The sequence below is a fragment of the Uloborus diversus genome, chromosome 6 (assembly GCF_026930045.1).
Source record: "Uloborus diversus isolate 005 chromosome 6, Udiv.v.3.1, whole genome shotgun sequence".
Taxonomy (NCBI): domain Eukaryota; kingdom Metazoa; phylum Arthropoda; class Arachnida; order Araneae; family Uloboridae; genus Uloborus; species Uloborus diversus.
In genome coordinates this window covers 74,700,220-74,772,308 of record NC_072736.1, presented here as the reverse complement: position 1 = coordinate 74,772,308, position 72,089 = coordinate 74,700,220, and the positions used below count along the sequence as shown (strand labels likewise).

The 72,089-nt window shown below is 33.3% G+C and overlaps 1 protein-coding gene and 1 long non-coding RNA gene across 2 annotated transcripts; one reads left to right on the top strand and one right to left on the bottom strand.

Moving 5' to 3' along the window:
- Positions 1-19,284: 19,284 nt before the first annotated feature.
- LOC129225175 (uncharacterized) lies at positions 19,285-34,655 on the top strand. The gene is made up of 3 exons (XR_008580723.1): positions 19,285-19,355; positions 29,681-29,917; positions 33,769-34,655. It is a non-coding gene; the product is annotated as an uncharacterized LOC129225175 (long non-coding RNA).
- Positions 34,656-35,536: 881 nt separating this feature from the next.
- LOC129225174 (aspartate aminotransferase, cytoplasmic-like) lies at positions 35,537-68,433 on the bottom strand. Its single transcript, XM_054859739.1, has 9 exons — positions 68,132-68,433; positions 65,778-65,959; positions 62,509-62,617; positions 62,294-62,406; positions 58,895-58,999; positions 56,376-56,526; positions 54,820-54,985; positions 40,057-40,199; positions 35,537-39,332 (listed from the first exon to the last, which is right to left on the bottom strand). The coding sequence occupies exons 1-9, from the start codon at positions 68,241-68,243 to the stop codon at positions 39,166-39,168; spliced, it is 1,248 nt and encodes a 415-aa protein (XP_054715714.1). The 5' UTR covers positions 68,244-68,433; the 3' UTR covers positions 35,537-39,165.
- Positions 68,434-72,089: the final 3,656 nt, after the last annotated feature.

Genomic DNA, 72,089 nt, shown 5'->3' with positions numbered 1-72,089 from the left:
TACTTTATTCGCAACATGCAATAAGGAATGGGGTGGTTTCCTTCAGTCAAAAGTACTACTTTTAGTCAATGGATAGAATGAGCAAAAAAAAATTACATGGACCCCGAAAATACTTTCATTTTCCCAACAGTTATTTTTTAATTTTAAAATGTCCGATTTTTTAAACAAGGCGTGGTCTTTATGACGTCACAAATGATGCAATTTGGCGCATCTTTCTACTACATTTCCACGTTATGATAATCAAGCAGCGAATTAAAATTGTGCTCTACGCTTGCTATAAACCATATCGTTGCCAATACACGTGAGTAAAGATGTGAATTAAATACTTTGTTCTGTGAATGGCAACATTGAGGCATTTCATCATTTGTGATGTCACACGACAGAAGTGTAAACAATAAAAGCGCACCGATTTAAGTATTTTTTTAAAATATTAAACTTAAATAAATTATTTAAAAAATGGTCAGATCCTATGTTTTTAAGCATGCTCTTTCGGAAAAAAAATACCTTTAAATTTTGGGAACGACCCCATTGCGAAGACCCGTGCGCAGTATTCACGCTTGAAATTTGTAGCGCTTCTGAAAAAATACCAGAAGTAAAAATTAACATATTTTCCAAATAGAAAATTACCGAAATCAATTACTCACAAACTAATTGAGATAATGGCTCTAAAATGAACAATATTCCGTTATTTTGTGTGCTTAATGGATGCATGAAATTTCAAGAAATTATCTGCATTATTTAAGCAGTGATGCTCAACCTTTGTCTACCCGAGGGCCGCAACTCATATTAAAATGATTCTCGCGGGAACGAGCGCAAAGAAATTTAATACGTTTAATTTTTAGCTAAATAACGCGGGAAAATGTGGAAAAGGGAAAAAACAACAGTAAAATGCTGTTATCAATTACTATGCTTTTCCGCATTTATTAAATGTATTTGTTTTCCATAAACAAATTTCTGAATGCTTGGTCACAAATTTGCAACATAGTCAGTAATTTTGCTTTTCAATTTGAAACATTAAATGAAAAAAAAAAAACAAGCCACACGGATCAGCTTAGCTGGCCGGATGTGACCCGCGGGCCGTTAGCGTGATTTAAAGAATCTGTAAATGTTACCTTATCGTTAGTCAATTAAAAAACGAGATAATCCTAATGCAATTATATGATGGAATTGATAATAACGATCATCAATGCCAAAACTGACTAGATCCAAAGGTAGAAACTTGTTTAATATCCTATAGTAATAGTAAATGTTAACATGTTGTAAATAACTGTAAATAACTGTCTTTCTTGGTTTGGTAGTTAGGAAGGGCAGGGTGAAACACGAGGTACAACCAGCTCCTCGCGATGATTTCGAGGTCGTGAATGCAATACAATGGATCAATATAACTAGAAGAATCTGTTTTTTACCAAAAACGTTTGAATCAAGTGCGAGAAATGTGCTGAAAAATTATCACCGAAAGCGGTCTGCATCATTCAAGTGATTTCCACTTGGTTATCGCACAGTTTCGGGTAAAAATTGTTTTAGTAGCGCTGCTTCAGTCGTTCCATCATTTTCCTTGCAATTAAAAACAGCTGACGGGAGCACTACACGCTACCTCAGTCAAACACTGTTTTCCAGTGACTGGTGATATAGACAGACGGGAAAAAGTTACGCATGTGCACAAAGATTCAAGGTTAGGTCATGCAAGCACACTTGACTGATACTCATGAAGTTTTCAAAATAATAATAATAATAATAATAATAATAATAATAATAATAATAATAATAATAATAATAATAATAATAATAATAATAATAATAATAATAATAATAATAATAAAGAGTTATATATTTCTAACAAAACTCGAACGGTTTTAGGCAGCGTTTGCTTTTTGGATACGTTTGCTCTATGTCTGTCACACTTTTTTCTAATAATATCATAGACTAATAATAAGAGTAGACCGAGCTTTCCCAAACTTGCTGATGAAAAAATTGGTTCATGGATAGATCATGTGACTGGTGGAAGGCTTGGCGAAAACTTTGGCAGCATGGTTGCTAGATATTCGCAACTCCAACGAACTATAGGGGGCACTGCAGTCACTGACTAATGGCGAACGAAAAAACTAAAACAAACGCATGTGGTAACGAAGAAAATGGTAATAAGTCTTGTAAATTTTGTTCGTATGCATGATTTTTTTCGCTTTATTCTTTTTAAATTAATTTTCAAAGTCTTGTGGATATTCTGGCCCACGTAGAAAGAAATGAGAATTCAAGAAGCATTACTAAACGTCAAACATTAATGCAAACTACGTAGTTCGTAGTTCTAAGCAGCTATTTCCACGATGTTGAAATCGGTATTTATCAATTCTTGATAAAACTAAATAATAATTGTGGCCTGACGAGAATAACAATTAATGCTAGAAAATTCAATATGACATTACAAATTATTATCGAAAGAAGATGATACTTTTTTGCCTTACTTGGCTAGCGCTTATTGTTTTGCATTTGTAGCTGAGTTATTTCTCTCGAATTCCCGAATCGGTTAATTTAAAATTTTTCTGTTTCGATTTTCGATAATTTCTGAGCTACGATTTAATTGTGTCATGTTATGCGAATCATCAACAAAATTCTGAAGGATATATGGTGGTAGTTTTATTTTCAGTTGATTGACCATTATTTCTTTTTACTTATCGAATTCTGTAATCTTACTACGATTTTATTCCACTCATGATAAAAATTAAAAATGGTTTCACTAAAAACGCGAAATCTCGCCAAGGATACTTAGCTCGCACAATACTAAAACTATAACCCTAAACAAATTTGGCGAAACCTTTCAGCTGAGAATAAAAGCAACAAAATAAATTCTTTCTCGGTCAAACATTTTTCATTTCGTTCTACGATAATATATTCACGAAAAAATTTTGCATACTGTCTATTCCAACTAAATGCTGCTGTAAAATATGGTTTGTTAAATTAATTTGAGATTTAAAAAAAACCATATTCTTACAAATTCACACAAAACAATAAAATTTTTACCTGGTATAACGTTATCCAAGTTTGTTGATCCAGAGTTTTCTGGTGTCAACGCGCTTTCACCATTTCTCGATCAAATCACTTTTTAGAGGGAAATAATGAAAACTAACATTATTTTGAGGAGCTTGAACACTTTCTGTTGCTGAAAGCAATCCAAGACACATCGATTGCGTTAATAAATACTCAGAACAAACTGCCTATGTTTAAGTCAACAGACTTACGTGGAACGCAATGTGGCAATGTTTTAGTTTTTCCGGCAGTTTTGTAAATCACCGCAAGGTAGCGTATTCGAGCGCTGGAGTTGCGAATAGTTTGGCACTCAACATGTATTTTAAGACGTAATGTGTTTGCATTATAATTTTTTTTTCCAGGTGCAGAGATTGAATTGTTTTTCTTTTAGTTATGTATTATTTTGACATTAGTAATTAGTTTTTGGTCAGTTTTCAGTAATTTTATTTCATTCGGAACTGCTACTTCAGCGTTGCCGTGAACGGAATGGCGTAAACGTTTTGCGTTAACGCAAAAATGTACTAATCGGTATCTTAAATTGAAATTGTAGGTAAAAATCTTACCGTTTGCCGATTCTTTTTGGACGCTTGCATCTTTAATTGCTCAGAGAGTTATTGAAATTGACTAAAGAAAATGCACAGTACTATCTAAACGAAAAACTCACTATATTAAGAAAATATTTACAACTTAGAATAACAAATTTACAAATCGGACTCCATAAAAGATCATTCTTCCGTGTTTCATCAATTCTATTTATTTTATTTCTTGCGGGCGTTGATCGTCTGCTACGATCAACGCCCGCTGTTGCTAGGATATTCGCAACTCCAGAGCTCGAATACGCTACCTTGCGGATATTTACAAAACTGCCGGAAAAACTAAAACATTGCGTTCCACGTGTTCATTTTGGGCAAAACAAACAGTTTGTTATGTGTATTTTTTTTTATTTGGGTAATTCATCATTTGGAATCGTCATTCGCAACAGCGTAACATCAAAAATATCTGATATAAACTGTGAGTACACATTTTATTTATCTTGTTTTGAGTGAATTTGAATAAGTATCAGTTTTTCAATTCGATGAAAAAAAGTGGACTTAACAAAATTGACTGGATACCAGGGCCGTGCTGAAAAATTACTTTTCCTTAACCTAATTCCACATTAATAACCTTTAATCCCATTTAAATAACCTTTGTTACTACAGCATAAAAACTGAAATGGACAGTACGCAAATAAATTTTCTTGAAAATATTTATCGCTGGATTGAAAAATCCAGAAAGAACGTTAAGAATTTGAACAATAAAAAATAAAAGTTTGGAATTTTTATCGCTAAAATATCGCGCCAACTTGACTTTATTGCTCTGCAAAAGTTGTCATTATCGGTGTAAGAGTTTCGCCAAAAATCTGTTTATAGGGTTATGGTTTTAAAATTGTGTGAAAGAAGAATGTATCTTGACAAGATTTCGCATATCAGTTAAATCATTTCCATGACGAATGAATTAAATGCATGATAATTTCTTTTGATATCCAATCATATAGTCATAGAAATAAATTATTTAGTGTTAAATGTTACTCTTGACAGTCTGACACGTATGTGCACTATGTGACAAAAATGTCGACAAATGCCGGAAATGTCACAAAAATGACAACAAAAACTGGACATAATATGTATTAATGTTTAGAAAAAACGGTACAAAATGAAAATGCTGTTCTAAGCAAACCAAAAATTTATGAATTCCGAATTCAACATCGTGAAAATGGCTGCTTCAGAACAACTTACTGCGTGTTCTGCATTAGTTTTTTACTTTGGTAATACTTTTTGATTTCGAATCTCTTTCTACATGGGTCAGAATAGCCAAGAGACTTTGAAAAATCTTTTCAAATGAATAAATAACAAAAAATCATACATGCGAACAAAAAGTTCTGTCATTTCCTAAGTTTAGAAGCAATTTATACGTTACAGAGAGCGTTTGTTTTAGTTTTTTCAGCCGCCATTAGACAGTGACTGCAGCGCCCCCTATAGTTTGTTGGAGTTGCGAATCCACCAGTCACATGGTTTGGTTTATGAGCAGCAAAAGAGTTGCCATAGCTCGGTCTACTCTTATTATTAGTCTATGCATAATATCAATAGTATGATTAATCATATGTATCTAATTTAAACAAAGATTTTTGCTTAACACAAAGAAAAAAAAATATGGGCGAGATATTTTTTTTCCCTTTCATTGAAGTAAGGTACAGTATTTAGACTGATATTGCCGTTACTAATCTCAACTCATTTACAAAGGAATCAGATATCATCAGTAAAAGAAACGTTAAGCATCAAATAAATAAAGTACCAGCGATACTAGCTGGAAAGAAACGAATCTATTAAAAATAAATTCACTGTGACTTTCCTTCTCATTCGCACAGCAATTTTATACGCCAAAAATCGTCTACGTGTGACTGAAGAATTTATAATGTCATATATCATGGAACTATTTTTGAAAAAAATGTTAACTGGCAGCTTCTTTGGAAACAACACAACTCGATTTATTGTAAATGCTTGTTTCCCCTTTTGTGCTCGGGATAATATGTTGGTATATTTCAAGGCTATGGAGATTGACACTTCTTTAAAAACAGAATGTTATCAGTGGATCTAGACACCAATGTAGAGAAACGATGTTAATTTAGAGTAACTTTAAATCATATGGGTGGTTAGTTTTCCACCACTTCAGTAAATTTGACTTCGAAATAAATTGTAGAAGGTCCAGTGCTGCACGCTACTGGCTGGCAAGGATGTGCATTTCAACCGCGTTGCAATTAACTTCAAGGAAACAAATTTTAATGGAATTCAAGCAATGTAATGACAATCAAAACGGGACTGAACATTAGGTTGAGTCGAAAAATAGATATTTTCGAAAATCGTCTTCTAATTTAAAAAAAAAAAAAAACATTCTGTATTGACACCTTAGTCGCAGAATTTTTTTCAGTAGCCTGCGACGAAGATTAATAATTAAAACATATTCTGCAAGAGAAATCGACATTTAATCGCAAAATCTAAATCGGCTCTGAGAATGCATAAAAATAAGTTGCTAAAACAAATACATGTTACCTGTGGATTATATCCCAAAAAATAACGTGCTAATCTTTATTAGCTAAAATTTAAGAATATTGTTATCTTTGAAAATTTTAAGTTTTTTTCTCTCCCAACTATGAAATAGTCTGCAGACTTTCTCAAGAATCTGCTACATACGTCGCAGTATTCGCCTCGCCATGTTTCTGCTAACAGGATTGTCATCTTAAATATGGGAAAAATAATATTAAATTAAAATATTTATGTTTTTAGATCACGTATATGAGCTTCAAAGTTTGAATAAAAAGTTTTTTTAAAGAAAGGTTAAATTTAAATTTTTTAAAATTAAAATACAAATATTTTAATTTTTGTAAACCAATAAAGTTTTGAAGCATTAGTCAAATTATTGTCATTTTTAAAGATTTATAGCTAAATTTCTTTTCGAGAGACGATATTTTTCCAATATTATCATCATTTTCTCTTGAGCAGAAGAGGTTTGTGTTTGAATTTTATTACTAGCGTTTTGGTTTGAAATTTACGATAAAATTGACTAAATTTGATCTTGTTAGTTTCTCTTATTCGTTTTCGCGTTCTTTTCAAAAAAATTTACAATTTTAATTATGTTTATGTCTGGGAATATGTTTCAAATGATTATGCTTAGGCTCTATGCAAATTTTCAAGGCACTATATAATTTCTTAATATATTTTTGCCAAGTAAAAAGTGAGACATGACAGCAAACCAATACGGGTGACAACAATTTACCAATTGTTCTACTAACAAGAAAAAGGTTTTTGCCAAAATTTAGTACAGTTAAAACAAATATTCAAGGAACATATCATGAAGTATTAATGCAACTGATGGTTGGAATAAATAATTTATAGAATAAATACATTCAAAATTACACTCGAAATTAACTTTCACGAAAGGGAAAGTAAGTGATCAGGGAAGTAGAAAAAAAATAAAAACATCGTACACGCAAAAACGCACAAAAATCGATTCATCTCCCCATCTAGTACTGAAAATATCATTTTTCAATCTTTCCGCTACTTTTGTTTAATGCTATTCTAATAGTTCGTGCTTTTGAAGCCAAATTTTTGCACCTTTAATTGAAAGTATTAATTATTTTCAGCTAATACCGAAAATACCGGTATTTTACATCAGCAAATAGTCCAAATACTGGTATTACAAAATTGCAAAATTGCTCGAAATACCGGTATTCGGTGTAGTAATCATCAATGCCAAAACTGACATTGATGACTGATGATGAGAAACAAGTCATATTGCAAATGTGTAAATACTGTGAAGGGCCTGCGTTTCACTTGTGACCTAAAAGGAAGACACTGAAGTGAAGAGGAAGACAATACTTGAGTTGTGGCGCCATCTATCGAAATTAATGCAAAACAAATTTCTTTTAAGAATTATATTAATGTTTCTGAACTTTTGTCTCATCTCTCCGGCATTTTGGAGCATATTCAGTAAGTTACCGCCCTATAACCAGGGCTAAGGCAGAAACACATGAAATACACCGCCAGCTCAGTCAATTCCAGCCGAGGACTGCAGTTTCGTGCTTATTAGCATTCATCAGCCCGGCATAGGACCACCTCTAGCTCAGTCACTCCTATGCCGGGCTGATGAGTGCTTATAAGCACGAAACTGCTGTCCTCGGCTGGAATTGACTGAGCTGGTGGTGTGTATTTTGTTTTCATGTATTTTGGAGCATTTCTTTTTTTTAACCGAATAGCAACAGTCACTGGCAACAGCGAAAAATCTATTAAAATAGAGTCTACTGATTGATTCTACTGATTTAGATTGTTCTCTTAACTAAGGGAATAATCTAAATGAGTAGAATTCTTGTTCATAAGAAAGAATTGGAAAATGATTTAAAAAGAAAGCAAGTATGTATTGTTGAAATCATACCTGCTATAGTCAAAATTTGTCCCGTTTTTCCTAAAAAGTTCAAGGCGGGGGATGAAATTGGAAAAAATGTACGAAATTTGACAAAATGGACGAGTTGACATTATGAAAACTCACTCATTTTTTATACATACAATTATTGCGATAGTGTAATAGAATTATTATGCAATTTGATTACATTATTTTTTTTAATTATTTTTTTTTGAACTAATCATTTAGTAGAGACATAATAATTGTATTTTAATCATAATGATCTAATGAATCCGTAAAAAATGTTATTTGCACTATCGTGCACCAATTTTAGACGATTTTTTGGTGTTAAATTAATCAAATTTAACAAAATGAAATAGCAGTTGAATATAATTTGCATTACTATACAGTTGCTAACTTAAAAAGAAAAAGTTATTTTTATCACTATAAAAATATTTTATGATTTCCAAAATCACTGATCGAGTAACGCTCTGAAGCCAGCAATGAAACTCGCGATGAAATGAATGCAGGGGAGAGTGAGGCTAAAAGTTCCGCGGGTAAGTTGTTCCCTTTGAAAAGGGGTCGTTTCCAAAATTTTAAAAGTATTTTTTCTGAAAGAACATGTTTAAAAACATAGGATCTAACCATTTTGTAAATAATTTGTTAAAATTTAATATTTTTAAAATATTACTTAAATCGGTGCGCTTTCATTATTTACATTTCTTGCCGATGACATCACAAATGATGAAATACCATTCTGTGTTGCCATTCACAGAGCAAAATATTTAATTCGCATCTTTACTCACGTGTATTGGCAACGATATGGTTGATAGCAAGCGTAGAGGGCAATTTTAATTCGCTTCTTGATTATCATAACGTGGAAACGCGGTTCGAAATGCGCCAAAGAGTATCATTTGTGACGTCATCAAGACCACGCCTTGTTTGCAAAATCAGACATTTTTAAAAATTAATTAAATAATAACTGTTGGGAAAATGAAAGAATTTTCTGGGTCCATGTTATTTTCTTTGCTCATTTTATCAATTTCAGTGACTAAAAGTACTACTTTTGACTGAAGGAAACAACCCCATTCTTCATTTACCGAATGTAACGCTGAAATACCGAATGACAAAACATGAGAATATACGCATATCTACGAGATGAGAAATAAGACATCATTGTAAATATAATGTAATTCTGCCTCGAAATTTGTCGAATCGTTAAACTAAAGCTGCCAGATAAGGAATTTTTCTGGAGATTATAGTAATCCCCCATATGGATTCCCATGATTGTTGTATAATATCAAAGCAGTGTTTTTTTATGCAGGAAAATTGTCTTAAGCAACAACTCAAATCTTAGTTGCCAAACAATTTAAGGCATTTTTATTTGCCTTTTACCACTATCTTTTTACTTCCTTTTACAAAAAAGGAAGTATTGTATTCGCGAAAAAATTTTCACACAAAAATTGACCTTAATTTCCATTTTGCTCACCCTCGAATAAATGCTGATGTTTTTTTTTTCCCCGACTCGACCACGCGTGGATAAGTGCCTAAGAACGTATAGACACGCGAAATATCCATTTTGACGATTCCCGAGTTAGTTACAACGAGTTTTCTCGTGACGTCCGTATGTACGTATGTATGTATGTGCGTATGTATGTCGCATAACTCAAGAACGGTATGTCCTAGAAAGTTGAAATTTGGTACGTAAACTCCTAGTGGGGTCTAGTTGTGCACCTTCCCTTTTGGTTGCATTCGGGTGTTTTTAAGGGAGTCTTTTGCCCCTTTGTGGGGGGAAATCATTGTTAATTTCGATGTAAACTCAAGTGGTGTTACAATTTGGCGGACACTTGGCGATATATCGCCAATCTTTTGGTCGCCAAGTTCTGTCGCCAACTTAGCGAAAAATTTGGTGATTTTTTTTTTTTTAATCTAGTTTCAATTTAGCCACTATTGGTGATATTTAGAAAGTAAACTATTGAATTACATTAAATATACCAATAATTCGAAAATGACATTAAACTGGAGTAAAAGGAAGTCATTTGAAGCACACATCAGCTCGTTTAATGTAATTTTCAAACATCAAATGTTTATGTATAAATATTTACGTTTTAAAAGACAATATGCCGTAAATATATTGACAGTACGCCAGTACCAAAGCTGGTTCGCAAAATTTTGATTCAGCAGTTTTGATGTCGAAAAGACACCTCTAGTTCTGAAAGGCCAATTTTGAAGCTAATGAAGACACAACAAAGAAAATTATTGTTACAAAACGGTGGATAAAAACACTAGTGATCGTAAAAAGATTACAGTTTTCAAATTGAACTGTTTATGTCTATTTGAAAGATTTAGGTTTAAAGTACTGTCGGAAAAAAAATGACTTTCCGAACAACCCAATGATATTCGAGCTCATAGAAATTCCTGGTCACACTTTTGCAATTTTACTTTCAAATGCAGCGTGCTGTATAAAAAAGTTAAATTATCTCAAGTTAGACCGGAAATTTCAAATGTTTACTTAGTCGTCAGTGGCTGGTATACACTCTTAGTTTAGTAGCCACGTTATTCAAAACTTTTTATTTATTTATTTTTCCAGCTAAATAAAAAAAGCAGTATAATCAAATACAAGTTGTGAAAGAAAATATTCCCATATGAGATCTAAGAGCAATTTTATTCATTTCCTCCCCCTCCCTCTCCCAAAGGCATGTTCAAACCTATTGTACAAGCTTGCACGTTTGCGCTTGCTTCTTGAGGGGTAGGGTCAGGAGAGTGAAATTAATAATGACTTTTATAATTTTTTGGCTGGCAACATGTAATACTATTTAAGAATTTGGTATCGTTTTTACATTACAAACTAATTGCTTCAAAATAGAAATGATTTGGATATGAAAAATCAACAATGCAATAATTGTCTGTTGCCGGTCGGATTTTTAAGGAGTGACCAGTTGAGTAGTTTATTTAGTCTCTAACGTAAGGCATTTAGTCACCAGATGGCAAGTGGCGAGAGATTATTTTCAAGTATAACTTAAGAAAATATAAAATTCTATCATTGGCAAAAGCAAGATTCTCCAAATTCCTAACAATATTATGTCCAAGTAGCCTAACACAAAAATTATTTAATCCAGAAAGTGTTTTCATTTTCTTTAATAGTTAGAAATAACTTATCTGATGTTATTCTACTCTTATTAAAACAATAACTCATTTAGTTTTTACTACAAAAATTTTTGAATAACCAGAAAGCCACACTTTTCGCGTGTTCCCATCCGTTTTTCAAATGTACTTAAATTTTTTAAGAATTTTATATCAGCATTCCACAAGTTCAATTTGTAGTACAAAATGAAGCATACTTAAAGGTGTAAAATAGCATTCTTTAAATAAATTTAATTATTTAAATCATCAAGTTACATCGTTTTAAACTTTGTCCCCAGGTTTTCATATCGTTCTCCTGTCCTAGTAATGAGTTCAATTATTTTAGATAAAAAAAAAGAAATTTTTAATCTGCTTTAAAAGTGTTTATTTTCACCATTTCGTTGGATTCCTGGAATATTTTGTTAATATGATTTGTCTGTTGTTCTCATTAATAGAATAGAAAATAACATTATTTATCTTAAATATAATCCTGAGCCTACGTAACAGGCAAACTGTATGGAAATATCATACTCCTGTCCTAAAAGAAAATATTCCTGTTCTAAAAAAGTGTCATACTCCTGGTGCAAAAAAATCACTCTCCTAAAATTATTTCTCAAGCACTAATAATGCATCCCGTAGAACAGAAGGATTTATTTATAATACATTAGTTAGAAAATAAAATTGATTGAAAAAAAGAAAGTTAAATTTGGCAAACGATAAATAAAAAATGTATCAGTGGAATAATTCTATTTAAAATTCTTTTTGTTGTTGTTCAGACGAAGCGTTCCAAAAAAGATTTGGTTAGACATTTGTTTATCTAAATGTTACTCGAATAGGTAAGTGAAGTTGCTATTAATTTCGTAGTCGCTTGAAATTAAAAGTAAAATATATGTTATTATTTTGCTGATTGCTTTTTTGTTTTATGTTTGTATTTCCTGAACTATAAAATAATTCCCAGGTTAGGAGAAGGTAACTTTTCCTTTTGTAAACTTTATCATACTAGAATGTTTCAAAGTAGCAATCGATTTTTTTTCGTTGAAATGAATGTCCGTTATTCGAAGTGTAAGCTATTCAGAGTAAAATGGAAAAACCTATATGGGGACTTGTACTCGAAGAAATTGGGGGTGTCCGTTAAGGGAGGTGTTACATAAATTTTGTTTTGTCACTTAATAACCATACTTTTTGATTTCGGCTTCAGTTATTTCTTTATTGCTATAGTTACATGTTAGATAACCCATGAAGAAATTCATTTTGTACCTGTCCTGGTGCTGCTTGTCAGTCTCTTACTGTATGAAAATTTGACCCCCTCTTTTAGGGATGTAACATAGTTAGAGTGAGTTCCCTCTATTTTTCTCTTAATAAGTTCCTAACAAAGAGTAAGTATATAATTTTTTTTCAGATTTTTTTTTCAGCATTTTTTTTTTTTAATGTGATTAAAAAATGTCAGGTTTTTGAAGAATCACGCACATCCAGTTAATTAACACAATATTTTAAAAATTAATTTAACTGTTTATACGTTCATATTTAAAAATCTACAATGCAATGCTGGAAATTAGGGTAACGGCACCAGTAACAGACATGCTTAAGAAATTGCTCTCAGGTTAACTCAATTTTCTGAGCCTTTTAATGTATTTAGAATTTAAAAATTATTTTTTTCTCGTGCAACTACATCTTGTCTAACGTTTGGCTACTTCTGTATCCTGTGAATTAGTTAATTCTAATTTTTGTTGCTCGATTTCGAAAAAAGTTCCGAACCCCAATAACAGACACTGACAATTCTGATGATACCCTGTAACAGATTGGATGAGGAAAGGATGAGTAATGAGCATAATTCCCCTTTTCTCTTCAAATGTGCAAAAGGTTTTTATTTTTAGATCTAAAACCTTATAAAATTCAAATGAGCATGAAACACCGGCAGACCTCGTGGTAGCTGTTCATAACCTTCCACTACTGCCTTGTCAATACCAACTGACTCATAAAATTCACTCGGATAAACACTAGATGGTTGCACCGTATTCATGAGCCGCAGCAACATCAGTTTTAATCGCCTAAAAATTTTATCATTCAAATCCAAATTTACGACTGTCTGTTACTGGACCCTTATTGTCTGTTACTGTTACCGTTACCCTATACTGTAGATTTTTGTTTTCTTACAACCTAGTAAATATTACCTAAAAAATAAAATTAAAAAAGCTTTTTTGTTTTACATTTATAAACTTTGTTACTGAAACACAAAACAAATGCTCTACTTTCACATACACTAATTTTTCTAATATGATATTTTTTCTCGGAAGAGCACCCCCTCCCCCGCCACCCCCATCATTTTCCTTTTACATCATCAAAGATAGCTAAAACATTTTTGAGGCATCAGTTTTTAAAATTTCCTGAAGACAGCCCCTTCCGCACTATCCAGAATTTCCATCCTGCAACGTCACTGAAGGTATTTCAAAACTTTTCTTTTAAAAATTCAATTTTGAAACATTTAAGGTCGATATCTCTCGTATCTATACACTCGAAAGTTATTCTACATTAGTATTAACTCCACTAGTATTTTTCGTACTTGACTTTCAAAACGTTTTCTGGTGGAATGATTCGCTGCACCCTTACCCAAAGTTCCTTAATGATGTCCTAAACTTTACAGTTTTAAAACGGCCGTTTCAGACCTTTTTTTTAGAAGTACCCTCCTCCCTTCCCGTCTCCTCACTTTTCATCACCAAAGATAGCCTAAACTTCTTTTATGACTAAAGATTCGGATCTCTCAACGCCCTTTCCTGAACTTAAAAAATGGCTTAAAATTGCGTTTATTATTATTAAATTCGAAATTTTTCCCAGGAAAAGTCCTGATAATTCCCATTTCTCCAGTCTGCAAGCATCTTTAACCTATCTTTCAATGTGATGGATTATATAAATACGTGTACTTATATACAATTGAAATATTTTTAATAACTGCAACAGAAGGCACGTTTAGTATATCCAGTATGTTTTCTTGAAGTCTTTTAATCGTATCTTCCATCCTCCCGTTGCACCTGTCTTATAAAGATACCAAGGTTATTTTTTTAATCTGAAATTACTTATTAACATATTGATCAGCAAATTAAAAAGTGGAATTTAAATGAAGAAAAAAAAATAAAATAAACTACCGAAAACAATCTTTTGAACTGGCGGTTTTAAACCTTTTATATGTCCCGACCCAATTTTTAACAGCCCGAGACCCGGTACATGCACTGTTCATAATGAAACACACATTTGTATTAGGCGCCACGCTTCAATTAAGTGCTTTAAGGATTTCATAAATTAGGCTAAGATACTTAACAAAATATTTATACTATGTATTTTCAACTCAAATTACTCATTCAAATGTTACTTTTCTGCTTTACTATGCCTGTGGGCTTCATGTAAATCATAAAATTCTAATTTCCTAAATGAATGAAATGCAACAGATGATAAAACTTTCGATAAAAATATACTGAATGGCAGGAGTTACGTTTTTCTCAGAAGTGAGCTAATATTAATTGAAGTAAAACTTTAGACAATAAACTTTTAGAAAAAATATCGTTACTCAGAAGACTTTTGCTCACTCGAAATTAGGTTAAAATCTCATCTACGTTATAAATAGCGTATTTTAGGGGAGGGTGAAGGCCCCTTCCAAAAGGAAATAATAATAACTATTTAATTTTTTTTAATTGACTTAAAAGAACACAAAAGACACAAATCTTATTTGAATAAAAGCATTTTTGTTTGCTGAAGAAGTAATACCGAAGTTAAGACACCAGAGCAACAGAAAACATTAAACTCACTGGTTTCGAACTCATATAACGTATTATTGTGATTCGTCTATTAATTATTCTTTGATGGAATCAGTAATAAATATTTTTAAAAAATGTGGAGCCATGACTAGAATAGTCATTTAGATCCAGGAATCTATTTGCGAAATAATAGCTTTATTTTTCAGCTTATAAACAATGCAAAATGAAATAAATAATTAAAAGAAATTGGCAAAACTATAATATAAATAGAAACGGCATGCATTTTAGAATTTTTAAGAACAAATCAGCAACTGCTTTGAAACTCGCAAAGAAAAAGTTTTTGAATTCTTAAATAAAACATGTTATGAAGCTATAAGCTATGATTTTCTTATTTACATAATATTTTGTAGTTAAACTAGAAAGTAGTTAAAAAAACTCAAATAAGGTACCGGTTTATTTAATAACCTTGTCTAGTGATGTGCCGGATCGTTAAAAAAGTAGATCCGCGGATACGGATCATTAGTGTCAAGATCCGTGGATACGGATACGGATCTCAATTTCTCCCCCCCCCCCCCCTCCATCCCCCAATTCAACTATCCAAGTGTAAAATTTGTTACGGAAGGTATTCCCGTCAGAATAATGGCAGTTTCTTCAAAAAATGTCAGCTGCGGCAAAAATATAATCAAGACTATGATTTACTCTTCAAAGAAATCTCCGTTGAAATTGAGGGAGAGTTGGAAGGAATGGGTCAGCGCTGCATTAATGCTTAGATGGAATGTGAAAAATTATTTCTAGCTTACTCGGTAGATATAGGACACAGGAGCAAGAGTGTAAAACTGCTACTGGACAGGCTAGAAATAATTTTTCCCATTTTATTTCAGCATAAATGCAGCGCTGACCCATTCCAACGAACTTCTCCGATCGACGAAATACAGAGCCGGGAACACCTTTACAAACAGTAAATAGAGAATTTAGTCTCTCTTTTTTTGAAGGATGCCGAGAAAAACAAAAATGAAGAATAACAGAAACCCCAAATCAATAACGAAAACTAATATTAAATTAAAAATTAAAAGCACAAAACATGTACCAGAGAGCCGACCTCATATTAAGATGAATTTCGCTGGTCAGAACACACATTTGTTAACAAATATGAACTGACAGCAGGTAAAATTTTTAAATCATTGAGCCTTTTCTACTTATCTTCCGACTATGAAATCGCTACCAATCACGCGTATAAAGGCTTAGAACTGCATTTAAAATTTACTTAACAAGATTATAGCTCCTTCTGTATATAAATTGAAAGTTTCAAATAAATATCAAACGCAGAAAACTTCGTTCTTTCAATTAAGACCAACATTTTTAACGTACGGGTAAATTTTTACTACCCTAATTGTGAAAAACCTTAAATCGGTTTTTAATTAATATCTCCGGTAATTAAAGTTCTACAAAAACGAGACCAAGCTAAGAACACTTTCGATCAAGTCACCTTTTGAACGAAAAATGAACTTTCAAAATCGGTTTATCTGTTTAAGATCTACGGTGCCACATAAAGACACACTGATACGCACTTTTAAAACTTATTTCCCCTTCCTTTTTGCAACGAGGGGGGGGGGGGGTACAAATTGCATCTGAAATGATAATCATCTGAAATCATAACTCATAATTTAAATAGGGAATAAAACCTAATTTAAACGGAATTTAATTCTTTTATTCAAATATTTAAAAAAATTTAAAATAGAAATGATCCGTTTAAGATCCGTCAAAATAGTAACGGATACAGATCTTTATTTTCCCTCGGATATCCGCGGATACGGATACGGATATCCGGAACATCACTAACCTTGTCCTCGTCTTGTAATCATCATGAAAATTTTCCTACTTAAAACCGCTCATTTTAAAGCATCTCGGTGAAATTATATAGGGTTTACTATTTAATTGGCTTGAAATTTTAAAAATATTTTACATCTATATTCAAAATAGAAAAGTGCATAATATTATGTTCTTAAAAGTAGATTAATTGGCCTTGGCACTTAAGGGATTCTGGAAAAAAAAAAGAGATTTGAAAATGAAGCCATGAAAACTTTGTTACGATACATTGAAAATGGAGGGGGAGGGGGCGGCGCTTTTCAATTTCTTGGGCCCCCTCCAAAAAGTCTTTCTGTATCCGCCCCTGCATGTTATTGTTGTAGATATAAATCATATTCGAGTGGAACTCAATTTAAGCCCATAGGACCTCCAGCAATCCATTCTTTCTCGGTCTGTTTAGCCAAACATTGGCGCAAGATGGCCACAAGATGGCGCAAGCAAAAGTTCTGGAGTATCAAAAATTGCTAACCAGAAAAAAAAAACCTCCTGAAATACTTGTAAAAACAAAAAGTAAATGGCAGACTTTATAAAAAGTACATAGATGAAACATACTTTTGGAATTAGAATAGCATAAGAAATGCCTTGGAGTCGCAATCTAGAGATTGGGATCCCTTGCTCAAAAGTCGAATTCCAAAGTTCATAAAGAATTATAAAATTAAAGATTGTGAGCCCAAAACCAATGGTCAAACCACAGGATTAGAATTGTAACAAGTTAATCTTTACGTACCACATAGTTTTAAAACTTAGCCGTTCAGATTATTTCAAAACTTATGATACGTAGTTAGTTTATTTAAAGCAAATGTGTGAAGCTCAGTAAATATAACAAATAAAAAGTTTCTCATATTGTAAAGAACATTAATATACCTGTAAGTAAGAAACGTGCCTTTAAAATATTCAAAAGCAAGACGAAAACGATAACGAATGATCCATAATGTTTATAAGCAAGCAAGGCAAGTTGAGTAGCTTTGCAGAAATTGGTTTGAGTTTCCTATTGGTTACATAGCACCGCGTGATTAAAAAAAAAAAGATTATATTACACAAAGAACTTTGAGATAAGTTAACAACTGGAATGATTGCAAAAATACAGCAAAAATTGCTGTAAAAAGTACAGCATTTTTCCATTTTATTCATACAGTTTATAGTACAACCAATTAACTTTATATCTAGCCATCATCATTGTAGCAAAGAAAGCGGTGATTTCACAAGCGCTGTCAAATGTACACACAATGTGTTCTAAAATGTATTCCTAAACTTTGATTTAATAAATATCCTTAGCAAAGCACATTCGGGTCACTTTTGGAACATTTTCTTTATAACGGAACATAGAAAAACATTTCAGTGCACTTTATTTCAATACCGAATACATTCGAAGTGCCGCCCGCTGTGTTAGAGGAGTCTGAATGCGATTGGGAGGTCCCGGGTTCGAATCCCGGATCGGGCATGGATGTACTTTCCCTCTCTTGTCCTTTTTTCCTGTGAATGTGTTGTTGTGCTGTGAATGGTTGCTTACACTATAAACGGGTCCTTATGCCATTTGTGTACTGTGGAAGTCGGACTTCACACCAAATGGCGATACAGTTAGAAAAGTGAAGCAGTGCATTCCGAATCGCCAATTTAGCTGGCACAGGACAACAACATTTGAAGTTCATTTTAGTATACATTCAGACAACTGTAACATTTTTAGTGTTCCAAATGTGTACCGATTATTTACAGTGCGCCATCTTCCATTTCATCCTCAGAAAGTTAATTTTTTTATTGAATGGATCGCGATTGATTATGATCTTCACTGTTTCCTTGTATTTCACTCCTCCTAAATGAATTTCATTCCTTTAAAACATCAAGGAATATTTTTACACCTTGAAAAAAATCTAGCTATATCTCTGGTCTTAATAGAATGTTGGTGCGACGTTTCGAGGTCAGGGGTTTGTAACACAAAATGTATCTCCTCAACTGTGTAAAACATAAGATTTAAGGATTAAAAAAATCTTTGAAAATTAAACTATATTAGCAAGAAGACATACATTAGGTATATGTCACCGTATTGAAACTTTTATCTATAATGACTTTAATGTGGTGTTCGGAATAAAAAATCTCCGCCTTTTTTTTCATAAATAAACAACGTCCGCTGCCTTTGTTGGCTTGTAAATGTCGAGAATGATTGAATTATGAGATGGATATTATTCTCCCAAAATATTTTTCAGTTACATTACACAATCTTCATTCTTAGCCCTCCATGGGATAGAACGAACCATACCTGATGATATAAGCATGGAAAAGCGTGAATCACGACAACTTCGGACCCTACTACACCAAAATGCTTAAAATCACTTCTTTTCCTCCTTTTTTTTTTTCCATTTTTTCTTAGAACCGATGCTTTTTCATTTGCAAGTATTAGGCTTGGTCATTCCTTCATATGAACAAAGACGTTTGTCAACGAGCTGTTTTACGTTGCGTATGTCATTCTGCCACTTTTATTCTTTTCTTGTGAAAAATAAATATGTTTTCAGGAAACAATAAGAATAAATAATTTGACGCTAGATATTGCTTTTCATGCCAAATTAAATTCGGTTTTGTATATATACTAGGGTGGAATTCTCTTGTTTCTAAGTTACCTTTTGCTTTTTAGCTAAGAAAGTACTGATATTGCATTGAAAGCAACAACTTAAGGTATGTTTGAATGTTTTGGTAAAAGACAGTTCTGTATTTTTTTGCAATTTGTATTTTGTTTAATCAAAAATTTGAGAATGTAATAGGAAAAAGAAAATGTTCGAAAAATTTCAGAAACAGTGCTGAAACTTTGACTATTCAGAACCTGGTTTCCACGAGGACAAATGAGTCACTTGCCCAGAATCCTCAAATTTCTTGACTTTTTTTTCTGCTTGGTTTGTTTGCAATTCTACAATTTTGTATGTGCTTGCTTCCAAATATAAACAAATCTAACAAGTCTCACGCAGTTAATTATTAATAGAATAGAAAAAAAAATATTTCTTATACTAATAGTATACTCTTAAAATATTTCATCTCTGTATATTTGAGTGAATTCCATGCATTTGTGCATTTTAACTCTTGATTTATTCAACTTATCACAATATATCAAGGTTTCAATCGAATATACATCCAAGCTGTTTGATTATAATGCATGCTTGTGCAAAACATGGAAATCTAGGAGTATCTTGCAGAATTTCTCAAAAAAAAAAAAAAAAAAAAGAAAAGAAAAGGGCTATTATAGTGCTTAAATAAGTCTTAGAATTACCTACGTAACTGAATTCTACTCTCATTTTGGTTTCAATATATAATCAACTGATTTTTTTTTGAAACTGATTTTTGGTAATAACACGTTAAAATATCCTTTATTTTATTGCAATGTAAAGTATCGTAATGTAAAAGATTGAACCCTATAATATGTGTTTGTCGTCGTTTTAAACGCAAAAACTGTTCTAAAGAAAAAAAAAATAATTTTTTGAAAATTTACTTAACAGCGACTGAGAAAATCTCAGATTCATTCTCTCAGTTAAAAAATGTTCAACCTTTCAAGAAAATGGCTAAAACTATTATAACCTTGATTCAGCGAACTTGGCTGAAGTAAATGTTTGATCTTTATTTTTATAGTTAACGATCGTCTAGTCTTTTATTTATTAGCCCATATTTCATGTTGTATCACTGTTCTGCATTTCATAAACTATGAGAATAGTTAAACGAATACATAAAAGAATATACAAATTAATAAAAATGAGTTATTTGCTTTGTGGTGAAACATTAAGCTAAAAGAGGAAATTCTTGATGTAGAATTACTCCTTTCTTTCAGAAATATTTCAAAAAGCGAATTTGAAACTCCAAAAAAAGTTACAAATAAGAAAAAAAGCTTCGGTGCACGAAGATTGAGACTGAATAGGAAAATGATAAAAATGCTAAATCATTAGCACTTGTAAAAATAAAGCAGTTTTTTTTTTTTTTTTCCTTTTTTTCTGAGCATAAAATGTTTGCTTAAAATCCTAAAGTTTTGAAAAACTAGCTTACGTATTGCTTTTTTGTATATCCAAAAGCTCCAAAATAGAAGACTGTGTTAGATTCGTGAAAGTTTTCGAATTCAAGCGGATTTAAGCGTTTTAAAAGGCCCTGAACTTATTCTGACCAATTTAGGGAAAAACCCGTCTCTATGTATCTGTGAGGACAGAAACGAGAGACGCAGAGGTGGTTTTTTTTTTTTTTTTGTGACTATTCAAAACTATGTTTTTGTGACCACTCTAAGTCAAAAAGTAATGCATGAAATCGAACGAAATTTGGTACACATGTACTATGTACTAGGAGTACGACATCGATGTCGATTTGTTTTTACCATCTATGTATTACTATCTTTTCTCCACTGCTAGACCGACACTGAATGTCAGCATGAGGGTGAGATAGAATAGGGTTCTGTATTTGGCTTCTTTCTCGTAAAACTGTTGTTATGTCTAGTTGAACTAAAATAACGTATTTCACTAAGTTTGCGCACTTGGCTGAAACTTAGACCGTTCTGCATGCCAAACGGCAGGAGTCAAGAGCCATTATTTTGAAGTTCAGACAAGGTGTGGCAGTGACCATTTTTTATTTTTCTAATTTTTTTATATGTCAAAGTAGGTCATAAGAAGTGAACATTCTGAAAATTTTAGCCTTCCAAAAAATTTTTTTTCGCTCGTTAAAAATTCCCAAAGTTTGACGTTTTGCAGCGCTTTTTTTAGAAAAATTCTAAAAGTCGCATTTCAGTGCGCTTTAGCTCTTTACAGAAACACCACCTCACGGTTATGTTTATATTTATTGGTTGTACTGTATCTAGTGATAATGACTTCAGAGTTATTTTGGTTGGGGGTTGTTGCTTTCTTCAGATAAGGGATCGCAAAGTATGGATTTTATCTGTTTTCGCGCAAGTTTAACCTGCGTTATTTCCCTCAAAAAGCCACCCACCGAAAAAATATAACATATACTGAAAGTTTATACTATAAAGAGAATAAATGGCACAAAATTTGTATGAGGTTTAATTTTTTTTAGGAGAAAATTACCCTGACATTTTTCAAATTTTCAAAAATAGTGCTTTTTTGATCGCAATTAACTCAAAACAGCATCACTAGGGGAAAAAACCTTTTATATATTGTTGTACCTGGCTATGTGTAAAACATCTTGAAAAAGAAAGCAGCATGGGATCTCTTCTTGTTTTCCAGAAAATAATTTTTTTGTAGCTCATTTTATGCGTTTTCTCGTACGTAAAACTTGTGTCCAGTATGCAGATTAGATCTGCTAAAACTTAAAGTATGTAGTAAAAATGCATATATGTATGTATACAGAAAGAGAAAAAGACTAGCAATACTTTATTTTTCTGATTTTTACAAATTGATGGTATTTTAATTGCAGGTAAATCAGAAGACGATAAATCGATATCATAATATATATATATATGTGTGTGTGTATATATATATATATATATATATATATATATATATATATATATATATATATTGATTTGTCGTATCAATCCCAAAATAATTCTTTCTTATTTATGTCCATAGCAATGGAAGAAATTTCATGAACAATATCTGCTTCACTTTCCTCTAAATGTCTATTTTCTATGTCATCTTCAAATACCTCTAAAAGGCTGTCGGTTCTTGATAAATCAGTATTATTCGCTTTTTTTTCTTTGTATATCGGCTAAAAGCAGCTTGAATTTGACTTTTTGTCAGATATTCATTCGGTTGGAATATTTTTATGTCTTCAATCATGTCTGTTTTCATTGTATGTTCTACAACAAAGGAGAAAACAAAGAAGAAAACATTTTGGAAATCTCATGTGAGGGGTGGGCTCTCCCAACTTGTAAAAGTACACGATTTTCATTGAAACAAAAAGAGTTTCTTTATGAAAAGTTCATTTATGGTGAGAAAACCGGGAGAAGACAGACGCCCGACCAAGTGGAACATGCAATTAAACAGAGATGATTGAAGCCATAAAAATATTCCAACCGAACGAATATCTAACAAAAGGTCAAATTCAAGCTGTTTTTAGCCGATATACAAAGCAAGAAAAAGCGAATAATATTAATTTATCAAGAACCGACAGCCTTTTAGAGGTATTTGAAGATGACATAGAAAATAGACATTTTGAAGAAACTGAAGCAGATATTGTTCATGAAATTTCTTCCATTGCTATGGACATAAACAAGAAAGAATTATTTTGGAATTGATACTATAAATCAATATATATATATATAATATAGTTTTCTGATTTATCTGGAATTAAAATACCATCAATTTGTAAAAATCAGAAAAATAAACTATTGCTAGTCTTTTTCCCTTTCTCTACGCACACATATATACATTCTTACTACATCCTTTAAGTTTTAGCAACTCTAATCTGCATACTGGTCACACGTTTTACGTACGAGAAAACACATAAAATGAGCTACAAAAAAAATTATTTTCTGAAAAACAAGAAGAGATCTCATGCTGCTATCTTTTTCATGATGTTTTACACATAGCCAGGTACCATAAAAGGTTTTTTTCCCTAGTGATGCTGTTTTGAGTTAATTGCGATCAAAAAAGCACAATTTTTGAAAATTTGAAAAATATCAAGGTATTTTTCTCCTAAAAAAAATTAAACCTCAAACAAATTTTGTTCCATTTACTCTCTTTATAGTATAAACTTTCAGTATATGTTACATTTTTTTCGGGGGATGGCTTTTTGGGGGAAATAACGCAGGTTAAACTTGCGCGAAAACAGATAAAATCCATACTTTGCGATCCCTTATCTGAAGAAAGCAACAACTCCCAACCAAAATAACTATGAAGTCATCATCACGAGAAACAGTACACCCAATAAATATAAGCATAACCGTGAGGTGGTGTTTCTGTAAAGAGCTATAGCGCACTGAAATGCGACTTTTAGAATTTTTCTAAAAAAGCGCTGCAAAACGTCAAACTTTGGGAATTTTTAACGAGCGAAAAATTTTTTTTGGAAGGCTAAAAATTTCAGAATGTTCACTTCTCATGATCTACTTTGACATACAAAAAAATTAGGAAAATCAAAAATGGCCAAAATTTCCGTTTTTTGTCTGAATTTCAAAATAATGGCCAAATTCCCTTTTATGCACGAAGTCATAAAATAACCAGGGTTCGAAAGTTCTGTCCGACATGTCCAGGGCATGTAAAAATTCCGATCGGGCATGAATCTTTTACCTTTATATACATGGCTGGGCATATAATTATTATATGATTAAGTATTGGTAATCTTAATGACCTATGTACTATTCTTATATATTATTTCTGTAGCCTGTTTTTGGTTTCTACGCGAGAGTTTCCTCAATTCTTGATCGATTTCTTTGATTTACACCTTATTTTAAAGCTTATCGTGCTGGCTACTGACGAAAAATAGACCCACGGTCTAAAAATTGTTTTTTTCTGCAAAAAAAACCTGTTTTAAAGAACCAGAATGAGGTTTTCGGTCAAACTTATAACTTTAATTTTCGCTATGACCGACAGAGCTGAATAGCTTGATCGGCAGAGCGTTCTCCTCGTAACATGGAGAATGAGTGTTCGGGCCCACCTCCGGACAATCTGCATCAAAAAATTAGAGAAATATCGCGCATTGCATGAACACTGAATAAAGTGAATAACAAAAATGAGGGAATTGAATAAATGAGAAGGAAACGCTCCTTGCTGTTATGAAAACCTGATGTATTATTGTGCTAAATTACTTCTAAATTGTAAGGTTTTTCTTTTTTAAGTTTTTGCTCCAGTAAGAAAATTAAAGCCGTAAGTAGTAAGCGAAAATATAAGTATCAGGTTTAAGATTTCAGACTACAATGGAATTGTTTTTTGTTCAGAAAAAAAATAAATAAATCGCATACTGAAATATAGATTCTTCTAATGAGTTTTTGTTTCCTTGTACAAATTTAAAAAAAATACTACCTCAATTTGAAGGGTAAACTACATTTATTTCTTCTTTTTGTAAAAAACAAATAGCCTATCACATTTTTACTACATTCGAAAAGCTACGCTTAAAAAAGAGCTTAGTTCAAATTATTTTGTATTTTAACCCTGCTGTTAAATGATGAACACGTGCTGCCATCTAAGTCATAACGGTTCAATCAGCCTGCGGTAACAAATTGTAAAAATTTTCAAAAAAATAAAAACAGTTCTCTTCAATATCTTATCTTATGTATTATTCCACTCTCATTTGAAAACTTATCAGGCTGACTAATGATGAAAAATAGACTTACGGTCGAAAAATCAAGTTTTGGGAAACGCCCCTTGCTGTTTCAAAACCTTGATGCAGCCTGAAGTTCTTATGCAGATTTTTTTTTAAAGCAAAGTTCTAATACAATTTTCCAATTTTTTACGTCGCTTTCGGCAAGAAAAAAAATTTTTTGAATTTTGACATCTTGAATTTAAATTATGTTTTTCGCAGTCACGAGTGTGTGTATGTAGGCGTGCGTGTTTGTGTGTGGGGGCATGTGTTTGTGTGTAGGGGTTATGTGTTTGTGTGTAGGGGTTATGTGTATGTGCGTGTAGGCATGTGTGTTTGTGTCTGTGTGCTGGCATAAGTGTGTGGGTAGTTGTGTGTATGAATGTGTGTGTGGGGGGGGGGTATGTGTATGCGTGTGTAGGCATAAGTGTTTGTGTCTGTGTGCAGGCATGAATGTGTGGGTAGTTGTGTGTATGTGTGTATGTTTTTGTGTGTGTATGTGTGGGTGTCTGTATGTATGCGTGTGTCTATGTGTTTGTATGTGTGTATGTGTAGGTGTATGTGTGTGTAGGTATACGTGTGTGTAGGTGTATGTGTGAGTATGTGTTTGTGTGCATGTGTGTGTGTAGTTGTGTGTGTAGGTATACGTGTGTGTAGGTGTATGTGTGAGTATGTGTTTGTGTGCATGTGTGTGTAGTTGTGTATGTAAGCGCGTGTGTGTAGGACATGGATGCAACCTGGAGACGGCTTTCGCTATAGGTGCAGCATCGTGAGGAGCCGGTCGACGGTGATGGTGCGGAGGGCGGCGGTGGGAAAAAATCGAAAGAGGCCAAAAACAGTCAAATGAAAAGAATAAGCAATCGTGATTGCTCAAAAAATTGTGTATGTGTGTGTGTGTTTCTTTTTCTTTTTTTTCTTTCTTTCTTTTTTTTTTTAATAAAGCTTAAAAGTACTGAACTTAGTTGTTCGGTTAAATTGATAAGTTTTTTTCGGTAGAGCGTTCAGCTATAAACTAACTGAACTTCGGGCAGGCTCGAGCTGTCCAACATAATAGCAAATTTTGATTAATATTACACATTACATGTACTCATAACATACAGCAGATAACACACGTGATAAAATAAATGCTATGGGAATGCATCTTGGTGTTTCGACTCCTTTATGCAGGCTACAGTTATCATTCGAATAAGTTGACTGTTAATCGAAGGGTGTTCTTCCTTTTTTTTAAGCTTTGACTCCATCCAGACCACTCAGCATAATGTAAGCATAAAAAAGTATTAGATTTACCTCAAGGAAATCCTTTTTGTGCAGAAAAACAGTTTTATTGTATGCTGAAATGTAGATGTTTCTAATAGCAGTCTTCGACCTTTTGTACAAATGAAAAAATACTACACCAAATTAAAACTACGAGTTTCACAGAGTAGACATTTAAATTTTTATTCGCGCGAATAAAATATAAAACATTAAATTAATTATCAACGTCATTAGTAAGAAATCATTTTCTACTCCTCTGCTTTCTGCTTAAAAAAAAAAAAAAACATTTTGTCTACGTTCGAAAAATTACACTTAAAAAACGGACTCAGTTCAACTGGTTTTGGTTTTGAATTTTAAGTGTTCGATTAAAAGAGAAATATGTGCGGGCATTTAAGCCGTAACGGTTAAAGCAACCTTCTATATGAAATAGTTCAATATTCAAAGATAAAAACACTTATTTTCAATCTAATTTATTACTTCTCTAGAATGATTGTTTCAACCGCTACGTGAGATCTTCGTCATTCTTTAATCAAATTCCATGCTTTACGCATAATTTTAAATCGTATCATGCTGGTTAATGACAAAACATAGACGCATGATCTTTTTTTTTTTTTTTTCGGCGAAAAGCTTTTTTTTTTTTTTTTTTTTTGCTGTTTTTTATTACGCATTCCTTCAATGAAGAATGCATTCGAAATTAAGCATTCGAAAAGGAAGGCGTAGTTGCAGGGGCGGCATTTCAGCATTTCGTTTGGGGGATCAAGTTTCTTGAACATGAATTTCCTCAGTACGGAATAAAATACATATTGGTTAACAAGTAGTGATAAATAAAATGGTTTTAATGTTAAGAGTAATTAGGTTTGTTAAGAACAATTCAAATTTTTGCGACCGAAGTTTTAAATTTATTTTGTAATAAGTTATCTCACAAAATATCTTAGCACTAGTTTTTATTTTTTTGTAAAATTTTAATCTGCTGTTTTTGGAGTCAGAAAAAACAGAAAATTTTGTAACTATATTTAATCAATATCCAATGATTTGCTTAATTGCCAATGCAGCTTAAAGATGAAGGTCTTGCTGGCCTCATTGCACTTCGAAGGCAATTCTCTAACCTCATGAGACACAAAAGTCAAAATTGGTTGACGTTCAGTTCTCCTACAACTTTCTAGTTGTGCGCTGAGTTTTTTACACTGATGAAAAGGCTCCATTGTAACCTTGAAATAGCTATACGCTGTAGTTTCGTGTTAATTTGTGCTTTATTTACGTTGGTTCTTCAATTTAATCATAAAAGTCATCTTTCAAATGACTGACCTAATTGAAACAGTCAAAAAAACATGGAAGCAAGAAAGTTATGTCAAAAAGTACATTTCCTTCAGATTCCTTTCTTTAAAATAACCAAGAAAGCTTTTTAAATTGGGCTAGTATTTATTTTGTGTCATTAAAAATTATAGTCGCAATTCACAAAACAATCCCTCTTCCCTTATGCTATTACTTACAAGTGTAATATTTTCTTTTTCTATAGCCGACTTAAGACTAATATAATTAATATTGAATTTAAGACCAATTATAAATATATCTCATCAAATTCTGTCTCAATTTCTTGAGAGACTGAATTGATAATTTTATTCAAAATATTAATTTAATATTTTGACTAAAACTTCATGCGGGTTTTGCCACCTCTTCTACATTGGCATACAGTGAGAACTGTTATGAAAAGTTCTGTCACTAAGTTCCACACCTTGTTCAAGTATGCATAAATGCGAAAATTACTGAGAGTTCCAATTGTCAATCCAAGAATTAAGATTAGCGAGTTGAAATTTTTATGATAGAGTGTAGCATTGTTCAAAAAACGCTTCACACTATAAATAAAGTAAACAAAAATTTAAACAAAGTCATACATATTAAAATGACATCAGATTTTTCTGTCGATGAAAAGGTCGCTGTCCAGTAATTCTTCCAGGGGGCATTCATAGATTTAACTCTTGAAGACCATCTTGTGTCACTCAGAGATTGTGAAGTAAAGAGCCTCAAGATAAATTTGTCGACGTGAAAGTGTTTTTTGATGTGGGATGTTTTTAAAAAATAGCATATCGTTACAAAAAGTTTCAATGAAAGCATATAATACATCGAGTTGCTAAAATGTGTTTCTAGTACAAGGCATTAATAAACACTTACCAGCTAAACAAAGTTATAATATGAGCATAAAAAGTTATATAAAATGACAGGGAGTTTACGCGTAAAAATTGCGCAGTTTCAACACTGTACAGGCATCTCATACAATATGCACCATCATAACATACAGCACACAATTTTGAAATATTTAACTCATATGAAGAGATTACTTCTTAAGTTAAGACAAACAATTATTCTCCATCAGTGTTTTCTGTTCTGAAAATGCAAGCAAAAGATTTTCTAAGTTATCTAAATAGAATTTACCCTTTTTTTTATTATTCTTAGTGAAAATTTGGGGGTGCAACCGCCTCCTCTCGCCCCTCCTATTTACCGCCCATGCGTAGTTGGTAGGTTTGTTGGAGTGTCGTGCTGTTAATCTGCATGGCGCCAATTCGAATTCGTGCCAATAAATATCTCCTTAATGTTTCTTTTTTTCCCGTCAGATGCTCACATGGGCAGGACTGTATTTGCCACAACCTGTTTTTTCACCTGCACAATTATTGCTTTTTCACGAGCCACACTTTTAATGATATTAATGTTTGCATTGAAAATACGTACAACCAAAAGGTGAGTGATGATCAAATTATCACAACGTAGTGTATTTAACGAGGTTTTGTTACTGATGTCTTTAAATTACAAGCTTTCTCTTCTGCGCTTACTTTTTTTTTGGTTCTTCTTCATAATGTTCTTCCTTTGAAATTTTTAAAGAGCGAAATGCCTTATGAAAGATTCGAAGCACAGTGCGGAGTTCCGCACGGGTCGACTAGTTTATTTTAACTTTATTTTATTTTATTTTTTATATTAAAACAGTTCTTGATTAAGGTGTAATTTTTTGTCTGATTAATGCTTTACGACAAGTTCAAATATCTTTATTATTATACAATTAAAAAAAACTGGGCATTTAAAAATTTTATGGAAATTGTTTTGTTACACTTAAGTTTTTAGAATATCATGATATTTCGGGGGAGGGGGTTATGCCATTGCTCTTAGGGGGTGATGGGTACCCCTGCTATAGTTTGCTCAATCCATTTGCACGGGTGGGACATTTTTACGCATATATTTGCACTTTGTTCCGGGAATTTAAATTTTGGCTTTTAATTGTGGTATATTCGAATATCAAGATTCAATACGTAGCATAATATGAAGTATCAACTTTCTAAAAGAAATTTCTGTACTTGAAAAATTATGATTCGTGCGTGCCGCGGGTGTGACCTACAGTCACGCCCGCAACAGTCTTATTTGAGCGAAGCAAATGGATTGTGTAATTTAAAACAATTAATCAACTATGTATGGAGGATTTTCATGTACGTTTTCTTTCACATCTAGAGGAATGAAAAAGTAATCTTAGACGTTTATATTTTCAGCTATGATGAAATTCCTGCTTCTCTCTGTCCTCCTGGTTGCGTTTGTCGTTTCTTGCTACGCATATTCTTATTCCAAGTCCTGTTACATCAATGACGAAGGCAGGGAGATCTGCGACGTTGATGAAAATCCGAACGGAGGCTCTTCATCCTCTTACGCCTCATCCGGAGGAGGACGACGAGGAGAAGGACGAGCATGGGCTGGACCCTTTGTTCCTTCTCCCTATGGATTCTTCATGTGTAAGTATAATTGTTAAACTGGTGAAAACTGACCAGAGAGTCACACGAGCAGTGTAATAAGAAAAAAAGTTTGAACAGATAACAATCTAAAGAGACAGACACAACAATCTATTGAGACTTTTTTTGATGAAAAAAGTATTTGCCTTGAGCTTCGTATCATCAAAATGTTTGGTCTTAAAGTCTGCCGAAATTTTCAGAAAAGATGCCAAAATTAAACAAATTGGTGAGAAATGGAAGTTACAATGCGACTCTGTCTGCATGTGGCAGCACAAACCTATGAAAGATGCCTTTCATTTCTCACCGAAACTCGTGAAGTTTGGCGACTTTTCATAAATTTTTATCAGACTTTTAGACCTCATATTTTGATCATGGGGACATGAAGGCAGGTATCCTGAAACATGTTTTACTATGCTCTTTCGATTGCTGGTTATTTTTTTATGCATTTTTTTAAATTCATTATTACGCAATCGAATGGTTTCCTGGGGAGGAGTAATTAAGTCACGTATTAATGTTTCATGAACAATTCGCTTCCTATTTCAAGAAATTTAGCTTTCCACATAATAGAATTTGTTATTCTACAAGAAAAAGACTTCTAAAAAAAAGACTACTAGCGGGGAAATAAACAGTTTCAGTTTTCGCAAATATTAAATTAATTCAATGACCGTTTCAGTGGCAAATGTATAGGGGCGCCTAAATTTTCTTTTTTATACAGCTTACAGAAAATGAGAAGATAGTTATAGAAGAATTATTTCAAAAATACAGTTCTATCTCTCCTCACATTACATACAAGGTCCGGCTATTAATTTCCAGGACTGACGTAAGTGTAGAACGAAAAGCCGGAAGATGGCGCAAATGATTGCATATTGAAGAGCGTTTTCTTGCGCATGTGCAGTGCAATCGGCGTCATTCTAAAAGGAGTGGTTCTCGTGAAAAAACGCATTAAAACGGAGCGCTCAAAATCCTGTCGTCAAAGTGAAAATGGAGCAAAGAATTACCATTAAATTTTGTATTAAATTGGGCAAGACAGCTGCAGAAACATATGAAATGTTGAAACAAGTTCACTTGAACTTTTGAATGGTTTAAACACTTTTGGGACGGGAGCAAAAGCGTCGGCGATGATCCACACACAGGTCGGCCGCTGTCCATACGCAAGCTGGAAGCAATTGAAAATGTTTGCATTTTGGTGACAACAGTAATTGAAGAGCTACGTTTTAATGCGCTTCTCCAAGAGAATCTCTTACTTCAGAATTGCGCCGATTGCACTGCTCATGCGCAAGAAAACGCTCTTCAATATGCAATCATTAGCGCCATTTTCCGGCTTTTCGTTCTCTTACAGTTACGTCAGTCCTGAAAATTAATAGCCGGACCTTGTATCTAATATGAGGAAAGATAGAACTGTATTTTTGAAATAATTCTTCTATAACTATCTTCTTATTTTCTGTAAGCTGTATAAAAAAGAAAATTTAGGCTCCCTATACATTTGCCCCTGAAACGGTCATTGAATTAATTTAATATTTGCGAAAACTGAAGTTGTTTATTTCCCCGCTAGCAATCTTTTTTTTCCAATACATTCTATATTTTCGATTATTTATATCAATTCATTTTAGCTTTATTTTCCTTTAGTGCTCACTATTCTATAGGTAACGATTAAAGCAAGCCTTTCACATCATGAATTGTTCTTAAGTTATAATTGTTAGTAAACGTTTAAAAATTAAAAGTCGAGCTTAAAACTGTGTAAAAAAATATTTATAGTGAACTGTGTAACTTAAAAAACTCGTGATTCCCTATTGGTTTTGCTTTTGCGCCTAGCAAATTTTACCACTAGTGATTAGCTTTCTATTCCGTGTTCCCCACGACGTCTGGAAATTATTTTAATGTATTTCTCCAGTAAAATTGAGTTCTTAAAAACCCTCATTTACTTAGTACACTGCACAACACTACGGTTTTCTAAGGGAAGTGTTAACCACGTGAGGCAACTTTGCACCATTTCTTAACTTTTGGTGCATTGAACTTGGAAACTAAACTGTAGAAAATAATATGTTGCCCGAAGGGAGGTGACGAGAGGTCACTGTGACCTTCCAAAAGTTTCCTTTTTCGGTAAATTTTCTGTGACGATTCGGTAAAATTTGGAGCTCTATTCGGCAAAATTTTCCTCATTCGGCGAAATTCAGAGATACATTCGGTAAAATTATCATCATTCGTCGAAATTTGGAGTTCCATTCGGCAAAATTATCAATCATCATTCGTCGAAATTTGGAGTTCCACTCGGCAAAATGATCATCAATCGTCGAAATTTCGAGTTCCATTCGGCAAAATTATTATCATTCGGCGAAATTTTGGAGTTCCACTTGGAAAATTGAGAATTTCCGTCTTCCCAAAAATTTGAGTTCGGGGCGCCCTTGAAAGTTACTCTGCTGGTAAAAGTTATACTATCAACTTACTACTTTTTATTTTGCACATAAACTAGTATTAAATTAATTATTTAACCCCTCCCTTCCCCGACCCTAATTGCCCACTTCATATGAAGATGAACTTCGCGGGTCAGAACACATAAGTTAAATTCCAGAACAACGTCAGTGCATCGGCTCACAAAGTGTACGCTGTGACAATAAAAATATACCAGAAATTTTTTGGTAGAGCAGTAATTATATTAATAAATAGTGGTACCCGCACGGCTTTGCCTGTAGTAGAAAATTAAAAGGTCTTTTGATTTGGCGGTTTATTTACAAATAATGTGTGGTGAATTTCTCGCCAATTGTCTTCTCCATGTTACGGATCCACGTTATGATAACTTGGTAATTTACTCGTCCATCTTATGATAATTTTGCTCGGGAAAATGTTCTTAAAATTGGAATAGAAAAAGAACAAAATCGAATTTTCCAAAAATCGCTTCGAGGTGCACATCCCCACGCTACAAACTAATTTTATGCCAAATTTCATGAAAATTGACCTAACCGTCTAGACGCTATGCGCGTCACAGAGATCCAGACATTTAGACATTCAGACAGAGAGATTTTCAGCTTTATTATTTGTAAAGATTCATTATACTATTGTTTATTGTTTTAAACCCTATTTAATTTGCATTGATAGATAAAGAAAACCAATTTAATTTAAATGAATCCATTTATATTTATAATCGTTGATTGCGTATGCATATTTTCTTTAAATTTTTGTCTTTAGTTTTCTAAGTTCCACTCGGCTAGTTTTTAAGAATGATCTCAAGTAGTGTCTTACTGTTGTAATGCATGCAGCTTATTTTCGCCAAAAAAAAAAAAAAATTAATTTGAATTCTGAAATTTTGAATCCAAATTATGTTTTTCACAATCACGAACTGAGACAGGACCCTACTCATTGGAGTTATTGTTTCTAGAAACGGCTCCTGTCCCCCCCCCCCCCCCCCCCCCCAAGCCTGCCTCTCCTCCTGGACGGTTACGTGTGCATAGTTGTGCGTGTGCGTAGACCTGTGTGTATGTACGTGGGCGTGTGTGAGTGTATGTGTGTGAAGTCATGTGTGTGTATGTGTGTGAACGAGCGTGTGTGTAGGACATGGACGCCTCCGATCGGATAGCTCAAAACCGGAGCAGCCGCGCCGCGCCGCCAGCAGAGAACGGTGGGCAGTGGTGCTGCAGCGGCTTCTGGTCCAAGTTGAAAAAGGCACGGACACCAAAAACGGTCAAATGAGAACAATAAGCAATCGTGATTGCTCAAAAAAATCACGCATTCATGTTTGATGTATGTGCATACGCTTGTCTTCTAAATGCTATTATAGTTTCGAAATTATTGAGAGAAAGTTTCAATTATGCTTCTGCACAGCAGGTGAATAGCTTTTCATTGATTTGTTTTGTTTCCAGATCGATAAGACGTGCAGCCAGAAGTGACTTCAAGGTATCCGATAGTACTCAAATCCAATTATACTGTAAAAACAGATTGTAAAATTTCAAAATAAAAATCATTAAAGCATTATTTTTTGATCCACTTTTTTTTCTTCATCATGTGTTCCTAATGGGAGATACCACAGAAAATCTATGGGCAGCAACAGCAAATATGAAAAAACGGAAGTCATAACTTCCGGATTTGGCTACTGGCATGATCAGCTATTCTAAACTAGTGAATTATTTCAGAGCCGAGATTATATGCAAGCGCACATAATCACCACCTTTTCTGTATTATATATAGCCAATCCAATGCTCCAAGTTAAAAGTTTTGAGAAATAAAATATGAATGTGGCATAATTGATCGAATCATAAGGGCCGTTTCCATGGACACTTTCGACCCCGGAAAAAACCTGCTTTTCACCGCATTCCGGTTATTAGCGGGTTTTATGTGGAATCTTTCGACTCCTGCTAGCTTCTGGTGAAAGCGGTGTTTCTACCCGGAATGCATTACGCGGTCTACTAGCCGCTAAGGATGCTGGGTAAAAACCGCTTTCTCTGGTATAATGGGAGAACCTCCATGTTAATCTAGAAAAAGTAGTTATCTGCATAGTCTCGAAAGTTTTTGAAATATCAGTTTAATGCTTTTTCTTGTCAAAAACTCACACTAAATTAGCTAATTTAACTGGTACGTGGTGGCTTATAAACACGATAGAATCATTAGCGACACATCATAAAAATTTTATACTTTATAAGACAAATTTCCGAACTTAAATATGCATTATAGATTTAGATTTAAAAAAACCTAACCTGATCGCATCACATCATATTTTCTTGCGCGTATTGTAATATTTAAGAGTAAAACTTTAATTTTCTCCAATAATGTTTTTTTTTTTTTTTGGAATTGTGACGTTTTTGTTGCCTGTGGGTGATAAGTTCAAATTCATCGAAATTAAATTGCAGGGATATATCACCCCCCCCCCCCTCCCCAAGAAAAAAAATCCTGAAACGAAAAAAACCTGCCGAAAATGGCAACCTGAATTGATAAGGACCTTTTTTCAGCATACGCATGGAATCCTTACGCTTTGGATTGACGTCATAACGCCTTTCTCAACTATCTCCGTTTGCGGAATTTTTGCTGGAATACCTACTACCGATTTTTTCTGGAATAGGGCGCTTAACAGTGCGTTCTTAAGGAAGAGAATTCTCTCACTGTAATTCCGAAACCCGTAAAAACCCGTAACTGCCGATCAAAACTATTGGTAGTAAGAAAGCAAAAAAAAAGGAAAAAAAAAAGAGGCTCAAACAATTTGTCGCTAAAAAGACGAATTGGCGTATCTCACTTAGAAGAATTATCAGAAAACCGATTTTAAAGACTTCCAGTTTAGTGTATCGCTTAAGAACCGTCACCAGTGTAAGGGATTGTAACTTTTATACTATTTATTGTAGAAATACGCCCATTGGTCATATTATAAAATCGACTTTGGATATTTCTTTGGTGGTCACAACTCATTTTTCGATTTTTTTTTTTTTTTTTTTTGATATATGCTCATCCGTCATTTTAGCGACAAATTTTATTGGTTGCGAAAGGTTTTACAAATACCATGCGCAAATTCAAATTTACTCTAAAAACAAGACAGTTAATTAAAGTGAGGTTTGAGGGTTTTTTTTTTTTTTTTTTTTTTTTTTTTGAGTGAGGTTATTAAAAACTTAGTCGTTGAGTGTCCAAATATTAACAACATCGGAATCTTGTTGGAATAATTGTATTTGGCAGAAGACAAAGGGTGTGTGTACAGAACAATAAAATCTACTTGGTAAAATTTCGTTTTAGTTATGTAAATAATGGCTGCAGCTACATCTGAAGACTAAAACAGTAAGACCTAAACAATAGGAATGGTAAACTTCCATTCAGAGCCTGATTAACGCACAGGCCAACAAGTCCTGTACCTGAGGCTTCATCTTCATAAGGGGCTCCTAATTTTTTTTTTTTTAAAATATGCATAGTAATAAAGAATCACATATTTTCAAGAAAATAATCAAAGATTAATGATTTATTAATCACAAAAAATTTTGTGACCTTTCGTTAGTATTTTTCTTATTTAGTTGGTTTTATATAAGTAAGAAAACTTTATTTCTTGAGAGTTTCAGGCAAAATTAAGTATAGTTACTATTTGTTCTTTTCCGTAAATAAACTGACTAATGAAGCTAAAAAGACTGAAAAAGGAATTATTTGGTAAATGGCCTCTTTTTTTTTTCTTTGAATACATGTCTGAGAGAGAGAGAGGGGGGGGGGGATTGCATCCCTGATTATTTGCATCCCTGATTATAATCACTGTCTTCATAAATCCTTTCAATAGAAGAAATAAAACAGAAAGACACTATGTAAGCTGGCACGAATTCAGACATATTTTCACAACCAAGTGTTCAAAACCGGAAAGGTATAACATGTCGTTCAGTCTGAACCCAGTTTTGTGTGATGCTATAATAGAAAATACTCTAACGTAGACATTTTTCATAATTGCCAAGGGTGACATAATTTTGCTGTTTCTATGTGTATTCATATGCTCCATCCATTCGTGGAACATGAATTACTTGCAAAAACATCAATATTTACGTAAGGTTGTCTTGCTATACGCAGTCGTAAAAAAATGAAATTATCGTGCTTGAACATACAAAGAAATCAATTTCAATTTCTGTGCTGAAGTATCATAGTTAAATCACGTTTTTTCAATACAATGTAATTCTGTACAAATAGTAAATCGATTAAATCCGAAAAACTAGAACACTGGAGAAATCGACAAAAAGATATTTTCTTCTGATAAATGTTTACAAAGTTACTTTTGTTTTGAAGACATAAGAGTGATTTTAAACTCATATCGCTAAAATACATTTTTTCCAACTTTAAACGTTAGAGAAGGTATGTACAAACATTGTCCTCTTTTGCGAGAAGCCTAGTTTCACAATCCAACCTGATGGTCATATTTTTCTCAAGGGGCATGTGAGAACGGGTACAGTTCAGCACTCTTGATGGGAAACAGGTCCGTCATTTGGGCGATCTGGGGGGGAGGGTAATCCCCCCCCCCAATGGATATCAAAAAACATAATGTGATTGTGTATTTTGGTGCTTTTTCCAATAAAATGTATTGAGTATATGCCCATTGTCTCCCCCCCCCCCCACACACACACACACACGGGAAAACTTTGAAATGACGGGCCGGATGGGAATTGTGATTAGGAAGAAGGTAGTGCCAATAAATGCATTGCCCTACAGCAGTGAAAAAGGAAAACGCAAGCACCCAAAAAAATTTGGGAGAATGTTTTGGTGGATTTTGCTCTATAGTTCATTGCAAGAACGAAAATATAATTGTAAAATATAAACTGCAAACATTGCTACAAACTAAAATTAATGCAAAATAAATTTAACAAGTTCAGAACTCTGTGATTATTCATTGCTAATCTTCAGTCAACTTTGAAAAAACTCATAAACTGGAAGAGTTCCAAAACAAAGAAGCTTAAAGTTATCGGGCAGCTTCAGTCTTACATTAGATTCAGCATTAAATTTGCTTATGTACATATCTCTGTATGTTTCGAAAACCTGTTATAGAAACGTTGTCCGAAAGGATAATAAAATTTGAAATAGGTTTTTCTGACACAACAATACTAATAATCTGTAAAATTGATGCAGAGGTAAATTAAAGAATAATCTTTCTCATATACCTTTTACAGAACTATATCAGATTGACTAAATGACATTTCTTCTTTCAGTAAAAAAGGCAAATTCAGTCATAGGCATCTAAATGTAAGATTTCTTGAAAGGGACTACGGGTGCAGTTTTTTAATAAGGATGTAATGTGTGGTTTAATAGTTTCAAAGCTGTAGAATTTTTTCTGTCTGATCCATGCTATAAGTACGGAATAAAATGCGACGTTATTTATTAGAACCCCAAAGCATTCATATGCTTTCGAGTGAATACATTATATTCAAGAGTTGAACATTTTACGGCATTGCTTTCATTCTATTATGCTCAATAATAACGGTGATTTTTTTGCTTTCTAAGGGCAGATTTAATTCTTTAAATGCACGAAAAATGTCAGCAAGTAAGCTAACATTTTCATTCAAAGAGTATCAAATGTGAAAGAAAAATGAATAAATGATGAATATTTTCGCGAACCCCCTTAATACCTCTTGCGAACCAACAGGGGTTTGCGAACCACCGGATGGGAAACGATGCCCTACAATTACCCGGTATCAATTATATAACATTGTTTTTATTTTTTATTTTGACTGTTAATGTTATATTTAAATGCAATCAATCAGTGTGATAAAACTTCATTAACGTATCAAGCTTCATGATCAAATTTTAAAAAGATTAAGTTTAAACCGAGATGATTATTTCATAGATGATGGATTAAAGGCAAGAGATTAACTGAGTTTAAACAGTTTCACTCCCCCCTCCCCCTTCCTCATCCAAGAGTCCTAGCGTTTAACGTATTACGAATAAAAAGCACCTTTTCGAATTAAAACAAACTGTTGACCTAATAAACAGTAAAGAAAGCATCTTTTTTCTTTCAATTTTTTGAGTTTTGTTAGTATTTTCATTGTTCTAAGGACCTTTCATCTGAACCTATTTATTCATTTGTGAAGATATGAGGCAATGAGAAACAGGTATGTGAGCGGACTTTTTTAAGTTTTGAGTTAAGTGCGAGCAAAGTTCAAACATTATGTAAACTTTCATTTAAAAGTTTCCGAAAGCATGTTATACAGTGGCCCCTACCAGGGCTGCAAGTACCATATCTTACCCTAAAACAGAAGTCAGTTCCTTTCACCATTTGCAATAGTTAACTTATAAATGTTGACTTGAGGCATTTCTTTCACCTCCTTGAGTTCAGTTGCTTCAGTTAGTAGCATACGGATAGTAGCGTACATAGTAGTGACAAGTCCGCCATCTTGGGGCTAAACGCCGCTTTCTTCTGATGTTTGCTAGGATGAAGTAGCGTGTTTTCTTTTTGATTCTGGATTTATATGGAGTTAATAATAAACCAAAATCAAGACACGAAACACGCTATTTCATCATAGCAGACATCAGAAGAAAGCGGCGTTTAGCCCCAAGATGGCGGACGTTGTCGCTACTTAAACTGCAATCTAGGACTTTAGTCATGGGCAGAGACACGGCTAAAAAAATTTCTGAGAGAAGATAGGAGTTCGTGAACAACCCAACATCACAATCTTATTTCTTGTTTTTGATTATCTAAAGACCATGAATTCTGGAGGTTGGACATACTCCCCTCACTCTTTAAAGCTCTGATCATGGATAGTTGGATCTAAGGTCCATAATAGATTTCGGGAAGTATGAAACAACTAAAATTACGTAAGAGTTTAAATCATGAAACAGGAACTTGTAGTTTCAGAGACTTTCGTTACAGCGTCATGAAAAGCTCTGGCGACGTAATCCACATTCTTCGAGTTCAGTCCGCAAATACTGATCCGTCCACTTTGGGCAAGATAAATGTGGTGCTCTTCAATAAGGTATTTCACCTGCAGCGCTAGAAGATTAAAATTTTAAAGTAATAAGTTTCAAAATTATGAAAATGTATTGTTTACAAACATTTCGTCGAACATTCAGTTTTAAAAAAGCTTATGCATGAAGGAAAATTCGTAAATTCTGTACCTCAGAGCCAGAAGGACGTAAGTCACATTATGATAATTTTACAGGGGAGAGGAAAAGCATTTTTCTAGCGCATACAAAAGATGCAACGCGCGCTCTTTTAACCTCGGTAAAAAATTGAAAATGATTTTTTTTTTAAGACCTACGTTCACATGGCTCGATGCAAAATAGGTTTCTACATACAATGCACTAATAAACGGAAATTCGCAATTTTCGGACTTAAGTCAGACTGGCTCTGAGATACAGAACTAAGAGATGCAGATGGAAGTAAAAGAAGAAAACGATCAGAAAGGTTAAATTGGATTCTAAGATCATATTGAATTTGTTTAATCTACTCGCTACGTTGACCGGCGTTACACGGTGTACCTCGAAAATAAAAGTTGTGTCAGGTGACGCATGTTCAGTAAATCAGTTTTAAATAAAAGAAAAGAAATCATCGTTTCATCGCGGAGTATACGGGCGCAGTGTTATTGCACTGGATATTTTAATGCGGTTTTTGAAAATATGACGTATTCTTGAAAGTTCCATCACTCCAATTGTAGCAAATGCATTGAAAAAACAATTGCTACAAGTACTCCAAAAAATAAAATAAGTTGACTCACGGTTTAGGCCTGTATATGAGAACATTCCAGTCTGCGCAGTTATGTGATTCCACTTTCCTGGTGTGTCCAATTCATCCAATTTTTGCTTGAGAATAGCTCTCATTTTGATTATTCGCCCAGACATTTCTGTCATCTGTTCTTGCCTAAAAGAGAAAACGATTAATCTAGAATCATAACTTCAGCACCCATATAATAGAAGGCTAAGAATGAACCAAGAATTACAAAGGCTTCTTGTTTAATAAAATTGAAATTACAGTCAGTCAACTTAGCAACTTAAAACTCTTCGCTTTTATTTTGCAGAATCAAAAGATTTTATAATTTGTTATGTTGCATGGAATATTACCTTGTACGGCAAGAGACGTCAACATTTAAAAATCAGCGTTCGTTCAGGAACACCTCCGAAATGTAACTTTAGAAGTATTGGATTATACAATTAGCTGTGTATTTGCACCAACGCCCCGGTAGTACTTTTCACTTTTAACTCCAGGGTAGAGAAGAAAACAATCGGAAAAAAAACAGAAAATTTTCCAAAAAAAAGGAAAAAAAAACCGTTTTTTTCCGAAGGGGTTTATTTCCACTTCGGAAAAATTGAAAAATAATTTTTTTCAACTTTTCAGGAAGTTTTAGAAGAAATTTTCAGCAAAAAGTGATTAGAAATTTTTCATACTCAAATTCTGACGCAATTTCCTCCCCCCACCCCCTCCTTGTATGTTAAAATATTGTATAACTTTGATAATGCAAGTTGTTGTATGATATTATAATTTGCATATAGATCAAAAAAACATTTAATACTTTTCGCAAAAAATAAATAAATAAATAAATAAACAAACCAATATCCTTTGTGAAGAATTTATTTTCCTTCTTCATAAAACAAACAAGCATAACTTTAATCACAGAACTATGTTTCTGCTGATTGTGCGAACCAAATGTACAGGGTGCGGCAAAAAAAAAAAAAAAAAACAACGGGCAAGCAATTTTTTACGTAACTTTATTAAAAATAAATAAATTATCAAAACACAAAAAATAATAATATGAGAAGACCTTTAGCAACGTATAAATTATTTGGTTTCAAACTAGCCGCCTTTTAAAGTAAAACAGAGGTGCAACTGATAGAAAATTTTCATTCAAGAGCCGCAAGTCCTTTAATCAATCTGTTCCCAAAAAACAATTGGTAAAGAGAGTCCAAACTTTTGTGTAGTTTGGGGTAGACCAAGGGCGTCCATATAGGGACGCATGGAGGAAGGGAATCAAGCCCCCCCCCCCCCCCTAGAAATGAGAACTTCTTTGCTTTTAGTTCTTTTTTCTTTGCAAAAATGTATAAAAATTTCTTTTCCAGCTAATGAATAAGTTATTAAAAATGTCAAATTTTAATATCTCTAATCTGTACTGAAATCGGTTTCTATGGGGAAACCATTCTGCTAAACCATGGGGAAAATTTTTGATCCACCCTTAAAATTTTGCCTATAGGCGCCCTTGGGGTAGACCTTTGACTCTAAAACATGCCATACATTGTAATAAATGTGATTGAGATCTAGCGAGTAGACGATGTCATGTCAAAAACAATGCGCCTTGCAATACTCTTGTCTTTTTGGCCACATGAACTGGTGTGGAGTAAAATTGGAATGTCCACTCTACATTGCTGTGCTGAAGTGCTCTTAGCTCCACAAAAGTACAACAGCTTCTAAAATGTCCTTCTGGTACTCTTTTTGATTCATTTTATAGCCCTCATCCACAAAAAAAACACACACACACACACATTTTCTGTTGCTTGTGCTGATTTCATCACAGACAAAGCCTGACTTCGGATTTCGGTGATGTTTTACTAAAATGTTCACTGTTCGTTTTCGTACACGTTCCGGACATCGACAATAATTTGTAAGCCACTTGAAGCGGCATACCGCTTCAAATACTGTTTGTCGAAGCACAACAAGCAAACGAACTGTCATTCTACTTGCATAAACAACTTTAAAATAGCAGGTCTTTTGCTTAAAATGCACCTTGTATGCTGCCGTGCAAAGCACAAAAGTTAAATCTGCAGTTGAGCTCAAGCAGAGAGATTGTGTTTTAAAGTTTAGCTCTTCCATATATTTGAATCAGGTCTCTCTTTCTTTTTTCCCCTTCAGAATTTATAAAAAAAAAGTTTCTGATGACCCTAAAGCATTTTATTTAGTAATTAAAATATGAAACAGAGAAAAACTTGGTTATAATAACTCAGTTTTTTTCAAAAATGTAGGTATGACTACTTTTACTACTGTGCTTAGCACGGCCGTATGAATGAACTGAAACTCCAGTTCTAATTCAGCTTTAGAAACCATTACGCAGTTTTGGTTTGGGGTTTCTGTGGGAAAGGAAGAGAAAAACCAATTTAGTTTTGATTTGGACTAAGACTGGATTGGAAAAAATCAAAACTCAATAGCTTTTATTTTCAGACAGTAAAGTTACTTTGTAAGGAAGGGAAATCATACTTATTTTTCTTTCAAACAATATCAATCATGTTTGAAAATCAAAAATTATAATTATTACTAGCTGCGTTCCCGGCGTTGCACGGGCTGCCTAAAAAATGAAAGAGATGTCCAGTTGATGTTTTTGTAGTACTCTGATATTAGTTTCTAACGCGTTAAGGAATAAATAAATGCGCGTAATACAAGGTTTGCAAAACACCAGTAAAACATATTTTTGGCAAAAACCTCATCAACGTTAATAATAGCTATCAATGATACAAGTTATCAGTGTTTTCAATAAGCACAAAAGATGAAAATATATGCATTATCAACTATAATTTGTGCTCACGTTAAACTGATTTACATCTGATAGACTATATCGGAAATATTTATGCACAATAACAATCCCCTTTTTACATAAAATGGCCTACTACCTGGCGTTGCCCGGGTGTTAATTAATGCAACAGACCTCTTAGGTAATTATTTGGATGAATTCTATCCACGTGAACGTAAAATAATAACATCAATCCGTTTTCGAGGTAAAAACCCTCAAAAGAACTAAAATATCGCAGAAAATTAAGCATTTACAGAAAAAAATAGCATCAATAAACACAGATCAACACACATATCGATACTATATTGAAACGGATGACGTTATTTAAAGAAAAAAGCATGTATGAAAAATATTAAGTAAATATTAAGTAATATTAAGTATTTTCAATTAACAAAAAAATCTCCCAAAAACAGAGCCAAATTCAAAACTTCTACTTTTCTTATAATTCAAAAAAATTTTTTTTTCTTACTCATTCGGAACTCCAGCGCTCGAATACGCTACCTTGCGGTGATTTACAAAACTGCCGATGAAACTAAAACATTGACACGTTGCGTTCCACGTGTGTCTGTTGACGTAAACACAGGCAGTTTGTTTTGAGTATTTATTAACGCAATCGATGAGTCTTAGTTTGCTTTCAGCTACAGAAATTAATTCGTCCCTTAGTAGTATTCTCGAGCTTCTCAAAATAATGTTAGTTTTCCTTATTTCCTTCTAAAATATGAGTTGATTGAAAATGGTGAAAGCGAAAATTGGATTAACAGACTTGGATAACGTTATACAAGGTAAAAAATTTTATTGTTTTGTATGAATTTGTAAGAATATGAGTTTTTTTTAATCTTAAATTAATTTAACTAACCATCTTTTACAGCAGCATTTAGTTGGAATGGACGGTATGCAAAATATTTTCTTGAATATATTATCGTAGAACAAAATGAATAACCGAGAAAGAATTTACTTTATTCCTTTTATTCTCAGCTGAAAGGTTTCGCCAAATTTGTTTAGGGTTATAGTTTTAGTATTGTGCGAGCTAAGTAGCCTTGGCGAGATTTCGCGTTTTTAGTTAAACCATTTTTAATTTTTATCATGAGTGGAATAAAATGGCAGTAAGGTTACAGAATTCGATAAGTAAAAAGAAATAATAATCAGTCAACTGAAAAGAAAACTACCACCATATATCCGTAAGAATTCTGTAGATGATTTGCATAACTTGACATAATTAAATCGTAACTCAGAAATTAGAAAAATCGAAACAGAAAAATTTTAAATTAACCGATTCGGGAATTCGAGAGAAATAACTCGGCAACAAATGCAAAACAATAAGCGCTAGCCAAGCAAGGCAAAGAAGTATCATCTTCTTTCGATAATAATTTGTAATGTCATATTGAATTTTCTAGCATTAATTGTTGTTCTTGTCAGGCCACAATTATTATTTAGTTTTATCAAGAATTGATAAATATCGAATTCAACATCGTGGAAATAGCTGCTTAGAACTACGAACTACGTAGTTTGCATTAATCTTTGACGTTTAGTAATGCTTCTTGAATTCTCATTTCTTTCTACGTGGGCCAGAATATCCACAAGACTTTGAAAATTAATTTAAAAAGAATAAAGCGAAAAATATCATACATACGAACAAAAATCACAACACTTTTAGCATTTTCTTCGTTACCACATGAGTTTGTTTTAGTTTTTAAGTCGACCATTAGACAGTGACTGCAGTGCCCCCTATAGTTCGTTGGAGTTGCGAATTGTGGCCAGCCTTGAGGAAGAAAGGGTGATAAATCAGAAATAAATTTATTTCTCGCCTTGAAAGCTCATCTCCATATATTCATTCATAAAAGAAAAGAGCCATTTTGTAACTAAAAATTTGAATTTATAACTCTTTGAATTTTTTTTCAATCCCCCCTCCCCCCATATGCATTGTAGACCATCAAAGAAACTGTGTGCCAAATTTGGTAAAGATCCGACGTAAATTGAACTTTTATATAAGGAAGAAACAGACATACAATTTTATAGAATTATAATGTGATTTTAAAGATTTAAAGTAGCAGCTACAGAAAATTTACGACAAAAATTAAAACTTAAATGCTTCATTTATTGTATTTGTGATGATTCTCTAAAGTATTTTAGGTCGAATACTCCCGAAAGAAACATTACTTAATTATTTGACTTGAGAAAAGCCTCAAAAAATCACGCATGAAACAAAGACATTGATGGAAAGTTGAGATGAAGCACTGAAAAATAATTTGAATGGAGGAAAGCCTTCGAAAATTAGAGATTTTATGTCGAAATCCGAGGTTCATAACTAATAGTTTTTAACTGATATCTCCGCTAATTATTATCGGAGGATTGTGTTAAATAGCCAAACATGAAGAAGGGAAGATTACGAATCCATCGATACCTGGTTCGATGGTCAGTTCACTGTTGTTCGGGAGAAGAAGCTTGGACATACATAGATACGCTCAGTTTTTAATTATATAAGAGATTTCAGGTTTCAAAGGCAATCTAAAATAGAAAATATAATTGTTATGATTAGACATACACAGTGCTGGTAAAAAAAATTGCATCACCCTCGCATTTTCACAACAATGGGATTATGTGAGAAGTTTTGGTCGATCGATTAACGATGAATGTATGTGAAATCCTGCAAAACTTATGAAATAAACATTTAACAGCAGGAATCCGATAATTGTTTACGTAGATCGGGGCTGTTTCCCGGCCAAGGCAAACTGCTGACCCCATGCTCATTTTTCCATTTCTGGGTTAAAAGAAACTCCCAGGGGTGGACTGGCACGCTGGCAAATTGGCTCCCGGGCCGATGCATCATTGCGCCCTCAAGCTCGACGCCTTTTTTGTTTTAGTTGTTGAATTTCCTCTAGATTTTAAATTTCCCCCTCTCTTCCCCCCCCCCTTTTTTTTTTTTTTTTTTGCACCTTTCTTTTCCAAGGTTGGCGCCCTTTCGCACTGTCAAAAATGAAACGCTCAATTTTGACGATTCGGCAATCCTCGAGCACTATTTCGTTATTTTCGACGATCCTTTCGTCACCGAATCACGTGATATTTGACGAAACCAGAAATCTCAAATTTTTGACGAAATTATTTCGTCCCAATTTCGTCATATTGCAGTGCATTCTGGGAATTTTTGTTTCAGTCTTGTACTTGCTTGTTAAATTATCTTACGGAAATTATCCTACAGGATTCATAAAAAAGGTTAGTATTTATTGAAATTTGTATGTGCAATGTGCCTTCTTTTATGTATTCTTACATTTTTGTTTAGTGTTGTGTTTATTGTTGTATTTAAAACACATTAAAATTGAAAACGAACGGTTCGATTAGGTTTAGAATACTGTGTGTTGTTAACTTTGAGTCACCTCCACGTTAGGCTTAGCTAGCGTTATTTTTTTTTTATTTGAAAAAGAGAATATTGGTTTGTTGAAATTTATTTTCAAAAACGTACTTCCTTTATTTCGTTAAAAAAATTACAAACATGACTAAAGAATTTGTACAAATTTAAACTTACAAAAAAAAAAAAAAAAACACTCCACCGTAGCTAAACTAACACAGATGATATACAGCGCTTTTATAAATGGCATAGAACTTTGAAGCTTTTAATTTCAACGTGGAATATATTACATGGTTATGTGTTTTCATTCTTCTCCATGAATTTTACAAAAATAATTCTGTTAAACGAAGTGTATTTTTTAGTTTAATAGTTCAAATTTGTTTCATTCCGCATTTTTATTTTCTTAAAAAAATACTATGTACCAATCCCCCAGTAAGTATTGATATTTTTTCTTCTTCCACTCTACATTTAATGTTTTTTTTCAATATAATAATTTATACAGTAGTTCCCAAAAGTGTTCGCAAACTAATCATTTTCAATGAAATATTGCTATACCCATTAGTAAAAATTAATATTTTGGAATGGGTAAAAAATATTACAAAACTTCATGAAATATTTAAGTAGCAAAATAAAATTTATTTTGAAGAAATTAATAAGAACTTTATAGCACAAAAGTGTTCGTAGAAAATATTTTAAAATAATTGTTTAGCAATCTTTGAATAAAATCGATGAAACTCGAGGAAAAAAAAAGCGCTTGATGCAATAAAAAATAAATGCAAACCGTTTATATCAGCTTTTGGATCCGAAATGATACCGTCTGTTATTTTGTTAAGCTCGTAGACAAGACTTTTAAATGCTTATCCCATGTTGTTTATATAATCTCGTTCCCTGCAGCAGATGTTTCTAGCAATAAGTGCTTATGTTCATTATTTGTGGAGCCTTTTTTTTTTTACTTGCATAAAACATGAAGTAAAGTAAATATCAATTTAATACAAATCATTTTAAGATAGAGAAAATATTAATTTACATAAAGAAATCTATCTTTGTGCTTGATATTTCAGCAGAATATTTTCAATATTTTTTAAAAAATTTCCGCAAATTAAAATAAATTATTGAAAGTAGAGTTTTAATGTTTAACCTCGATTTAAAAAGAAAAGATAGTATAGCAGCATGTTTGAAAATTGTAATAACAATAATATGCACTTTTTGTTTATTTTCCCACTTCATACACTAAATTTATAGGTTTTTCTATGTCAATTTGTGTTACATGATTTGTCATAATTATTAATTTTTCCATTATACATAGTTTCTACAGCTAAAATAAATGTAGCATTAATTTTATTGCCATATTTGCCGCCTGAAGGTATTGTCAACAAAAAGTGAGAAATCCCGGTCTACATTAAATCAGACTAAGAAGCATTTTATAGATGAACTTCCAATAAATCCAAATTTTTTGTTGGAGCTGTGATTTTGCTGGATACAAAGTAAAATGTCTGAAAATTTAACCGAACTTCAATTGAAAAATTGAAAGGATAATGAAAATATATGAAAAATTAAAAGGATAATGAAAATATATGATAAGAAGTAACAAGCTTTGCTTGTTTGCACCACACTGGTCCCTATTTTCATTATAAATCTTTGGAAAAAAAAATCCATTGATATCAGTCAATTAGTTCTCAAGACACAAACAAACAAGGAAATGCACTTTGTTATTGGGTTTCCCCTATCTTTGGCAGCTCTTCTCCCTTGGCGTTTTTTTTTAAATTTACTGCGTGAAAATTGCATATTTTAAAAATCAAATATGCTTAGTTAAAAGGTGATACTCCCTTCGTCTCCGTCCCAAACTAGTAAGTAGAGCTACGTTTGAATATTTTTGTACTAGTGATTGATTCTGATGATTTTATGATTTTGTTCGAATATTTTTTAAAGATTTCAAGGTACTATACTATCAATTAAAAACTTTACTTGGCAAGCATTCCCTCTTAAAATCATTACCAGCTGAGTTAAAAAAATCCGAAGTACACACGCCCTTAAGCTACGCCCCATTTTGTAAGTACTCTACCCCCAGTATAGCAGAAAAATCAGTTTCTTTTTCCTACTAAATCCCTATCCATCAGCTAGAAGGTAGCTTTATGTAATTATTAGTTAACTTATGAAATGGAGCTTGGCTTCGAGTGTTGGAGCCCTGGATTTTTGACTCGAATTTGATAATGGTTTAAGGAGGTAAAGCTCGGTAAGTAAATGTTGTTTATTGATAACATAGCACAATAAAATCTCTGAAAAAAGTGCAAATAAAATCATAATCACCAGTTTCAGTACTACTTAATTCATAAGTACTTTATTAGAACTAATTTGAGTAGGGGGAGAGAATACTTCAGAAAACATTCGTGAAGAAAACGGAACACGAAAATCGAAAAAAAAAAAAAAAAGAAAAAGAAAAACGGTGTATTTTGGCTATCGGTTAAAATAAAAAATAAATTAAAAAAAAAAATCACAGATCAACAATTTTCGCACTTTTGATTTTTTTATAGCTCAAAAAATGAAAATTCACGACTTGATGCGCGAAAGAATTAACTCGTTTAATGGCTAAATAATGCTGATTCTCGATAAATTGAAGAAACTCTAATTCTAGAATATTATTCAGAAATTAATTTCAGAAACTAACTGAGAATCTATCTGCCTAAATAAAAATTTTGTTCATCCGCTGTAAAAATAACTCATTCTTGCAATCTGCTTGAAAAAAAGCTGTCAGCATTGAAATCATCATATATTTTGAAAAATATGAAAATTAAATCAGATGCTTTTCAAAGTCACAAGCGAATCGTTGCTTTTTAACTTAAGGAAAAAAAAAACTCAGATTTTGAAAGATATCGTGAAAACATGTTTTATTTCAGAAATAAACTGATGAATTTAATCGTAAAACTTTCCTCGAAATAGAAAAAAGATACATGTGCATGAGGGCATATACCCATGGACTTAAACCTTTACTTATTATGTTATATATTCTCTTTTTAAAACTTTTTTTAGGATGGATCCAACATCACGGAGATAATTGGAACAAGGACAGACGAAGACTTTTTCATAATTATAACAATATTCTAAATGTTCGTATATTATACATTGATTTCATGTTACACATGTTTGGAAATAAAAATAAAAACTTAGGGGTGAAAAGCAAAGGTATATTTTTATAATTATTTAACAAACATTACACTAAATTAATTTTACCGAAATATTTATTTCACATCTGCATTTTTTAAAGATTTATATTTTCAAATACCTTTTTCAATTTTGGCAGAGAATTGTTTTCAAAGTATGAAGTATGAAATGCATGCAATAATAAAATTCCTGTATTAAAAAACAGGAATTTTATTATTGCATGCATTTCATGTGGCCAAAGAAACATTCTACATACAAGCAAAATTAATAAAACAAATAATTAATTAGAAAAAGAAAAAGGTAAGCTTTTTCTTAAGATTATCTAATTTTATTTTCTGTATCTAATTTTAGAACAAATATGTACTAACTTAAAGTTGTCCAATTTATTGTACTTTTTCTTTGAAATTTGTGGTATAAGTTGGATAAAAATCTTTTTTTTTTTTTTTCTGGAATTTTTTATGCGATGCAATGAAGAAACTTCTCAGCAATTTTCTCCCGAGCATATATCGATCTAACTGTGCATAAAAGTGGCACATGATTTATTTTTCCAGAACCCAATGTCTGCTGAGGAAGTAGCACTTTTATATTCCCAGTAGGGGCAGGGCGATGTAGGAATTTCAACATCGTGATGCATCGCCGTCCTTACATCGCGATGTAGCGATGTAGTTCAAACGGTTTGAAATATTCTTTCCGCTTTAGGGGCACCCCCCCTCCCCAATTAGGGGAGTTTTCCTTACAAAAATCCAGGCTTTTGTCAGATCTTTTTCTAATTTGGCACATAGGTTCTTTAATCACATGGGGTAGTACCCCATATGAATACTACCCCATGGGAAACTATCCTATGTGGATTTCCAGCATCAAAGGATATCTGGGCCGAATCTGGAAAAGATCCGACGAAAACTGGATTTTAATAAGGAAAACTCCTATGGGGTTTGCCACACATAGCGGGGCGAAAACTACACTATGAGAATGCCGAAACATCAAAAGACAAATGTACTAAATTTGGAACAGATCAGACAAAAACTGGGTTCTTTCAAGACCCCCCCCCCACACACACACGTGGTTTCCCACTCCATAGCGGGACGAAGACGGGAATTTCCGAGCGTCAAAGGATATCTGTGACAATTTTGGAAAAGGCATGATAAAACTGGTTTTTTGTAAGAAAACCCCTCATTTGGTGGTTGTCCCCCATAGCGAGGCGAAAACCACCCTATGAGAATTCCTGAGCATCAATGAACGAAACTCTATGCGAAATTTTGGAAAGATCAGACAAAAAATAAATGTTTTTCAAGGAAAACCCCATCGGGGTTGCCCCCCCCCCCCACCCATACATTGACGAAAGCTAACCTCCGTGAATTCCTGAGCATCAAAGAACCTCTATGGCAAATTTAGAAAAGATCGGAAAAAAAACTTTTTTTTATATAAGGAGAACCCCCAATGCGGTGTTGCTCCCCCCCCCCCCCCATCATGGAGGATTGAAAACTACCATGTGTGAATTCCCGAGCATCAGAGGACTTCTGTTCCAAATTTGGAAAAGATATGATAAAAACTGTTTTTCTATAAGAACCCCTCACGTATGAGGGTTGCCCCCCATAGCGGAAAGAAAACCACCCTATCAGAATTCCTGAGCATCAAATAACGAAACTCTGCCAAATTCGGAAAGATCCAACAAAAACTGGATTTTTTGTAGGAAAACTACTATAGGGGTTGCCCTCCCTCCCATAGAAGACCGAAAACTACCCTGCGTGAATCCCCGTGCATCAAAGAGCCTATGTGTCAAATTTTGGAAAGATCCGACAAAAATTGGATTTTTTCAAAGACCCCCCCATCGCCCCCCCCCCCTCCCCTTATAAAGTGATGAAAATTACCCTGCGTGATTCTTGAGCATCTAAGAACCTCTGTGGCAAATTTAAAAAAGATCGGACAAAAACTTTTTTTTTAATACGGAGAACCCCCAATGTGGGGTTGTCTGTCCCCCCCACCCCCCACATAGAGGGACATAAACGACCTTGTGTGAATTCCCGAGCCTCCAATAACGAACCTCTGTGCCAAATTTGGAAAATATCCGACAAAAATGAGATTTTTTGAAGGAAAACCCTCATTATGGGGGGGGGGGGTTGATTAGATATCATGGGGAGTTTAATCTGCAATGATTTGTTTTACCTTTTTTAAGAAGTTGTTTGTTTGCATTTTTACATAAATAAAAATTCGCTTGACATATTTTATGTGCCTCTTTTTTTTAACAATTACTTGTCTTTTTTTTTGGTGGGGGGGGGGAGGGGGCTGCAGGCCCGTTGTTTCAATTTTTTCCCAAATATGACAAAGAGTCTGTACTCAATAAAAATGTTACAAAAAACGAACTAAAACAACGCCCCAGTCATGTATAAAAACATGAATGTTCAAAAATCAAGACGGGAGGGGGGGTCAATTGACCCCCTGACCTCGTAAATGACGGGCCTGTGAAAGTGACTATACGTAATAAAGTGGGAAACTACGGTGGTAAGATTCTGAAGTTAGGATTTGATCACACGCACACGAATCTTATAAAATACAGTCGAACCTCGTTATAACGAACTTAAAGGGACCATTAAAATCGATTATTATAAAAAGTTGATTCGCTTTATCCAAAAAACAATAAACAATAAGACAAAGATTGCAAAAAAGTTCATTTCAGCAGTTATTTGTTTTAAGCGTGTTCGAATTAACGAGGTTCGACTGTATTCTCAAAAAAAAAAAAAAAAAATTAATGTGCTCAAAGAAAAAAAAAAAGGAAATAAATTTTCTTAAAAATTTACGAAATTAACGTCCTCATATATGACGAAATTAATTTGACGAAACTAATGCTCTCAAAACTACGAAAATGATTGTTAATTTGACAGAACTAGAATGAAGAAATATTTCGTTACATTTGACGAAATTCGCATCCTCAAACCACTAACAAAAGCAGTTTCTTCAATTTGACGAAATGTTCGCTCGGAGCATATCCCTGGAAGTGGTTTCGTCAAAAACGAAGAAAATTTCGTCAAATTTGAAAGTCCATTTCTGAGAGTGCGAGGGACCCGGTCCGCCCCAGGAAACTCCTTTTTCAATGCAAAAGCGATCGGATGTCTTTTTATCCATTAGCTCACCTCCTTTGCAATGGAAAAGGGGTTCCTTGCAACCCCGAAATACGAATCAGCACCTCTTCGCAAATTCGTGCAATTCAACGTTGCAACATTTCCTTTTACTTAACCCACGTGGTTATGAGTCAACCTAAAAAACTATGAGTAAAACTTCAATAGATACCACATTACTATTCGAACAAAATATTGTAAGTGATAATAGTCTCCATAAAGACCACGTCAAACCTCATCTGACCGCATTCCATTCTGAGTGATCAAAAATAATCAAATAAAGAAAACTACTCAAAATGGCACTAGGATGTCCTGGATGTCCTCAGGCCGGTGAATGAAAGATCAGCTAAGCTGTCTTTATGTTCAAAAAATTATTGGTGTGAAAGGACTTCAACTGCTGATTCTGTTGCAAAACGAATGAAAATGCGTCAGAACTGGCAACAATTGGAATTTTCGGGTCTGTTAGAAAGTAATTTGAAGTTTGTATACCTGACTATGCGCTGTAAAACCTCTAGTGTACGAATCACAATTTTTAGAAAGCCGAGATAAAACGTTAGACTGGGTACCCACTGAGGAGGGGGGGGGGGGTAAAAAATTTTAATGGGGAGGGGGTGTTTTATAGGGTTTTTGATCAGATTTGGGGGGGAGGGGTATTTTGTAGCAGTTGATGGGTGTGCGGCATCGCCCTTGGGAGGGGATGGGTAACCCTGCGTTAAATAAAATATATATAGTTTCAGTTGTCGGGAGTTGAAGACGTATGAACAAGGTTCATTTTGTCAGACCTTCTCTTTTACCCGACATTCTTTATAAGTTATATTTAGCGTCAGAAAATCGACTTTTGGCAATATTTATAGTTTATAAATCACATAATGTGCTGCAGTGGAAAGGCAAAAGCAGTATCTGCACGAATGAGTTTTTGAGATATATGAGGAAACGCGTTTTGGATTCTATACTATCAGTAGTGAAATGTTGGAATTCAACTGGTGTTTTATTTTCAGCAAAAACTAAACAAGGAAGCATGTATAATGAAGCTTAAGTACAATAGATGACAAAAATGCAAAATAAATAAATAAATAAATAGAAATAAATATAAAAAATTTCCAGATTCTGCCCTTTACCTTTCCACGGCAATATAGTAGGAAAATGTGGGGCAAAGGGAAATTGTTAAGATAACTTACTGTTTTCAAAATGAACAAGTTGGAAATTTGTTCTGAAAATTACGGTTCATAAAGAAAGACAAAACTATATTTTATAATAAAACTTGCATTGAAACATTATTTTTTATTTTTGGCAATGAATTTATACCTCTAAATAAAGGTGGAAATTTTTCACTTCTTTTTTTATGAATAAAAAGGAAAAATAAAATATTTTTCTAATAAAATATTTTCAATACAATTATTTAAAAAAATATTTTTGATCGAATAAATGAGCAAATAAAAGAATGAATGAATAATTACATGAAAAGGAAATGAAACAATGAGTGATTAATAAGTTAATAAAATAGAAAAATAAATCAGTTAATAAAATCGTGAATGAATAAGAAAAAGAGTGAATGAGTGAATAAATAAGAGAATTATCAAATGAAGGAATGTAACTGAAATAATTAATAAATGAATACGTGTGTGATTCGACAAATGATTGAATAAGTAAATGAAATGAAACTATTCCAATTTACCTCGTATGTACTTGATTAACTGTACAAAGCATTTAAAATGCAAATAAGTTTAATATTAAGCAAATAAATACTACACTGAATATTAGTAGATCTCAATTAATATTTAAAATGTTAACAACAAGAACTTTATCTTTTGATAATAACAAAAATAATTTTTAGCTCACAACAAAATATTACAATTTGAGTATCAATTTTTGAAAACTGCTTATATTATCATATTCCTTGATTTTCAGAGGTATATTTTCTTGACTGAAATAGACTACATGTGTTACTACATAGTTAAAATACTACTCGATGGGTGGCGCTAAAAGCAGAGTAAATATTTCATCATTTCACTTTGCCCCGCTCCTTCACTTTGCCCCACATTCCTCTACATCCTACGATAAAAACAAAAACACTGACGCAAAACCTCTCTTTTAAATCAACTTAAAAAAAAAATAACAAGCTTCCTCTTCAGTAAAGTTTGACCACGGATACATGGCGGATGACCTCGAAACGGAGACGTCACTTGTATCATTTGTAATAGGTTGAATCAGCCAGAAAGCACATTGTTGTTAGGCGTTTTCGCTGATCCTATCTATTACAAAATAATAACAAACAACCTATTACAAATGATACAAATGATGTTTTTGCTTCAAGGTCATCCGCCATCTCTCCTTGGTTAAGCTTTACCAGTGTTTCATAAAATTAAAACTAACCATTTAGCAAATAAAGTTGGGTCGTTAAGAATTCGTGTAACAATTCTAACACCATGGCAGGGTGGGTTAGAATAATTCCCTCTCACCAGAAAAGTCACCTGGGATTCTATATTGGCCAGAGCCGCTGGATCCTTTACTACTACCGTCAAATTGCCCACTCTTTCATCTAAAAAAAGAACACATAAAAATGAATTACAATCTAATACGATTTAAGATGATTTTTAGTTTAAATATATTTTCCCCTAACCAGTACCATAAGAAAATGGAGGTGGCCTAAAAACTTTTTAGCAGTATTACGGAATGGCAACCAGTGAATTATTTTTTACGTAACTAGGGGGCTCTGCCCCCTGCTCGCTAACACCCACCTGCCCTCGAAGTTTGCTTCGCAATCTTACTTGATTCGCAAATATTTAAATCGTCAATAAAAAAGAAACGGATTAAAAACGCATTATGAGCTCCCTTTGGAACAAAAAGCACCCCTTCCCCAAAATAATTTATACCAACTTGTAGAGCGATAAGGGCTAAGTGGCCCCTGAACATTGCAAAACTGCAGTTGTGTACATTTGACAAGTCGCTTTCATATTCGTGGTCTCTAGTAATATATTTCGCTCTTTAGCTCGGGACTCGAATTGAGTTAAACCTAAGATTTTCCGTTAAAATCGAAACCCTTAAAATTTGTGAATGAGAAAGAAGAATCAAACGAATCGAAAAGACTTAACTATGGAAACGCCAAATAAAACATCAATACTGTTTAACCACGGATTGTATGGAAAGGCAAACACCCGGTTTACACGCGGAAATGGAAGCATCTATTAGTTTTCAGGGATGTCAGGCTTTGCAGATGTATGTTAGCCTCTAAATTAAGCAGAGTCTCATTCAAATGAGCCGAGTACGCGCATAATTTTTTTTTCCCCTCATTCAGATGGAGTCGCCTTAACTGGATGTTTGCCAATTCCATACAATCCGTGGTCAAACAGTAATTTGAGTGGAAATGAGATTTTTCGAACTTGATTAAAACTGCTTGTAACTTTTTTTTTTCTTTGGAGATAAAAGCTAAGTTTTTCGACCATAGGCCGAATTAGATCTCGAGTAAAAAACGCCGCTCTTTCTAGTGGTGTCAAGAAGGAAATTGTAGGACAATTCCTTCACGTTTTACTGATAGATTTAATAAAGAAAGTAGTCCCTAAATTTTAGCTGAGTCTAAAAAAGTTCGAGCTAAAAACAAAAATAACTTTCGCCGTATTGAATTTAGAGCATTGAAATAAATTGCGAAGAACGCGAAAAATTCTACCCTTTCCAACGATATATAATATCAATATATACAAGTAATTTTTCACCCTTTTAAAAGGCAATAATTTACGCGAAATTTGAGCTTAAAAAATTAATTACAAAAAACTAAAACAAAACCCCAGGTGCAAACCATCGGGAAATTTTGTATAAAGTTTCAAAGCTGTAGGTGCTATGGGTCTCCTGGACGCAGGCCCGCCAGACTTCCTTTCAAAATTTTCTTCGACCTTACTTATTTTTAATAAAATAAAAGAGAAAGAGGTACTTACTGTATAAACCTAAGTTTTTTGCAAAAGATTGGGCGCAGAAAAGCTCAAATCCACGACGGACAAAGTAGCGAACGGGCCAACTGTCCCTTTCCAGATCTCCAGAAGCAAAACCCTGATAAGCGCAATCAAGGAATGGAAATAGTTTCCTCTTCTAAAAAAGCAAAAAAAAAGTATTTGCTACTGAAAATTTTTGTTTATATAATAGAAATGGCTAAGATACATTGACTTGCACAATAAATTGTATGATTCTAGAAAAAGTGAAAATATATTTTGAAGAAAAATTGTGTTTATGTATATGACATTCCCCAGAACACCGATAATGAAGAAACCAACTATCCGGGAACCTATTAACCACATATACAATTAACTGGGCGATCAAAGACAATACAAGTTTTCCCTCCCACCTTCTAAAAGTTGTTTTTAAATATGGGCAACAATTTATACATTACATGTAAATAATTTATGACTATTATTTCTACCTTTTGTTTTTTTTAAATTCTGTCACAGTTGAAAAGTTAACTTCTATAAACGCGCCATTTGCCATAATACATTTGACTTGTTATACAACACCAAAAAACATTGCCATTGACGATTTTTAAAGTTACCCAACTAACCGGATTTTCGTTATCTGCTTTCTTTTGTACCGACTGATCTGGATAATCGGCGTTGTACTATACTTATTAACGTGACAGAGAAATTGTGATCTAAATTCATCTTCAACTACCGAAACTAACCATTTTATCTTTTGGAGGTATTGATGAGGAAGCGTGTAAAATTGAAATTGGATAAAAGATCCGGAAAGCATTTATGCAACAGCTAAACAACTGTTTTTCATTGTGTTCCAAGCGAACTAGTAAACAACACAACTCATAAAAATTACTGAAGACCTCAAAGTAGAGATTCGGATTTTTACCACGCAAACACTCATCTATATACATAAATGACTACTTCTGTATGTAAGGATGTTTGGGGTAATCTTCAAAACTGCTGGACCGATTTTAACCATTTCTGTCACTATAGATAGCTACATCTATTTACATTTTCAAGTAGCTGAGTTGCACTTCTTGAAAGAAATATTGATTGTCAGGAAAGGATTATAAACTTAAAGGTTGAACTCCTTCAACTTTTTAAATCCTTTCTTACAGCGAACATTCGTAAAAGTCGTAAAAATGTTTGGAATGAAAAATTGTCTCAGTAAAAGAATGAAAGAATAAATAATTGTCAGTAATATTCCATGTTCAAATGAGCCAATTTATTTATCTAAACCACTTTTTGAATTATTTCGTTCAATCCTCAAACGGTGTGTATGTGTATGCTTTTCATTTATTTATTTTTAAAAAAGTAGCGAAGTAGCGACAACTTTTAAAAAGTAGTTTGTAGTTGCTACATTTTGAAAAACGTAATTGCAGTTGTAGTTAATTACATTTGTAATAAAGTAGTTGTATTTGTAGTTCGCTAGGAAAAAAAAAAGTAGTTTTTCCAACCATTGGTATAAGCGATTACTTCACACACTTGAGGCGGTGGGTTCGACTCCCACCCTCCCTCCGGATGTACTTTCCTTCTTTATGACGTAAATTCTTTCATGTGTTGTTTATATATATTCTGTACTGTATAGAATAAAAATATATCATGCGTAATGGAGGCAAAACATTCAGATTGTAGTCCTCATCAAAAAATAAACGTGTGCAATAAGAAACGAAAGAAAGAAAGAAAGTGCGATTTTTAATTCCCACCGTCACAACACTAAATTATTTGACTGGTTGGAATAATGTCTGATTAGAGAATATTTTTCACAATATGACGGCAACAGAAATACAAAGATAGATATGATCGTGAAGTTTCAAATGAAGTTCATAAACCTAAAAATATAAGCCAAAACATAATTACAGGAAAACAAACAGTCAAGGCTCGGAAAGAGGAACTCACCAAATAGGCTCTTGAAGAATCCCAAAAAAAGGAGAAGGAATTTCTATGTACATTAGAAAAAAGTTCAATCTTACTCAGTAAATCGCTAAAAATGTTTAAAATATCCTGTGGCTAAGTGAAAAATTCTAAGTTTGGCAAAAGTTTCAATGACTAAAGGAAAGCAATATTATGACTAAGAGGAAAGTACGAATCATTGAAGAAAAAATCCTATTGAAAAAAAAAAAGAAAAAAAGAAAAATTTACTGACGAAGAAGACATTTTATTTCTAAAACGAAGAATAACTTCAAATGACGGACGAAAGTCATGAATAAAGAACAATTATTATGACTAAAGGGATAGTTCGAATCATTGAAGAAAAAGCCTATTGAAAAAACGAGAAAGTGAAAAATATCAATACAAAAACACATTTTATATCTAAAAACGGAGAAAAACTTCAAATGACGGACGGAAAGTCATCAGTAAAAGGAAAATCCCACTCCAAATCAAAAGTAGCTTTCAGTTATGTTAGAACTGACTATTCGAAGTCATGAACGGTTTGAACACAGAATAAAACTTGTGTATCAATGAACATTTGGAAACAGTCACAAAATTACCTCCATTACATCAGCAATTCGCTTCCACTCTTCTTGTGTTGGATCGACGCCAGTAGGGTTGTGTCCACAAACATGGAGAACGACAACAGAATCTTCGGGCGCATTCTAAGAAAACAATATGTTAGTGAAAGTTAATCAGTTCGATTTCCATCATATATTTTCTGTTGGTATGACGCGGCAAGGATTGTTGCTGTAGGGCCGGCTCTGCTGCCGCCCTAGGCGATATTACCAAGTGCCACCCCCACCCCCACCCCCCGGCCATTGAATAATAATAATAACAATAATAATAATAATAATATATGAATAAAATGATAATATATAAATAAAATAAAAATAACAGTAAAGTGTTAAAAATTAAAAAGCTGTTTTGAGTTAAATTCTAAACTGGGTTTTGCATATCCAAGCACTGGTACACGTAGTGCATTTTATGGCACTAAAACAGGTATTGGTATTTTTAAAAGACTTTTAAATCACTCAATTTGCCGCCTCTAAAACAAAATTGAATTTCTTGTTAATTTCCGAACTATGCTTTGCATATCATAGCACTGGTACACACTCTTAATTAATTTTTTAGAATTGAAGCAGTGAATCTTATGGCGATGAAACAAATATTCTTACAGTGGTGGTAAAAAAAACGAGCTGATGTGTGAATCACATGACTTCCTTTTACTCCAATTTAATGTCATTTCCCCATTACTGGCAATTTTAATGTGATTCAATAGTTTACCCTCTCTTTCACCAACAGTGGCCAAATAGAAAAATTAAAAAAAAAATCGCCAAGTTTTTTGGCGAAGAAGACAGGCGATATATCGCCAAATGTCCACCAAATTATAACACCGCATGAGTTTACACCGAAATTAGCAATGATTCCCCCCCCCCCAAAAGGGTCAAAAGATCCCTTTAGAAACACCCGAATGCTACCAAAAAGGGAGGTGCACAACTAGACTCCACTAGGAGTCTCCGTACCAAATTTCAACTTTCTAGGACATACCGTTCTTGAGTTATGCGACATAAATACGCACATACATACTAACGTACATACAGACGTCACGAGAAAACTCGTTTTAACTAAAATCTCAATATTCATTCAAGAGTGAGTAAAATGGAAATTAAGGTCGATTTTTGAGTAAAAATTTTGTCGCGAATACAATACTTCCTTTTTTGTAAAAGGAAGTAAAAAAAAAACGAAGTCATATTTTGGTATAATTCTCTACATAGTCTAATATTTTCGAGGGCCCCAGAAACTAGAGGGCCCTAAGGAGGGTTTTATAGGCCAAATAGCTAATCAGATCCGGATGTTCGCTCTTAGAAGAAAAAAAAATCGTCGCCAAGTTGGCGAAAAAACTTGGCGACCAAAAGCTTGGCGATACGTCACCAAGTGTTTACCAAATTATAACACCACTTAAGTTTGCATTGATATTAACAATGATTTCCCCCCAAAAAGGTGCAAAAGACCCCCTTAGGAACATCCGAAAGCAACCAAAAGGGGAGGTGCACAACTAGACCCCACTACGAGTCTATGTACCAAATTTCAACTTTCTAGGACATACCATTTTTGAGTTATGCGAGATACATACGCACATACGCACATACACACATACGCACATACATACAGACGTCACGAGAAAAGTCGTTGTAATTACCTCGGTGATGGTCAAAATGGATATTTCGCGTGTCTATACATTCTTAGGCACTTTTCCGCATGTGGTCGAATCGAAAAAAAAAACTCAACATTCATTTGGGGGTGAGCAAAATGGAAATTAAGGGCGATTTTTGAGTGAAAATTTTTTCGCGAATACAATACTTCCTTTTTTGTAAAAGGAAGTAAAAATTGCATCACCAGCGCCGCATAGGAGAGGAATATCATCCCAACTGCATTCAACACACAGTCAAGCATCCCGTATCCCAGATGATTTGAGGATGTATTTCTGATCAAGGAGTTGGTGGGCTTCACTTTGTGCAAGGAACAGTAAACACTCAGGTGTATATTGGTATTTTGGAGGGAAAATTGCTTCCTGCTATCCGGGATCACTTTACTTCAGTTCCAAACGTCAATTTCCAGGATGATTCTGCTCCGTGCCATAGGGCAAAACTGGTAAGTATTAATTTAAAAACATTTCTCCGGCCATTAGACTTAAATTGACATTGGTTTGAGTATTTTTTTTTTCCTCTAAACTCACGCGCAGGATCAGAAATGGAAAAATTAACATGGGGTCAGTAGTTTGCCTTGGCCCGGAAACAGCCCCGATTTACGTAAACAATTATCGGATTCCTGCTGTTAAATGTTTATTTCATAAGTTTTGCTGAATTTCACACACATTCATCGTTAGTCGGTCGACCAAATCTTTTCACATAATCCCATTGTTGTGAAAATGCGAGGGTGATGCAATTTTTTTTACCAGCACTGTACTTGAAAAAAAAAAAAAAGTTTCAATTTCGAAATTTGCCGCCTCTAAAATCTGTCGCCCTAGGCGACCGCCTAGGTCGCCTACACCAGGAGCCGGGCCTGGTTGCTGTACAAAGAACCCCTGCTCAAAAATATCGCTGTTCCAAAATTTCTGATTTAAATCGCTTTTATGAGGCACACTTCTAGTTTGGTATACATTTGGTAAAGGTGTAAAAGTAACATCATTTAATGAGCAGAGATTATAGTGTGGAAACAATCTTCTTGTTTAGGGGTTCTTAAAGTGGGTGCTGCGGCACCCTAGGATTGTCATAGGAAGGGGCGAAGGGTACCGCGAAGTCTTCAGAAAGAACTACGATACATTTTTTTTAGTCTGCATTTTTCTAAGAGTTTAGAACCAATTAATACAAAAGGTTTAAATTTATCGTTCAAACAAGGCACTGAACAGGTGTTAAGAAGAATGTACAGAATTGAATTCCTGCTTGTAAATTTCCCTGAGAACCAAGGCCACAAAATCGAATTTCTTTTTAAAAATCTTGAACATTAAAAAATCAGTAGTGATTTTATTAATTTTAGGGGAGAAAAATCTGAAATACATTTCCTCACAGGAAAGTAATTAACAGCCACAACTGTGTCCAGTTTATTTTAGGAATATTGAAGAAAAAAAGTTATGTTAACTCTGGCTTTTTCTTAGCTTCAAAATGATGTAAAGTTTGAAAATATGTTTGGTTTTCCTTTATTCCATGTTGTTGAAAAAATTTTCAAGATGGGAATAAATGTACAATTATTCGAATATTCTAATCAGGAGATGATTGAATTATGTGCCAAATTTTTCTCAAATACATTCAGAGGCATGGAATTATTGACATACAAGTGAACAAATTAAGTCAAATTTAATGATATGGATTAAAAATATGTTCAATTATTCCAAATACTGTCTATTTTATCAATATATCTGCATATTTTACACGTGAAGACAGATTAATTAAATATACTTCCAAATCTTCAAGCATTCCTTTGAAATCCAAAGCTTTGTCTAAAGGATTCCAATATCTGTAAGTATGGCAATGTTTAAATCCAGCATTCCTAAAGATATATGGATGATTTGCTGAAAAACAAAATAATGTGTACATTTATTGATTAAATTCTATATTGAAATGAACTCAACAAATTAAAAAGCATTTTCTCGTATTTAAAAAATAATAATTACGCCAGGTAGGATCCGATAGATAGTAATCTGTAAAATGCGCGCTAGTTGCTAGAAAATCAGCTCCAAGTCTCAATGCACCAGTTCCGCTCAAAGCCTGTACACCTAGTACCTGAAAGGAAAATATTTTGTATACTTTAGCAGTACATCCAAGGTCAGTTTACAAGAGAGGGTTCAAATTGATTATTGTCATTTTTCCCAACTTACAAACAACTAATCATGAACAATTTAATGTCATGGAAATGATGCCATACACTGACATACAAACACACTTGTACTGCGGTGGGCAGGTAAATGGCAGTATATACAAAAAATGATTTTAGGAGTTGCTTGAAGAAATGCGTTTTAGGTTTTATTTATTTATTTATTTAAAAGCATTGTACACTACAGAAATAATCCAATTACAGTGACAACAATAGAGAAAAAGGAATTAAAACAAACTACACATTTAAAATATTAAAACTTAAAATTGTAAAATGACAAGTTAAAAATATCTAAATCATGACAATGAATGTTAAAAAGTTTGTAAAATTTAAAAAGACAAAAATTATCAACATAGTTCCGTCTGGTAAAAATATTTTTAAAAGAAGAATGACTCCTAAGCGTCCTACTTGGGATAGCAAGTTATATTGAATTGATGATATCTGAGCAGTCAATTAAATTATGTAGAACCTTGTAGAAAAAAAGAAGACAAAAAAGCTCCTGGCGTGATTTAAAAGTGGGAACATTATAAATATTACATAAATGAAAGTAAGAATAAGTTTTAAAATTTTGATTATTAGTTCTATAACATAAGTAACAAATTTGGATTGAATCTGTTCAAGAGTTTTAGATTTATTATTGTAATAGGGATCCCAATTAACACACACGTTTTCCACAATCACTAGTAAAATATTGGAACTCGAAGTTCTTAACCAAATAAGCATGTTTTTGCAATAAAACTTAAGCAAGACAAAATGCAAGAAAGAAATAAAAACAAAAAATTGTTGATGTTGCCGTTTACTTGCTTTCGATAGTATAGTAACCACTGAAGAATTTAATTAATTTAAAAAAGAAAAATTAATAATGGTGCTTGGTGCTTAATGTTCTGTACTACATCAATCAGTTTTCGTGCAAAAATAAATGGAATGAATGCTCATGGCAAATATTCTTCGAGTAGTTAATAGTGTTTATAAGGGGGTTGCTTCCTTCAGTCAAAAGTAGTACTTTTAGTCACTGAAATCGATAGAATAAGCAAAAAAAAATAACATGGACAAAGAAAATTCTTTCATTTTTCCAACGGTTATTTTTTTAATTATTTTTTTTAAATGTCCGATTTTTCAAACAAGGCGTGGTCTTGATGACATGACAAATGATGCTCTTTGGAGCATCTTTGTACCGCGTTTCCCCGTGATGATAATCAAGAAGCGAATTAAAATTGCGCTCTACGCTTGCTATCAAACATATCGTTGCCAATACACGTGAGTAAAGATGCGAATTAAATATTTTGCTCTGTGAATGGCAACACAGAATGGCTTTTCATCATTTGTGATGTCATCGGCAAGAAATATAAACAATGAAAGATCACCGATTTAAGTAATTTTTTGAAAATATTAAACAAACAAATTATTTTGAAAATGGTTGGATCCTATGTTTTTAAGCATGTTCTTTCAGAAAAAAAATACTTTTAAAATATTTGAAACGACCCCATTAAAAAACTTTATCGCATGCATTTTTCAACAATAATTATTCCTATCAGAAACAAAATCACTTTTTAGAAGGAATAAATGCGTTTTGCTGTTCGCATTTTATATCTGCAAGTTTATGAACTTCAGCTGACGTTTAACACAGAAAGAATCATTGGTGTCATCTCCTTGTTTTGGCTGCCATAATTTAAACTAGTCTGCCTGTTTACTAAAGAAGAGTTGATGGAAACTTGGTATCTATGCCTAAGATACCTTATTCATTTGATGTTTGGCTACATTAGTCTTAGATTTGAAACACAATTGAGAAATAAACGTACCATTTTTCTTTACAGTAAACCTTATTACCATTAGAAACAAAAATAACCTTATTCTTCGATTAATCCTTATTGCATTATGAATTTCAATTACCTTCCTATATTTACTCAAAGTAGCTTTTTATTCGACTTCTCGTGGGTAATTTTTGCGACTTAAATTCAAAAGATGCCGTGGTCATCGAAAAAGTAATGTCGGGATTTCGCAGTAAATAAGTTTTAATTCCACCTTTAACCGTCAAAATTCATAAAAATTCGAAAAGAGATGTAGGAGCTGAACTTCCATCAAATTAAGCTCAGTTTGGGCAGCGAAAAGCTTAGTTTTATAAAATTTATTTTCTTATGGACACTAATCAGTATATTTACGACCATAATCACCAGATTATAGCTAAAATGTTTGCTATCTTTTCCTCGTTACATCTACTTCAATTTCTGGAACAGGATTTCTAGTGAAAACTAAATTTTTTTTTCAGATGGAAGGAAATGTTTCTTCTCAATTCGTACAGTTGATTGCAACAGATTTTGAAAGTATAGGAAACTTCTGTGAGATGCTGGAACTTTTTCCACGATATAATTTCTTATTTTAAAGTTGCGGAAAACGCAGTTGATGTACTTTTCCCGTTTTTAAACAAAAATGCTGAACTTTGATTGAACCAATTTATCAATTAATATCAATACCTTACATTTTATCATTTGATTGTCGTGGAATCAGCTTCTTTCTCATCATGTTGAGAGTGAATTTCAGCTTTGCGGATAAACGATAGTGTGTATATTACTTTGTATAGTCAAGTGTATTTTTATCGGAGCTATAAGATAACATTTTTTGCTTACTGCATTTCTAAGAAACACATGATTTCCTTTATTACAGAAATCATTACTGACAGAATGATGTAGTACTAAGGCGATGGCTTTTTACGCTCAGAAACACTGGTTCGAACTTAGCTCCAGTCAGTGGATTTTCAGGATGCAGAAAATCGACAGCATCCATGTCGTATGGTTTTGCGGCTTGTAAAAGACCAGTCTGAGTACTCGCTTGGTTGTGAATACTATTGGCAAAAGAAAATTCCTAGTTCAGTTTCACATCGAAGAGAGCCCAGGGGCCTCCATCTGGTGGGCAACTGAGCAACAAAAATTGTCTCGGTAATGGCATCCGCCGATAGTGTTGCCACATAAAAAATTGTTTCCCAGTCTCTGGGGAATGTACAAGGTCTGCGATTGGTTAGTAGCCACTACTTGTAACCCCATTAGAAACAAAAATATAAAACTATTGGTTTACCCTGTTTTCTTTAATAGCTGGGCTATTTTCTCCGAGTAACAATCTGGTAGCAGCTTTGGTGAACTCTTTCAGTCCCAGCTGGCCAAGATATTCATGATTTAAGGTTTCATCTTCAGCTATAGATGTTTCAGCTTTTCTGACAACAGGTAAAACCCACGGTTTCCCTTCTTCACTTCGATAAGCTGATTAGAAGAAATTCTATTTAAATAGCAAAATTTTTACAATGGACGAAGTAAAACGTGAAATGAAATAAAATTTTTGCGGAAACAAGGCCAATCACCTTTAAAATGCTCTTTAAATTAAAAACATAATGACTAACAGTTGTTTTCGGTATAACACGGCTGGTCTACGTATTATTTTGTGATAAACAGCTTAACTTCTCAATTAAAAAATAATAATTAAAATAAAAAAAACAGGATCCCGTAAAACTAAAAAATAAATAAATGAAAAAAAAAAGAAAGAAAACTTTAATTTTTGACTTATGCATTTAATTCATGCTTTTCGCAGTCCCGAGTGTGTATGTGCAAACGTGTGTGTGTATAGGCATGTGTGTGGGTAGACCTGTGTTTGTGCGCGTAACGTGTGTGTAAGGACGTGTGGGCGGGTGTGTAGGAGTTCGTGTGTATTGTGTATGTGTGTAGGACATGGACAACATGGCAATCGCCCAAGAGGAGCAGATTCCGGTGCACAGCGCTGCCGGTGGAGGCCCAGGACCAAAAGAGCAACATCTGGAGACGGTGATACTCGCAGAAAACCCGGGGGCAAAAATCAAAGGACGCGGACGTTATTCAACGGTCAGTTGAAAACAATAAGCAATTCGTTTTTTCTCAAAAAAAAAAAAAAACTTTACCTAGAAATATTCGAAAGATACATTTTGTCGAGAGATACATAAATCGAGAAGGTCTTGTTACCATTCGGGGGAGAAGTGGCGGAGTTGTCTTCAGTTATTAAACTAATTAATTACTGTCAGTGATGTTCCCATCATTTTTTCTGAGGGTATACTCCCAGTAATCCATTATGCACAATATGTGTATGCGATACTGCACATGCACAATACTATTATAGTGCTGAATTTCATTATTACTACAAACTGTACGTGCCGTACCGTTTTATTTTATGTCACTCTCCCATTGATCACTGTGCATCGTAACAGTATTTTATGTTGAATTATACAGCTGTTTTAAAATAAAAATTCAGGATTTTATGTAAGAAATAGTAATGTATAGTTGAAAAATGATTCAAAACAGTTTGAAGGGTATTTAAGAATGTCTGAAATAATCAAGTATGTTCACACAAAATTCGTATACCAACCTTTTTTTAAAACGCGAAATCGGAGAGGTGTTAGAACTCATCCCTCGCGTAAGTCGAGACTCGACTGTATTACCATTTGCACTATTTATTATTCAGTTCCAAACAAGGACATATGTGTCAACAAATCACAAAAGTAAAGTTTCAGGTTAAACAATTGATAGTAAACTGCTGCTGGCTTTAAATTATTTTCGAATGTTATAGAAAGAGGGTAAAAAAACAACGTTGCCGTATATACACGGATATTGCATATATATAAAACCGGGCAAACCGCACTTGTATCTTAATAAACTCTTTATGAGTTTTAAACTTCACGAGATTAAAGCAAAATTTAATATATCTCTCTCCTTTTCTCTCGTTACGTATCAGTTGGGCATATTTTGATATTTTTCCCCAAGGACAACATTAAAAAAAATCATAATTTAAAATATTTTTGTAAAATTATCTAACTTAGTATAATCAAGAATAACTTATTACCTCAGAAATTGAAAACTTTTTTGAACACATTTAATTACGATTCGTGTTGTTAAAATAGTGAGAAATCAGCATCTAAAATACAAACATGGAAAACCAAATATGTTTAACTCTCTCTCTTTTCCCTTTCTCAAAAATCAACAGCTTTTTTTCATTTTTTAACGGATAAATATTTTATTCATTTATTTTACTTTTTACGGGGCAATAAAAAGAAGTCTAACTCAAAATAAAAAGGAAAACTGCTTAAAAGAACAAATTAACTCTTTCATCTAGTTCCTGAGTTATTATTTACATTTGATATTTTGTTAAATAATTTGAAAAACTGTAACATTGAATAGAAAAATAAATTTTACCCAAACTGTTTTTAAAAAACTTCGACAAATATTTTTTTTTCTGAACTTTGCAGGAATTGCACATGAATTAAATAGGCATTTGAAATTTCAAATTGATTATGACACATAAAAAAGGATAGCTTTAATCCAACTGAGATTCTGAAAATTTTTCTAATTTATTAATTAGTTCAAAAGAATGTATAACAATAAACTATACATACTGAAAAGTAGGTTATTTACCTCCAATCGACAAGTTGACCTTATCTGGGAAAACATCTTCTTCACACGCTTTATTTAAAGCAAACATTTCGACAGGAGGAGCCGGTTTAACGATTGCAAATCTGGATGTCATTATGAAAATTAATTGGTCACCTATTGAATAAATTAATTGGTAGAAGTTGATTATAATTGCATCCAAAAATAATATAGCCACAAAATTCGTGCGCTATCTCTTTGCACCCTGGACTCCAAATGACAATTGTAGGAACCCACGTAACTTCTTAAAAAGCAGCTCTTTTGAGATGCTCTTTTCTGATCACTCGAGTGCTGGAGAAAAGAGCGATCACCTCAATAATAAAATCTAGCGTGGTTGGCGTTTTATTTGGCGGAATATAGCAGATGTACTTTTAAAGGCTATATGTACCGCGTACCGCCTGCAATTAAAGAAGGAAGAAGAAAAATTACAATTACGGAATACATGAAAATGACTGCTAACGAGTGTGTTCTACTACTACTTACGGGAGTGAAATTATTTTTAAACAAAAATATAACGGGGAAGAAGGAAAAAGAAACGTTTTTTTATATTTCTTGAAACGAAGATGTGGGTGAAGAGTTAGTACGCTTTGCGAATATCTTTATCTCCATGTATTAAAAAAAATAATAACGACAAAGAAATTGTGAGATAGTGTCTGTTCTATGTCTAGAAAACCACATGGAACCTACAGCCTCAAAATTTGGTACCAATAAAAAATTAATTTGGATCCAGGAACTTGCAATTTAGGGCGTCTTATTTTTTTAATTAGATTTTTTATAATTAATTTTTTAAGCAAAAATTTCACTTAAGTTGGTCATTGAGGAGATGAAAGCTTTCCCTCACCCTTTAACATTCTATATCGTTCAAAATAGTTTTTTTTTTTTTTCTACACGAGATAAGTTTGTTCAAAGCTCTCAATTTAATTCGCAACTCCAATAAACTATAGGGGGCGCTGCAGTCACTGTCTAATGGCGTATGAAAAAGGTAGAATAAACACACGCCGTAATTTATAACTTGCTTTGACGTTTAGTGAATGAGAGTAATTTTTCATCGTGTTTGTGGGAAGCTTTCTTTTCTATTCTTCTGAAATTGCATTACATCACAAACTGTCTGAAGACTGTAATTTACCCCCCCCCCCCCCAAAAAAAAAAACACGTGGAATGGAATGTTTTACCTTTTTCTTTAGTGTTGTTAATCACCGCAAAATAGCGTATTCAAGCTCTGGAGTTGCGAATTAGAAAGGGAGGGTTTCTACTTTAGCGAAAGTCCTAGGCTAAACTCTCAATCCAGCTGGAGCTTAAGAACAAAATGGCAGTGACATTTCAAACGCACAAAACGGACGTTTTGCTACGCTCAGGACTTGCACGTAAATATTTTTACACATTAGATAAAATTCAGGCTACGTTTTGAAGACTACAGAGCTGTCTCAATTCTATTCACAAACTTAAAGTCCTAAGTATAAGACTAAGCTACTAAGCATAAGACTATATAGTTGAGGTAAACCTAACCTTGTGAGAGCTAAACAGATCCCAATCGCAGCATTACGACGCAGTCAGGTTGACCATGGATTGTATGGAATTGGCAAACATCCAGTTAAGGCGACTCCATCTGATTGAGGGGGAAAATAAACGCGCGTATTCCGCTCATTTTAATGAGACTCTGCTTAATTTAGAGGCTAACATACATCTGCAAAATCTGCCATCCCTGAAAACTAATAGATACTTCGATTTCCGCGTGTAAACCGGATGTTTGCCTTTCCATACAATCCGTGGTTAGACAGTAGTCTAAGCATTTTTTTAAGCACTTTTATTATACTTCGCCTGATTGTCACGGAGAAATCTGAGGCCTCGTTTTGCTTATATCTCTGCAACTAGATCACTTAAAACTTCAGGATTTACTAAATGATTTGCTTAATCTTAAGGTACAACTTAGCGCTGAAAAATTAAAATTCTAAAATAAAATTATTATTTCAGTTAGGATGGAAAACAGCAAATTTCATGTGATTTCCCTATTAAATGGTTAAATAAAGAAAGAACTATTTCCAAAAAGCGTTTGCTCGCATTGGACTTGAATAACACATCAGCGTGCTCTGCAATCATTATTGACACTTGTACGAATATTTTCTAGAACAGAAAGAACCGTTTGCATCTAATTTTTAATTGCTATCATTTCCCCTGGTGATAACAATGCAATGTGTACAATTTATCTGCAAGGTGTACAATTTATCACATATGTTTACGAAATTTCAGTTAACAAAAGTCATTACATTAGTCTTCAAATTAGTCTTATTGTGTTACAGACAGTTAAACTGCTGTTAAAATGCTAGTTCACTTTCATCCCAGCAGTCATAAAACAGTGGACTGAATAAATAAGCTGATGCATTATCATTTCCGCTGAGAATGTCAATTTAAAAATCAGGCCGAATAATGCACGCTTAAAATAGCAGATATGGTAAAATTGGCAGAACTTTTTTTTCTATTCATTTAAAGATTAATTTAAGAAATTTCTAAGGCGGTGTCAAAAGCAGACAAAGTAGAAAGTAATTGAACTGCCAGAAAAAGTACTTGGCAACACAATATTTCTATGCTTTGGACATTTACTTCTAAAAATTCAAATTCAAGTGAAATGTAACTCGCTCAGCTGTTATTATAACGAAAAAAAAAATTTATGCTACAATGACTAGTGATAGACCATGAAATAATTGCAGTTTTAACTGAATTATTTTGCAACCAAGGACATACATTTATGAATCTAAAATTTTTGAAAGTATTTTTGGATTCCAATAAATCATACAAAATTTTTATATAGGTATTTAAATGTAAACTAATTTTTTTTCCTAAAAAATCTGATATGATCACAATAATTTTTCAGTCACTAAAAATGCTGAACAAAAACATTTTAGTAGCAAAATTTTTTGAAAATAAAAGAAGCTTCAAATATACAGCAATAACGATGCAAAACTACTGCGGTGAGCAACAAAACATTTTTCTTTCTCTTTTGAATTTTTTAAAACAAATATTTTATTTTATTAAAAAAAAAAAGAAAAAGAAAAAAAAACTTTTTTTTATAGCTAGTAGTTTTTAAAAAAATCTGTGACTAGCAATTCGCAACTACAGAGCTCGAATACGCTACCTTGCGTGGTTAACAATACTAAAGAAAAAGATAAAACATCCTATTCCATGTGTTTTCTTTGTGGTAAATTACAGGCTTCAGACAGTTTGTGGTGTAATGTAATTTCAGAAGAATAGAAAAGAAAGCTTCCTACAAACACGATGAAAAATTACTGCCATTCACGAAGCGTAGATGCAAGTATAATTCCGTAACTTATAACAAGTTACGGAATTCGTTTGTTTTACCTTTTTCATCCGCCATTAGACAGTGACTGCAGCGCCCCTATAGTTTATTGGAGTTGCGAATAATTTAGTAATTACGAAAATTAAGTTTACAATAAATAAATAATTTTTAAAAATAAAATATTAAATTGAAGTGTTGAACTCTTAACTTACCAGATATTACCAGATATATTACCGCCAAAGTTTTATGATTGACTACTTTGAAGAAAATCCAGAATTTGTGATATTTGCGACATTTTCGGACTTATAAAAAATTTTACCCTTGAAAATTCTCTGATTTCTGTATTTTATCGATGTCCTAAACGTCCTTAATTAATTCTTTAGATCAATTTTATTTTCTGAAATCTTATAAAGAAACTTCTGTAAATTAATGATAATTTTTATGAGTCACTTGAATCAACACAGATGCAAATGGCTTGAAATTTTCGAGTCGAATGCGAGTGGCAAAATTAAAAGTTTACAAATCCTCAACTACACAATTAGACACATAAAGAAGGCTAAAAATAATGCTAACACAATGTTATAAATGTCCAAAGTGTAGAATAACATCTTATCAAAAACAACCCTGTTGTAAAAATTTCCCCGCCAAGAA

Excerpts from the sequence above, each read along its gene's own strand:
- LOC129225174 (XM_054859739.1), bottom strand. The coding sequence starts at position 68,243 with ATGACATCCAGATTTGCAATCGTTAAACCGGCTCCTCCTGTCGAAATG. Across the intron at positions 59,000-62,293 it reads GAATGCTTGAAGATTTGGAA|AATGCGCCCGAAGATTCTGT; the intron begins GTATATTTAATT and ends TTGTTTTCTTAG. Across the intron at positions 56,527-58,894 it reads GAATTGCTGATGTAATGGAG|AAGAGGAAACTATTTCCATT; the intron begins GTAATTTTGTGA and ends TTGCTTTTTTAG.